A 71,168-nucleotide genomic window follows, 5' to 3' on the forward strand; every position below is an offset into this window, starting at 1 on the left:
GCTTTCAAATCCCTCCAGGGACGGTGACTCCACCACTTCCCTGGGCAGCCTCTTCCAATGCTTGATAACCCTTCCAGTGAAGAAATTTTTCCTAATATCCATCCTAAACCTCCTCCGGGGCAACTTGAGGCCGGTTCCTCTTGTCCCATCACCTGCTCCTTGGGAGAAGAGACCGACCCCCCCTGGCTACACCCTCCTTTCAGGGAGTTGTAGAGAGCGAGAAGGTCTCCCCTGAGCCTCCTTTTCTCCAGGCTGAACACCCCCAGCTTCCTCAGCTGCTCCTCATAAGACTTGTTCTCCAGACCCCTCACCAGCTCCGTTGCCCTTCTCTGGACACGCTCCAGCACCTCAAGGTCTTTTCTGTCATGAGGGACCCAGAACTAGCCACAGCCCTCGAGGTGGGGCCTCACCAGTGCCCAGTCCAGGGGGACGGTTGCTGCCCCAGTCCTGCTGGCCACCCTATGGCTGATACAGAATCTTCCAAATGGCTAAAACCAGAAGTTTCTTCAAGAAGCTGCAGCTCCACACTCCGTTGTCCCAAACGTGCGCTTCCCAAAGCACGGCGGCCGCCGCGTTTCCAGGCGTTACCGACTCCCCGTCCTCCACCCTGTGAACAGCCCCGCGTTCCCCCGGCCCCGGGCGCTCGCCCCGCAGCCCGGTCCGGTGGCCCCGGGAGGGGCTGTAGTACCCGGCGCCGGCCCCCGGGTGGCACCCCAGCCCCGGCTTCTCCCCGTCGCTCCTCCCGCGAAGAGACCCCGCCGCTGTCCCCGCAAAAACCGCCTCTCTGGTGGGGTGGGAGCTTTTGGTGCGCCACCCGTGTGTTGGCCCATGGCCTGCCCCACCGGCATCACCCACCCCACCGCGCTGCCAAGGCACAGCCGCGCGGGGCCAAAGGAATCTGGCTAATGAGACCACACTTAATTACTTGAAAAACCCAAAGAGGGGAACCAAAAGGAAGCCCTTTGAGTCTTACCGTGGGCTCCAGCTGATCTGTGTAACTTCTGCTTCAACAGAAACCACTTGCAGCAGGACCTGCTTCTGCAGCAGCCTCTCAAGGTCACAGTGCACCCTCAGTAAATTTGCAGATGACACCAAGTTGGGTGGGAGTGTCGACCTGCTGGAGGGTAGATACATCTTGCAGAGGGATCTGGACAGGCTGGATCAGTGGGCTGAGACCAACAGGATGAGTTTCAATAAGGCCAAGTGCCGGGTCCTGCACTTGGGTCACAACAACCCCAGGCAACGCTACAGGCTTGGGGCAGAGTGGCTGGAAAGCTGCCCAGCAGAAAAGGACCTGGGGGTGTTGTTGGACAGCCGGCTGAACATGAGCCAGCCGTGTGCCCAGGTAGCCAAGAAGGTCAACGGCATCCTGGCCTGTATCAGGAACAGCGTGGCCAGCAGGAGTAGGGCAGTGATGGTGCCTCTGTACTGCGCACTGGTGAGGCCTCACCTCGAGGGCTGTGTTCAGTTCTGGGCCCCTCACCACAAAAAAGACATTGAGGTGCTGAAGCGTGTCCAGAAGAGAGCCACCAAGCTGGTGAGGGGTCTGGAGCACAAATCTTGATTCCAAAGTTCAGCATGCTATTAGTCACTTACCGAGAATCTGTTGCGGCAAGGAATCTCTCAGCCTCGAGGAGTAGAACCTTAAGCGAGCGTCCTCACCAAAGGGGAGATCCTGGCATGCAGCCGCTGCCGTGCAGGAAAGCTCCAAGGGCTCTCGGGCTGTCCGCTATTTACAGAGTGAGATAATTGACCTATAGTCATATTCGCATGGGAACAAAATGTCTAGGTCCCCACTCCAGACAGTGTTCTGGCTGTGTTGCCAGCCATCCCCCAAAGTCCAGGTGCGAGTTATCACAACCGATGTTGTGATGGCCATGGTGGCCAAGGCCCCAGCAGGAGCTGGGGGGTGGAAACAGGAAGAGCACACCGCCACAGTTTTGACTAGGGGGGTTTCCTCCTTGCTTTAAAAAGAGAAGCGAGGACACAACCACACACATGGTTCAGGACCACTGACAACAGCATGGGAACAGAGCTCCTTCCCACCACCACCTTCACACCACGGGATGGGGAACGACATCTCTGGTAGTAGGGTCCCACACTCCTCCAGGCATTTGGCTTGTGGGAGTTTTGAAGTGGCTTAAACCCACAGCTGTGCCACCTTGTTTGCCCAAGATGATGCCCAAAGAGAAGGTCCGTAATCTGGGTTAATCCACAAACTCATCCCCATCCCACCAGCAGACAAGCTGCCACATGCCTCCTGCGGCAAACACACCCACCTGTGTTCAGCCACTGGAAAAAAAAAAAATAAATCATCCCAGACAGGCCAGGAGGGTGACAACCCGGACCAGGTTTATGCACTTGAGGTCACAGGAGTTTGTTAACAAGACACCAGTTTCACACAAATTGTTCTTCATTTCCATCAAAGCCACTGGATGTTCTGGGGACTTCTACACCATCAGGCTGCTGCTTTGGCAAAGCTCACCGGAGTCCCGGGCCTTCACCCGTGGGTTCCACGACTGCAGGAACTGGTGCACTGGGATCACCATGTCCTTCCAGCACCCAACCGCCCTGTTCCAGCCTTGCTGGACACAGCAAGCAGGCAAGTCCCCCCTCCTTCAACAGCCAGCGGCTGCTGGGCACTCCCCCCTCCCACCAGGCTCCCTGAGACCCAAATCACACCAGGCTAGGGTCAGGTGCCACCACGCCACCAGACCTGTGGTTTCTGGGAACGAGCCCGGATCTGACACAGAACAAGCATGTTCCTGACACAGGGAACACTTTTCTCCCTCCTTCTGGATTTTGCCCCACCGGGGCTCTTCCCCTGCACCCACAGACACATCTTTGGGCACACAGCAAGACCCCAGCAGCAAGGTCTTACAGGAGCTACCACAAAGGCAAAGCCTCGCTGGAACACAGCTGGAGAACAACCGCTCTGCCCGAGCCCACTTCAAAAATCAAAAGCTCCTCAAGCACATCCTGATTCTAGTGTATCTTACAGAGCAATGGCACAAAACAAAAAGATCAACCCAAGCAAAGCTAAAAGCAGCTGAGGCCAGGCTGCCATGCTGCATCAGTGTAAATAAGGAGAGAAGCGTGTATTTAAATGTTTTTATTTCAACTAATGCTTTGCCACCATATTACATCACTTTGAATAGCTTGGAATAGCAATATGATCTCAAAATATAGCAAACAGCTTGCCAAAGCAAGATAATATTAAATCCTATGGATACAGCATCTTTCTTCTTTGGCGACAATGCTTCCTTTTATCTGTAAAAATAGTTTTATGTTCCAGAACATTTGCTGTTCAGTTTATTGAGCCCTGTTGTTTATAACATTTCCCTCTTCCCTGCACAAAACCTCCCCACAATGTAGTATGGTTTTATATCCAACAGCATTTTAAATAAAAAAAGTTATAGTTTTCATGCAGATTTTTGTAAAAATTATTTTCTAGGTGCACAGAACTGAACCAAGATGCATACAAAAATGCATTCACTTCCATTCTCAGGTGTAACCACGCCATCAGCAATGTGATATCATACGTTACTGCGAGAGGTCCAAGGATGGTGGTATTCTTATATATAGTATAACTTTAAAAAAACCCAAAATAAAATAACCAAAAAAACCCCCTTTTTTATAAGCAGCAAGAGAAAAAAACTGCCATGCTTTATTTGTAAAGTAATCAAAATAGTTAGATGTATAAAAAAGCACCATGTACAGAGAATACCGGAAGAAGATCCATCTTCCTAATTACACATCTCTCCTTTAGCATTGCGAGCTGGCCTGCAGGTCCCAACTTGTACTGTAGCTTTATTTGCAGAGTTAAGGAAGTGGTCAAACCTAGAATATGCTTGGACCATATGATAGAAATTAAACTGAACTGCAGATAGAAATTAGATTTGTTTCCATTACAACTCATACCAACCACCTTATAGCCCTCAGGCGTAAAAAAAACCCACGCACCGAGTATCTGAGAAATAATGGGGTGAAAACAGCTCCAGAGCAGTATTGCAAGATGTAGGTCTGTCATGAATGCATTTCTGTGAGCTCTTGATAAGTTAAACTTTCCTTTGGGAAAAGAGCACGTCTGTTGGTTAAAACTCCTCTCCCTGAGAATTTTGATAAGAGTTTGTCTTGCAAAGCAAAACAAAGTCCTTTGAACTTCGACAGTTCCTAGGCCAACAGCGTTTCAACGTGGTCTCAGCTGATCTGCTACTCATGCACCCAGGGTGGCAGGTTGGGTTTTTTGTTGCATTTTGTTGTTTTTTTTCCCTTTACATGGATCAACCCTTTTATACTCGCTTCATTCCTCTGCCCATCAAGCAGGCAAACACGGTCATGACCATCTTCGGTTTCACCTCCACAAGATCTTCTGGAAGAGCATAAACTCTGGCACCGATCCTTCTTGCCATGGACACAGCATACCTGTTCACCACGGGAAGAGGAGGGGGTCAGCACCCAGACTGCTACCAGTAAACAACAAGTCAGCTCCTGCCCCATCCAACACAATTTCACCTTTGATCCTCTTTGTTAAGATTCAAGATGTGCAACAGTCCAACCACCCCACATCTGCCTGGTTTAGAATTTATTTTTTTTTTATCTTTTGCTGTATTACTTTTCCACAGTAGAGTGTCTTTAATGTGCAAATTGACCTTTGAATGTCAAGTCCCCTTTACCAATAGTTTAAAAAAATGTAATTAATATTTGTTAGGGCTAATAGATAGGATGTATAACAGAGGATTAATCAGCTAACATTTAAATTTCCCCTTGTGTTTGCTCTTTAAGAATCATCAAGCGAGACTGTTATCTGCAAGAAACTTTGCTGTCATTCTGCCACCGCAGAACAGCCCGCAGAACACACAGTTCAAAGGCATGTTGTAATAGGCACACTTTAAACTTGACAACCTACGATGATTCAGCGAGACATGAGACGTACAAGGGTTCAGTTTCAAATCCCCGAGCGCTTCATACACCTGAACAAACAGGTGAGAAACAGAACATCAACGCTAAGAGCTGCCAGGGCTGTTCTGCATTTCTCTCAACCAGCAGGAGTCCAGCCAACGGCTCCCTCCAGCGTCGCGGGCAAGGACAGCAATTCGATCTCAAGAAGTGCTGCCTGTCTAAAAGGTACGGTGTTAAAAGAGATTGAAAACCACAGTAATAAACTGTGGTAAAAACATTTGCAGCTTAAGGCCAGCACATAGAAGTGCGCTCTTTCAATGGAAAAAAGTTTGAGGCAGTAAACTTACTTAGCATTATTTTGTTTGTCATCTTCCGATAATTGACCAGTCTTTACAAGGTCATAGTTGATACAACCAGGCTGTATAGCATCGATTAAATCCACAACTGCCAAGCTTGTGCTGATAGTCTTGTCCTAGAGAACAGAGGGGCAGACAAGTAAAGATGAATGTCTAGTCCGCAAAGCAAACTTCTCACCTCTATTCAGCTGCTCTGCAACGTGCAACAAAATGAGCTTCACAACACAAGCCGTTTCAAAGCAGCAGTGGTGGTGATTATTCCCAGGTGGACCACAGGGAAAGCCAAGCTGCTGCTTCTCCTTTGGTAACAGCACATCATTACTGCAATTGTCTGCAAGCGCTCTGGAAACACGGAGCAGTAATGGATGTGCAGGCAGCAGGTCTGCCTTGCCGACCAGACAACGCTCACCTACAACTGCTCGCTACCTCCAGCCCCTGTGCTACCAGCAGCTCAGCCCTGCCTCTGCCCCACAGCCTGACCACCCTCCCCTCCTCTACCACCCCTCAGCTCTCTTTCCCCATGGCGGGGTGGCCCTGAAACATCTCCTCTCTGGTAGCTTAAAGCCCCTTTTGTTCCCAGCATAGAGTGAATCCTGTCCTGTTTAAACCCCTTTCTAAGACAGCCCTGCTGCTCCTCCAGCCAAAGAAATACATTTCGGGCAGCCGCCTTCTTTTGGATGCAAGAGGGGAACCCGCACCTTGAAATTCTGTATGGAGGTGGACTTGCCAGCTTCTTTCAGGGTCTGGTTTACCCAGCTGACTATAATGTCATCGTTGGCTTTCTGACCATCGCCCAGGTCCTCGAGGACATTCAGCGTGTACCTGAGAACCAGCAGAGAGAACAAGATTAGGCACAGAGCTGGGCCTGGGCTTGGGACACTTGTTAGACTGTTTCCCCATTGACGATAGGGTTAACACATGATCTAAAAGGTGTGGGTCAGCTCACAAGTTAGCATTCTGACCTCTAATGCCAAATAAGGAGCTACCATGGAGCAATTTTGCAGATACATATTATGTATTTGCATCACCTTAGAATTCTTCAGATATAGATAAGAAAAGGATGATGAACTTTATCTATTTCCCCTTCCCTCCACTCCAATGCAGAGGGGGGTTATAGAGCAGCCCTGGACTGTTTCTCTCTCAATTTCCAATTAAAAGTTAGAACAAAAGTTGTGCAAGTGTTACTGCTTAGGGTTTCTGCATGAGGACCAGACTTGAGCAGGTGAGAGAGAGGTAATCCTGATCACCAGGATGTCCACAGAGGTCTCTCCTGAGGTCTCTGCTCCAGACCCACAACGTGCAGCAGGATCAGCTCTGCTACAGTTTTGTCCAGTGGAGTCTCAGAAACGCCCCACGGGCAGGGGTTTTACAATCTTTCCGGGTGATCTGTGCCAGTGCTGCAGTGCTCTCATGGCAAAAAAAGTTCCCAAAATCTATACCCCATTCACAAGTTTTACATGTTTGAGCCGGGTCCTACCTTCTCATCAACTGCCAGACCAAGGCTAGTGTCAGCGTTGGGTTTCCGTCGTTCAGATCCTGTCCTCCGATGCCGACCAGGGAGAACTTCGCTGGATGCTTTCCCAAGTCTACAGCGTAGTTACAGTTTTCTAGCTACAAGGGAAAAGAGTTTAAGCAGAAAATCACTCACAAATACACTCACTTGACTGGAAGCCTCAAATAGGAATTTTTAGCGTCCATAGCGTCTTTTGAAATGCCTACCTTCTTCATATTTGCTCCAAGCTTAGGGTACGGAGGCTTGTTAACCTTATTCCAATCAACAGGAACTTTGATCTTTTCATATAATTGTAGTATTACCAGTGCGTCTTGGAGATCGCTGAAGTGGAAAACATTGATTAAGCCTAATGTCTCAAGATTTAAATGCACTCCAAGTTTGTCACATCATGAATAATTACTACTCTTTACAGGTTGTTGCAATTTCAACAACCCTAAAAAAGGGGGAAAAAAAAAAAAAATCAAACCAGTTTGTAGTTTTCAGGGCAGGAGAAATGCTCTGTGTTCAACATCACCTGGCTGCTGAGCTAAAGCAGGTTTTAGCATGGTAATCAGGGAAGAATTTTGCTATATAAAATCCGAAGGTAGACACCTCTCTCCACTGACTACAGGGACCCAGAGTACCTCACCTCCTAACTATGTCATCTTGGTTAAGCCCAAAAACTAGGTGACAGGGCATTTATTTCCAGTTGCTCTAATGCAGTTGCTCAAGCAGATTTAAATGTATTGGGGTCTCAGGGTATCCCTTTACACAAGATAGGGGAAAATAAACTGTCTTCTGCCCTTAAAGCCAATTGCTGGTGTGCCAAGTGCTGGCTCAGAAATCTCTGCAGGGAGGGCAGTGAGCATCCCCCACTCCCTGCCACCACCCTTTCTCAGGGGTGCTCTTTGCTCGGGACTGTGGGCAACAGGACACTGGTGTGGGCACACCTCCAGCCCGACGGAGATGAATCTCTCCCAGAGGCTGACGCTTACCCATAGAGGTGATTCACATGGGGGTTCACACCGAGAGAGTTCATCCAGTTGCGGAAGGTCCGTTCTTCACGTGTCTCTCCTAGGTAAGACAAAACAGGTTCATGCAACTTCTGCAAGCTCAAAGCTGCACAGGGTTTTCCATCTTGCAAGGCAGGGATCTTTAAGCAACACAGCCCGTCGATTAGGTTTTCAAGCAGAATAAAAGGTATTTTTTCTACTATAATTTTTTCGAAGGAAGATGGTTGCCCTGATATCTAGCTTTGGATATAAGTGTGATCACCCCAGGCCTCAGAAGAGCATGCCTTCCGAACTTTCTGCAAGAAAAAGTAGCAGGAAGGTCTTCCACACGAGCGTTAGCTAACTGCTGTCTGGGAGCCAGACAGCCAAAGCCCTAATCCCAGTCCCACCATCAATTACTGCTCCCGTGAACATCTTACTGCATTACTGAGGTTCTCCTGCCCACGCCAGGGAATGGCAACATCAACTTCCCAGCTCTGGCTGGGGGGCTGTTGGAACAGGTCCAGAGGAGGCCATGGAGATGCTGGGAGGGCTGGAGCCCCTCTGCTGTGAGGACAGGCTAAGAGAGTTGGAGGTGTTCAGCCTGGAGAAGAGAAGGCTCCGGGGAGACCTTAGAGCCCCTTCCAGTCCCTAAAGGGGCTCCAGGACAGATGGGGAGGGACTCTTGATCAGGGAGGGGAGCCATAGGATGAGGGTGAAGGGTTTTAAACTGAAAGAGGGGAGATTTAGATGAGATCTCAGGCAGAAATTCTTTGCTGTGAGGGTGGTGAGACCCTGGCCCAGGTTGCCCAGAGAAGCTGTGGCTGCCCCATCCCTGAGGGGGTTCAAGGCCAGGTTGGAGGGGGCTTGGAGCAACCTGGTCTGGTGGGAGGTGTCCCTGCCCAGGGCAAGGGGTGAGAACTGGGTGACCTTTAAGGTCCCTTCCAACCCAACCCATTCTATGGTGACTGATGGGCTGCTGGCAGTGCTCCTACAGGTTCAGGCTCCACATCAGGGTCATAGCAGCTGAAGAGGTTGTCAAGTTCCCTTCTCATCTGCCCCAAAAGAGCAAATGACCCCTGCAGCACTGAAACCTCCAATCACAGATGTTACCTCAATGGAGATGCCTCCACTGGGCACAGCCTCTTGTGACAGAAGTATTTACTTCATAACTTCAGGATATTTCCCTCCTGCTAACTTTGTGACTGACACGACCATCACCTTCCAGTAGGGTCCAGTCGATGTCCTGGTTTTCAGGCTTAGTAAGTGCTGGGTACTTGTTGAAGAGGTTGGCGACGAAGGCCAGGTTCAGTTTGGGATTGCCGCTGACCACATCAGCCGGGGTGACGAACTGCCGGCAGCCGAGCCGATCCGCCTGCTGAAGCATGTACTCCGCTCTCCGCAGGTCGTCTTTTTCCTGCCAGGGATGGAACAAACAAGAGGTGTCATGGAAGAGTTTGGGCTACAAAGCAGATGGGAAGCTCTTGACGGCTCCCTGGGGCAGGGTCCCAACTCCACCCGCCTTCGTTAGGCATCAGTCGGTAATCAAAGGGACGAATGCATGCTAATCCCTGCTGCTGTGGGTGTAAAAGTCCCCCTGTTTGTCTCAGTACTTTTCCCAGCATGGCGACTTCCAAGTTTATATGCTTTTTGAACTTGGTGGTTCAAAAGCAGAAGTCAGCAGGCTCCCAGATGGAGCAAAACTACAAATGACTTCTCAATCATATACGTTAATTGGCAGGTAGCGATTGGGCCCGCAACAATCCTTCATTTAGCACATACCTGAGGTGCGCACACACCCACTGTACACACTCTAGAAATTAAGATACCAGGTTACCTAGATGTCACTGGGCAATTACAGGGCACAGGTAGTTCGCGATTGTACAGCAGGAGGAGACGACAGCCTGAATACCTACATTGAAACCCGACATGTTGATATCGATCTGAGGCTCTCCTTCTTTCTGCCCTTTAGGTGCAATTTGATTGAGGAGGTGGAAATAAGCTTTGGAATCCTGAAATGGAAGAAAAAGAAAACTCAGGTGTCCCGCACAGCAGTGAACACACCGTATCAATTCATTTCAGGCTCATCTTAAACAAGTCACTGTGCATAATTATGTACCTTTACCGAATTACCAAAATCTGTAAGCTTAAAAGAACATGATGGCAGAAATCCAGGCAGCAGAAAAGGAAACAGAAAAGAAAAAGGTTAGAAATATTTAAGATGAAAACTATGAGGCTTAACTGTTTAAAAGCTGCCTTTGCTGCAAGCTCTGGTGTCACAGCCCCCCCCACGGTCCCCACAGCCAGATGCCAAGGTGGCCCTAGCCCCTAAACAAGGCAGCCAATTCCTACTGCTACAGCAACGATGAAAATGGCTCAGGAAAGACAAAAAGCTGATTATAAGAACTCTGTTTCCTCCTGCGTCTGCCATTAGCTAGAATAGCTCAAAAGAGAGAGGCTAGGGATGGTCACAAACTAGGAGAAGCAAACAGCTGCAGTAATTACTAATCAACTACAAGTCCTTTTAGTCCTTTAGCACTAGCGACCTCAGCGTATCCTGGCAGCCGATAGGTTCCACCGGACCAGCCAACAGCTACCAGCAAAGCCGTCAGCAATTCTGATTTTGGAAATAAGAGTGACCACATGTGTGTGCACGCATGCACGCACACAGGGGAGCTCTGGGCCGCCCATGCACCTCAACTATCAACTTTTTTTTCCACCTCAACAGTGCTTTAGCCTGGAATCCACTTCAGTCCTCTTTCTCCTCCTCAAAACTGCTGGCCATGTGAATAACCTCCAGAAACCTCCCGAGACCAGCGTCCAAAAACCCCACACTCACCAGGAGTCATCACCCTCCATGTTTCACTAGTGCTGAGAGAAAAAAGTCACCCCCTCACATCTGAAAAATAGCTGTAAGATTCCCCACTCCCATTTCTCTCAGCCCAGTGCAGAGAATGAGAGGTCTTGTCTCCCTTCATCTCTCCAGCCCATGACATTTTGGATGAAACGCAAACAGCGTGAAGCTCTTTGAAATGAGGAATGTGTGGAAGAGCTCTCCAGGGATGCAGTTAAGGATTTCACCCTGTCTGAGCGAGCTGCGTGCCCTTGAAAAATTACTTCCATCAAAAGAGATGTATTTAGAACATTTGAAACATGAGTAATACCAGTTTCCTACTCGATTAAAACAGCTTTGCAGCAGGATCCCACTAGAACTGGGGGGAACATCAGACAGTTCAACACTGTGCTCAACCTCATGGCATGAGAGAGCAGCACTGCAGTACCTTAAATATACCATCCATACAACCCTGTTAATCCCACTCCATGTATTAAGAAAGGTCCTGTCTGCAGAGGAAGGGCCTCATTTACACATCCCAACAGGGCCCTGGCCGGCTCCCAGCCTCTTCCCAGCCCAGAAGAGCTCTCAGTACCTTGATATCCGAGCTGAAGTTATTGATTTTGTGCCAGCCTGCGTTTTCCAAGTGGAAGTTGGCCCATCTTAAGAGCAGCTCTTCTGGGGATAGCTTCATAAGGTCCTCCAGATTTTCACCATCACGAAGTAAGGCAGCCAGTGCTAGAAGAAAAATGCTTGTGAGGGGAAGGAAGAAGTTTTCAAGAGGCAAACCTGCATGCCAGATTTAGAGCTGCAGCAACGTTTCAGGGGAGAAGTGGGGGACAATACCAACTAGTGATTAAGTCAAAATAATCTGGGTATTAGTGGAGTTTTCCCGAGGTGGTTGTTACACAGAGAAGAGCACAAATGATCTAGAAAACTCTGTGTAAAAAATACTTTCCATTTTCTTGCATAATAAAATTCTCTGGATTTTATGTGCAGTCTTTTAAGCAGATGACAGTAAGCTAAATGTAAATGTACTTCTATCTCAATGAAAAAGTGCTTTGAAGCAGTTTCACATGCACTGTTAAAAAAAGCCCGAAAGCCAAATAAGCATCCTTTCTGCTGGGTGGTGCTTTTCTTGCCATGAGTTTTCAATCTAAGCCAAACAACGTTACCACTTCACGATTGGGACAGTGAAGCCCCTCCATCCATCTGGGTGCTCCGGTAGCCCATGCGGGAATAACAGAGCTCTTGAAATGATTTGCCAAGTCTGAGTTTTGGATGCCATCGCACAGGGCCAAGAGAACACAGGGGCGGGGGGCTGCAGCACTGCTCCCCCACCACCAAGACCAGAGCCGAAGCTTGGCTGCATCGCTGGCAGCAGCATAGAGGGGTTTAGGAGAGCCAAGTCGTTGCAAACACATTCCCAAAGAGCTGAAGCCCTCCTCTTTTATTTTTTTCTCTTTTTTTCTGTTGAGGAAGATGTGCAGTTGTCCCCAATCCTAGGAGGATGCAAGCAGCTTTTGCCACCTCCCAACACCGTTAGGTACCTACGGCCGAAGCACCCCGGGAGAGCCTGCCCAGCCCGAGGCATCACAAAGCAACACATTCACACCACAAGATACATCTCGAAGGACAGACTTGTCCTCAGCCAGTTCTCCAAGGCTGACACACGTTACCAGAACCCGCTTCACAGCTCTAAAGAGGCTGAAGATCTTGGCCTGGGATGTGCCCTGAGGAACCCAAAGGCAAGAACCCCCTTTCAGAAGAGGAGGGGAGGGAAGAGGCAGCGATGGGGCTGGAGGCGACAGCACAAGCAACGCAGCATTCATGCTTTAGCAGTAATCACTCGCAGTTTCATTTACCTTCATTTCTGCTGAGCTCGATGTCAGCGAACAAGCCGATCTTAATGATCTGCCAGAGGAGACCAAGGACCAGGTGGGGTTTCCCTTCCCTCAAGTCCTCTGCGCCAATATTGACCACATGGCACCCGATGGCGGACGCCGAGTTCAGCGCCAGGTTCAGGTTCTCCTGCGAACAGCAGAGCCAAGTGAGAGACAGCCCAGGGAGACAATGCTTGGCCTCTCATCCAGCGCCAGCGGAGCCGAGATCCCCCCGCTCCCTGCTCCGACGCCAGCACCTCGGAGGAAACGCTCCCGGCTGCTCTCCCCAAGTTTTAGTGGAGCTGTGGTGGCAGCAGGCTGGATCGATAAGGACTGAACGAGGCACAAGGGTTTAATTTCAGCCTCTGGTATTTAATTTCACCCTCTGAGTTAGTCGCATCTAGTAGCGTCAAGAAGAATAAGGCTGGAGAAGTGTTAAGTTATTCGGGCAGGCACATACAGGCATCCTCGCAACACCAGCCCGTCGTACTATGAAATGATTCAGGGATAGTCAACACCAATAACCACATCGGTTGAAAAAGACAGCGCTGTAAATAATTGCTGCAGAAATATCAGGTGCACACAGCATTTCAGCCATTTTACCCATTTTGTCATTAACTTAGCATTTTTTTTTGTCTTTTGAACTGTATCCACAGCACTGTCAAATTATGTGTGGTACAAAACTGTCTTTAATAATTAAATGCAAGTTATAAAACTCGCTCCTTTCCAGAGTTCCACAATAACGCCTCGAGCCACCACGCTGTTTTCATTAATTCTACCGGAATATGAACTTCAGCAAAAATACAGAAGTGTATTATACCTGAATTATGAATGGTGTGAGTTTCTTCTTGTTAATTGCTCTTTCATCAATCGTGTCCGGAACAGAAAGATTGATCATTTTGCTGGTAGGAGGAAAAACAATAATATTTGAACAATATTTAGTATTTAATCTTAACAACACTCAATGCACTGTTACAATACTCACCACTGTAGATTTCCTTTTGCCTGTTTGGCTTTGTGCATTTCTTTTTTTTTTTTTTTTTTTTTTTTTTTTTAAAATCAAGGTTGTGTAAATCAGAAGTTAATATTTACGTTATCAAGAATGTATTTGTAACTAATAGCTAAGCCTGAAACCTTAAACATGCTCCTGGCCACTACTGATCTCGGCCGCTGGAGCAAAAAGAGCACATGAATTATTCACGGCGCAGTCCCTGGGCCAGCGGAGACTCGCTGCTCTGGTGGCATCCACTGCAGGTTCTAGTAAGACAAGGCGCTGCCTCCTATTGTGGGGGTGTCCTACTGCCGGCAACAAAAAACCGCCCCCCCAAAAAAGCACCAACACTTTGAGAGCTCAGCAGGGAGCGCAATGAATTTTTAGTCAACAGAAAACGTGGCAAGTTTTTATTTCGTATTAGGAACTGCTTCCTACTCAGTTCAGTCTTGGTCTGAAGACCTGAATTACTTGAAACTAGGGAAATGAAAAATTAAAAAAAAAGAGAAATCACAAGCTAAAGGAAAAAATAATAGAAACAAAAGGCAATGGGCAGCCCACTAAACATCTTTTGCACATTGATACAGAGTTACTGAAATTCCAGACTTATCCAGTTCTTTGCTATATTAACTTACATTTAAAAAACAAACCAAAACCACAAACCCAAAAGAAACCCTGTGCATAGTAGACAGCTGGTGTTTAGCAGCTGTGGGCACCTTCTGCTCTCAGCATGCAGCAAAATAAGTTACTTTACTAGCCTAGTGCAGCTATTATCAAAAGCAACAAGAGAATTCCCAGAAAAATCAATTTTTCGGTTAATTCGCAAGGTCACTGACATTCCCACAGAGGTCTGTCTAAACATCTAAACATCCCAGAAAAAAAGGGCTATTTAACACATCTGCCCTCCCCAAGCTGCTTAGCACCAGTCTGAGCTGCACCAGGACAACTTCTGCTCCCGCAAGGCACCTTCTCCCCTTCAGCAAACTCAGTCCCAAGCCCAAACAAAATCACTAGACAAAATGACCAGTTTGTGAAGTTGGCATCAAAGCTGAAGCACCACACAATGACAATGAAAACCTGGGTGACTGAGCCCTTTTTTATACATGCAACACATTATGCACACACACTGGTCACAAAACCAGCCTAGAATAGGATGAAAATTCCCCTAACTACAGTTTCGGGAAGTAATTTGGTGATTTTAATTTTATTTTTCTTTTAAATTCAGGAGCCATCATGACTTACCATAGCACAATCCCGTCTCCCACAGCTTTGAACAGATCATCTGTATTTGGGTTCATTGGAATAACGTGCCTACAGTCGGGATCATTTTCCAGGGCTTTGTTTATCCAATTTACAAAGGCATATTTTTCTTCCTCTAAGAAAAACAATTGTAAATTTAATACAGGCTTTTTCATAACATAGCAAAGATTTTCCCAAAAGAAGCCCTGTACAATAGCCCAGGGAAATAAAAGCCCCTCTGCCATTACTACACTATTTCATTAGCCACACAAAAGTTTAAAGAAATATGACTTTCACTTCCAATTACAAGAATATTCCTGTTATTTATTCATTACTCAACAACTTTATTATATTCAAGTGTGACACAAGGACTCCCATCAGCAAGCACAGTTAACAAAACAAATAAGCACACATTTAATTTACACACTGCGAACCTGGCATCGCCCCCTAATTCTGCCCTGCTCTTCCCTTGACACGAGACCATTCAGCTCTGGGAGAAACACAGCCCAGGGCGTGGCAGGGCAGCAGAAAACCCCTAGTTTTAGGATACAGTTTCCCCCGTCCCACGGGGACTGAAGGGAGAGCAGTACCTGAGTAGGAGTGCTGTGTCCCCTCGCTGGAGAGTTCCGAGGTGCCCCCGATGGCACAGATCCCTTCCTTACGGTTAATGGCTTTTCTGAACGTCTTGGCGATATCGCTGCTTTTCACCTCTTGGAAAATCTACAATTTAAAGTGCTCTGTTAGACAAGAAAAACTTGTCTTCATAAAACGAAAGGGCCACAGAAGAAGCTATTTCCTCTTGGCTTTAAAGCAAACGCTGTAATAAGACCAGCAAACGTGAAGGGCCCAGCAAGGGTGTAGTGGCATTAAATATAACATGGGTAGTGGGCAGAGAGTTGTCCTGCTCTCTCAAATACCTATCGCAAGTGCCTACTGCAACAGGAGCGTTAGGCGTGAAGTACCTCACATACATTTACCTTTTCAAGTAGATTTCAAGAGATGACGACAAAAAAACCATGAAACCTTTGCAGTCCGAGAGCAGGGACACATGCAGCAGTTTCCACAGGACCAAAGTTGAGAAAGCTGTTGTGCAATTTTAACCTTTCTGCATAAGCCAGATGCTTGTGTGACCGTGACTTTAGTTCACACAAAAGACTTTGTCCACAACCCAAGAAACAATTCTTTTTAAGAGTTTAACAGTCAAATATGCAATAATGTGTAACAGCAAGCACTCCAGGTAAGGGTTCCCCCTCCCTCCACAGCAGGCTTGGGCTGAGAAAACACCCTCCTGTTTGAGGGCAAAAGAGATGCTTTAGCGCACAAAGATCACATGTGCCATCTCCGCAGGTTGTATGTTCCTATTAGTGGCCCTGAGGTCCTACAGAACTGAGCAATTATTAGAAAAAAATATATCCAATGGCTTGAAAGCCTACTGCAACTCCCTCAAGAGTTAATCAAATTAGTTTCAACCCCGCTGAAACACAAATGAAACATATGCAGGTTCTCTAAACACTGCCCAAATGCAGAGGTGTCACCGCAGGGCCGGCCTGCTGGCTGTCACACCTTACCTTCCCCATCCCTTGGACACAGGGAAGGTGGCAAGTCAAGATGATGATGGTGCAGCGCCATTAAACCATCCCCTGACAGCAGGCAGAGGGTTTGCTGACTTCAGTGATCAGGTAGAGCCGAGTGAAGACTCCTGAGCCAAAAAGGCTGGGGCGGAGGGGGTGTCTGTTTGGTTGGTTTTAAACATAAGGATTTTGATGCAGATGTATTTATTTTAAAATTTGCTGGACTAATTACTGGTGTTGCATACCTTCTTTGAAAATACGTGCTTTAGTGCTGAGGTACCACTAAGTGACTTGGGCCCAACTTCAAGTCAGTTCATGTCATCCTTTGTACCATAAACTCCAGCAAAACTCCTCAGAGTCAGAAAACAGCAACAGTTCTGTTTGTAAAAATCCTACAGCTAACCATTGCTTCTGCTGTACAGCTTAGTTGCTCGTGAGACGTTTCATGTTTACTCAACCATTGGTACCATTCAAGTGTGACAGAAGAGATCTATTCCTTCCCAGTGCAGAGTTAGAGTTATGGACCAGCTCAGACCACCAGCTGAAACATGCACCCAGCATGCAAGTGTTCACAAACTGCAAACAAACCCCAACTTACTAGTTGACTCCGAACTCAAAAGTTCAGAGGGTCTGAAAACAATTAAGGAACAGAAGGTCAAGATAAATTCAGAAATATCAAGAAAAATAGTTGACGTGAAAAGAGCTCCCTCAATGTATTGCACATACTTTTATTACTTTTTCAGCATTCAGTCATCAGAGCAGGAAAAGGCTGAAAGGATGGATATTGAAACAGTATCTCAGAAGAATTGCTGTGCTTTGGTAAAAATAAAAAATTCTGACCTATTTCTACAGGAAAAGGCTGAAGGTTACACCCATCCTCCAGCTTCTCCTATCTCCTTACTCCTGTTCTTCCCTTTTAAGGCAACAAACGAACCTGAATTTTCCTAGGTCAATATCTAGAACTAATCTCCAAGTGTGTCTTGAAACGCTCTTTCAAATCTTTAGCAAATACTTGTAGCCCCATTAAATTGAGAAAGGAAATTATACTGCTTCATTGGGAAAAGTGTTCATCTATGTGCCTGGAAAAACTGAGTAGCTTCCAGTCAATACTGTACACTTGGAGAACTGGAAGTCTTTTTTCCAGTTGTCACCTCATGTGGAAATGGTCTTTCAGCCTCCAACAAAGTTTTCATATAGGAAAAGCATGTGGATTCTTTTTGCTTTTTTGTTTAAACACCGACATGTTTCCCCCTCTGTCCAAATCTAAAGGCTGGCAGCGACAGCACAAAAGACTGGTCATATGCAGGGATCACAGAATCACATGGAGTTGGAAGGGACCTCTGGAGATCATCTAGTCCAGCCCCCTGCCAAAGCAGGTCCACCCAGAGCAGGTTGCACAGGAATGTGTCCAGGCGGGTTTTAAACATCTCCAGAGACGGAGACTCCACCACCCCCCTGAGCAGCCTATTCCAGGGCTCTGCCACCCTCACAGGAAAGAAGTTCCTCCTCATGTTTAGGTGGAACTTCTTATATTCAAGTGTGTGCCCATTTCCTCTTGTCCTATCCCTGGGCATCACTGAAAAAAGATCTGTACAAAGAACTGATTTTTACATGACAAGTGCTCAAAAGTGATCAGTTTGTAGAAGGAAAACTAGGATAATGGTAAGTGGCTGAGAAGCCAGGTTCAACCTCTTCTACCCCCTCTTCCTTAGCTGTGTCTAAAAGGGGTCCCCCAAGCTGTTGGAAATTCAGAAATACCACTTACATAGACAAACTCTTCAAAGCTAATCTTCCCATCTTTATTCTTGTCACCGTCGATCATGAGCTTCTGGATGATCTCTCTCACTTTGTATCCAGGGAGAGGCAGGTTGGCTTCCTTGAAGAGCTCGTGCAACTCATAGTCACAGATGAACCCATTGCTGTTGAGGTCTGAGGAAGAGAAGGGGCAGAAGAAGGTTTTAGAAACATGCCCGTGCCCGTACCCTGACAGGAGCAGCCCCAAACAGCAGGGCAGAAACACAGCTCCCGTGTTCCAAAGTTCTTTACAGAGAGCAACCTGCACACTGAGGATATCTACGAGACACGGAGGTAAGGAGGCATCTCCCAGCATGGCCCGTCACACCATACCTGTTTTGGGGCCACATTGCACAGAGCATTCATCTTCACTGAAAGCAAGATCCGTGCGGGACACGGACACACAGCAGGATGCCCACACCAAAAATACCAAGCCCAAGTAGCCCACTGTTCAATGGACACCACCATCAGGAAGCAAAGGCAGGCAGTAAATACAGACAGCACATCCTCAAAGAGTCCCAGCGCAAGCCATGAGATCTCTCCGGCTTTGGGCAATGGCTGCTTTGAAGCAGAGCTGAGCAGGACGGCACACGTGACCAACCCTGGTGTAAAAGTTTCACATCAGAGCATCTGCATTTTCATAAATGATCTCCAGAGCGTTTCCTTTTACATCTAACTGCAGCTGGCTTTGCGTGTTAAAAATAGATGGTAATGAAACACAGCACTTGTTACTTTCTGAACCAAAAACACTAAGTCAGCTCTGCATTTACACTTTTTTTATCATGTTGATAATGATGTTATCCATTTATTGCTGACAGAAAATTGCAGCCGGATTTTAATGGTGCCCAAGAATGTTCTGCAAGGACATGTGCTTTGACAGCCAAGCACCAAGCCCCAGCAGCACTGCATGCTTAGCGAGACACTATCACCTACTAGACTTGGGAAGAAAGAAAACAAGAATCTAGTGTGAATCTAGAGCTTTTCACATCAACAGATCCTAACCCCCTTGGAGGACATCATCACATCTACTGACGGCACAGGGCAAATCCTTCTTCAGGGGAGTGAGGTTTTGCTTCCTCCATGGAGAGGCAGAGGTTGGTGCCTCCTTCCCCAGGCCAACCAGGAACGAGCAGACAGTGAGGGTCACTGCGGGAATGCTACCCAGGCTTCGGCAGAGTTGGGTCCAGGAGCAGCCGGAGCGTTTGAAGCTGTCGGATGGCCCAGATCCACATCCCAAGACACAAGTGTGACCTTCCAGCACATTCGGAGAGACAGGGATTTAGGGCATGTTGAGCTCTTGCCAGCTCAGTAGTGATGTTAAAGTCGCTTTGCTGTAGGCAAGTGGTACAGACAGCCCAGGGAAGTTAATTGAGTGCCTGAGCTGCCATCTCCTCCCCAGGGCTGGGACCGTGGGCAGATACCAGCCCTGCATTACTGCTGCTGGTGGGGAATACCTGGGTGGGCTGAGGAGGTGGAGATCTGGCAGTCTCCTACCGTCGCCATTCAACCACAGGCTCAGCAAGGGCAACACAGTGCCTGTACTGCAGACATCAGCCGAGCACTTTAAGGCTAAACAAGAGCAGTCTCAGCATTTGAGCAGCTGCCTTACCTTCTCCCCCACCTCCACCGCTCCCGGTGCTGGGATGGTGCACTGCCCAGTGCCGTCCCACCACTGCCAAGCCCACACTGTGCTGCGAGGCACCCAGCTTCCCCCAGCCACCATTCCGCCCGTATCCCCCACTGGAGGATTTTCCTTCTATTTGTAAGGCTGCAGAGTTAAATTCCACTCCAGCAGCAGCTTCCGCTGCCCGAAGACCCTGGCAGCCTGCTGCTGGCTCCCCAGTCTGCGATGGGAGAGCTGCACCAGCCTCGGTATCATTCAAGAGGGAATCTCTCACCACAGCCGCTGCGGTCAGTCATTACACTTCAAGAGAGATGCTTTCCAGAATAACAGAAAGCAATCAGGAAAGCTCTAAAGTCCTTCTCTTTTTTTAGCAAGTTTTGAAAGTCAATGTACTTTTAATGAGGTGTCAGTGGTGTTCTTTATGTTTTATTTCACAGCAATGCTCCAGCAAGCAGTATGTCCTCACCACCACTCCAAACTTCCTCATTTTCCAGATCCATATGGGATTTTAAAATTCTTTTTATATGTTAGCAAGAAAGTAAAATTCAAATGTTTAGTGGCAAACATCCAACGTAATACAGAGAAAACCTGTATTCCCTCCTACACCCCAGGCCCTAGGTCTCAAACTAAAGAGGAGCATCAATTCCAGTGGGTTAATAAATACAATAAACTACTTTATGAAATGTCAGTGTTTACAATAATGCCGATGAAATAGAGTGGTTTGGGCCACTGATAGCAACAGGCTGCTGTCTGGCCTTTGATTTTAGAATTTTATTTCAAAAAAATATAAGCTTACAAAGGCAAGCTTTATTAAACGGTCCAGCCCGAGATGTCATCAGCAAACTATTTCCCCTCTAGATAAATCACAGCTTACTCTGTTACAGTTTCCTTATTACTAAATCTAACTCCACAATATGCATCTTCTCCCTACCTCACAACCAGAGAAGAAAATCAGACAAGAAGGGATTTGCTAACCTCCAGGGCCTATGGACCCAAAACAAAACTCTGCTTTCACCCTCAGAGTGCCCACAGCCAACATCCATTGCTTCAGCCTGTGCTGGACTGAACCAACCACAAACCTTTGCTATGCTGCCAAATTAAGCAGGGAAATCCAGAGACTCCCGTTCATCACTTCTTCCAATCACTCCACCACCTAAAAAACTAAGTTTTACATCTATCCAAATGTTAGTAGACAAAGGACAGAGAACTGTAAGACTTCAAAATACACACTGTATCCTTGACAGGACCATGGGTGTGATTTTGATTTGGTAAAGGTTTTCCTCTTGACATGTCTACCTTAAGCATTCAGAAGTGTTTCTGGACCAGGCTTGCATGTCCCATGTCTGATCCTATTCAGAAGTGAACGGGAAAAGCACAATATATGGTATTTCATGAAGCAGAAGCCAGTTGGGTGAGACAGCAGTGAACCCAGTTCCAAAGCCCCCATCTCTAATAGACTGGAGAGATGCACAGGTAAAAGGGTGCTTAAACCTGTTTAGAGCTCAGTTCTACATATGAAGTCCTAGTTCAAGGAATTAATTCCCCCGCCTTGCTTTTCTATTGGTCTGCTTGCAGAACAGAAACTATAGTTTAAAAGCACTGATTGAAATGCTACAGAGGAGTGAGCCCAGGCCATTGGCTGGTCCATCCACACTTGCTCAGCAGACCTCGGTCTCCACCTGAAAGCACCAAATCTGGCTGCAGGGCAGGTATCAGGAATTTCCTACAGTCTGGGTCAACACCGGCCCATTTTGAGGGTTTCATTCACCCCTGAAAAGCAGCAGCTTCCCAGTCCTCCAAGTGTGCCTAGTTTAAAGAAGATTTACCTCTGCTCACTGAAAAAAAAAAAAAAAAAAAAAAAAAAAAATTAGCAGCTCTGCAGCACAATGAGCCATCTGAAACATGCACTAACAGGAAGTGCATGCGGCACCAGGAAAGATGCTGCCCATCCAGAGCTGCTGCCTACCGGTGGCTCCCAGCACCCGCACTGGGCTCAGAGTCAGCACAGCACCAAGCATGAAGGGGACACGCTGTGGAGTAATGCACCTTAACTCCCTCAAAACCCCTGGGTCTCAGGATCTAACTTCTTCCAACTCTTAACGACATCCCAAACACCCACCTGTAAGTTAGTCTTCCATAGTACCCTGGGAAAAAAATTAATCACTGATTTACTTCATAGATTAAAAGGGCATCTACATCCCAGACGCTTTGGGAGTGGGATTTACGAGCAAGGCTGGTCTATTGGTTCAACTGCAAGACCCCACACCAAGTTACTGGTTTTGCAGAAAAGATACTCTCCTTTCAAGTCTTAGCTTCTTGGGCACAGAAGGGCAGATTTAAGTACTAAAGCCTGGTGGATGCGCGAGCCCGCGCTTTTGGCTTGGTAGCAGAGTCGAGTAACCTTAAGCAGTGATTGACTATGTGGTGGAATACGGACTCACTCTTCTCTGAACACGTCAAAAAAGCCTTTACCCTGTAAACACGGCAAATAGGCCCGAGACCCCATCCCACAGGGCAGCTGCTTCCCTTCCTGCTGTCTCTGTTCCCCTCTGGCACCACGGTCTAATGTACAAAGCAGGAGCGCTAGAAAATGAAAAGCAGGCACCTTTGCAGCAGCAGCATAATGACTTCCAGCATTTCTGCAGACCCACCATATGGTGCCTTGCTGGATATCGTGCATCAGGGCCGGCCTTCAGACGGAAGGTGGTCTGAAGTCCCTCTCTAACAAAATCTGAAAGGGTATTCAGCAGCTGAAGAGGCTGTCAAAATAGAAGCTATCCCAAATGAAATCCCTCGGCGTATGGCCCAGAATTACTAATGGAAGAAAGCGAAATTGCTTTAACAGACAAACTACAGCCTGGATTCATTATAAACTGCCCGATGGAAAGGAAACTGCAGCACGTCTGAAGTTTCCTATTTCCACTGAAAGATGCATGGGCGCCAGCACAGCAAAGCCCAGAAGGTCACTGCAGGGATGTGCGGCACCGTCTCCTCCCGGGTGCAGGTGGCGCAGCAAAGCCACCACAAACAACCCAAAAGCTGCTTCAAGCTCTGGCTCAGCTTCCTCCAGACAAGCACTTAAAATAGCTTAAATAACAGGATGCGAGAGGGGAAAGTAACCCACACGTTTCCTTTTAAGGATAAATGCTCAGCAGGACACACTCTAGCTGGATCGCAGATCCCTGTTTGCCGTAAGCGAACATTTCAGAGCATTGTTCTAGCACCTTGCAGCAGCGAACACAGTGTTCAGCTGGGTTACCATTTTTCAGTACTTCGTGTTTCCAGAAAAGATCCTTATCTCTGCTATCAGAAGCATGGAGAAGGAAGACAAATAAACAAAGCAAGTTTGTTGGGCCATGCCTCCCCTATGAAATGTCACTATTTGGCCAAGTACATACCTGTTCCACAGAACGAATTCAGTGATGAGCTGAGATTTGGAGCAACCTGCTCTTCTCCCACTAACCTGCAGGTCAGTCAAAGCCTAGACAGTTCTTATGCCACACCTAATTGCTTTTGTGAGAGGTTAAAATGCTTTTTTACCCCCCCCACTGCTGTTGACCACGTGGACTACTTCCAGTACAAATACCTGGAGTAGTCTGCTACAGCCTGTCTGAGCTCTAGCTGACTGTCGTGCTAACCTTAAACCCTGGTTTCTCCCCGAGGACCGCTGCTGGTAAGCGGTAGGGAGTCTGGGGGCCTCTTGCCTTCTGCTGGCTGTCAGAGACCAGCTGCATGGGAGAGAGGGGATACCTTCAAGCAACACGGAAGGCAAGTGGTGACAGAGTATGTAGTAACACACCTCACTGCCTTCCAGCATCACCAGATGTCTCCATCCGGTCCAGCTGCATACAGAAAAGCTGGTCAAACACACACCTTTAAAGTCCCCTCAACCTATACATCCAGAGCAGCACCTTGCCCCATGCCAGAGTCAGAGCAGGTCTCCAGGAAGCCCATGCAGGCACATACTGGAGCAGGGCACATCTTGCTGGGCAGAAACCACCCCATGAGACACTTCCTCCTCCCCACATCTGCTTTACAACATTCTAGAAGCCAACCAGTGGAGCTTTGCTATAACCAAGCTTCTCAGCTGTGTCCCAAGTCTTCCAGGTTGCTGAGAGATGAAAGAAAGGCTTCATTTTAAATGGAAGCCTTGGTCCAACTTTTCTTCACATTCACTAGAGATGGCATTAGAAGTTCCCAGTGAAAGTCAGTCACCCTATTAGCGACCAGTTCTATATCCCAGGGCAAATATGGCTCCTTTAGGCAAGAATAAAAAGCATGAGAGCAATAAAGACACTCCTGACAGGCTTGTCCCGCAGCAATGCTTCAGGCTGTACCATGCCTAAAGCACACAAAACAAAAGGCACCTGAAAAGGACTAGCAGATCCCATCTCACTTGTGGGTATGTGCAGGCTAATTATCACATTTCTCAATAATAAAAGCAGTGTCAAAACTGAAGTATCATTTAAAAACCAAACAGGTTTGCACCTCCTGAGCAGGGTGAGCCGGTTTCCTAAAACAAACCGGGTTTTGACACGGGTTTCTCTGTGTCTCCAGTGCAAAGGCAGCCAGCCAACCTAAGCCCGATAACTTCCCACCACACTAATGACAAAAAGCCACGACATTCCAGCCAGGTTAATCATTTGAAGTTTATCCAAGGGCAGAATGGGCTGCCTGCATCCCAGCCTTTTTAAGGCTTGCACTCAGAGACAAGCAAGAAGCATGGATGGTCACCCATCTCCCTCTGCAGCAGCTCGCTTCCTCCTGCTGGAAAAGTCTTGGGAAGAGGAAGACAGGAGAGGGAACTGCTGAAAACACAAGTTGCTTTAAGTCCCAACAGAGAATACTGCTCCATGGGAATCAGTTATCTTTGAAATTCATATTTCTCTCTGCCAATTGCAAACTGAGAGCAAGTGAGAGCTCCAAGAGCCACCCTGCTCTGGAGGGCAGTTTAGCCAACACAGCTGCAAGGCAACTTCCAATTCGTATTTATAACCAGTGCTCAAGCAACGCCGATGCCCAGTTAGGGAACCAAAGCACTTGTGCAACTCATTCCCAGCCGGTGCCAGCCCCGGCTGTGGCTCCCTGCCACGTACGCTGCCCTGCCTGCACCACTGTGGTCCAGCTCCCGGCCCACCCCTCCCCAGCCATTCTCTCACCCACCAGTAAGCTGTGTCAGGAAACTACACCAGCAGAAAACATATTTTCTCCATGATGTCAGTTTTCTGCCCATTTTGGCTTCCCAAAGCAGCCTGCCAGAGGCTTCTGCAATGCCAGCATGGGGAAAAGGGTGGGGGAGCGGCTTGGGCTGTGCATCCCCTTGAGCATCGCAGGCTGGTAGGGAGGCAAGGACCAGAGAAGAAACAGAGCCACCAGAGGGCAATGCATATGCACGGCAGCCACAAAGCATTCTATTAGCACCCCAAGTTGCTCCATAATGGCCAGGTATACAGACACCGATTAGGTTTTGCCTGCGAGCTCACCAAACCCAGCAAGTCAAATGCACCTGCACAAACCAGAAACGCAGCACCTCCGTGAACAGCTCAGCCCATCTGCCAAACCCAGCATCATCAGAACCCAGAAGGATGCAAGCCCTCAAGTGCTGCCTGGGTCAAAGGAATGAAAGACCTTTTTGGATATTTATTCCACCATCAGGAACCATAAAGCCCACTCTGGGGCAACAGGGCAAGGCTGTCTGCCAGTGTGTCTGGAGCACAAGTCCTGTGAGGAGCGGCTGAGGGAGCTGGGGATGTTCAGCCTGGAGAACAGGAGGCTGATAGGAGATGACCTCGCTTTCTACAACTCCCTGAAAGGAGGGTGTAGCCAGCGGGGGGGGGTCGGTCTCTTCTCCCAAGGAACAGGCAATAGGACAAGAGGAAACGGCCTCAGGTTGCACCAGGGGAGATTTACATTTAGATATTCAGAAAAAATTATTCCCTGAAAGGGTTGTCAAACATTGAAACAGGTTGCCCAGGGAAGCGGTGGACTCACCGGCCCCAGAGGTATTTAAAGGACGTGTAGATGTGGTGCTGGGGGACATAGTTTAGCAGTAACTTGGCAGTGCTGGGTTAACGGCTGGACTCGATCTTAAAGGTCTCTTCCAACCAGAACAATTCAATGCTCACCAACAGCCAGACTGCCCATATCCCTTCCTTTGTGCTCGTTGGCTAGAAGAGACAAATCAGAAGCAATGAGGCTGCTACAGGCCTCCTTGGCATGGAGAAGACCATGAGAGCAGCAGACTGCCCACATCCTGCAGGCACCACTGCTCACAGGGGTGGAATACACCCATTTCAAACCTACAGCAGACAGGAGCAAGGTGCCCTCCTCACTATGACTTACCAACTTTGGCAAAGGCCTCCTTGAGTTCCTCCAGCTCATCTTTGGAGATTTGCATGGTGTTGGCCATCTCATGAATTTAGGGAGTACCTAAAGAGAGAAAAAGGACACCATGTGAAACCAGGCTGCAACGTGCAGTTTTGAACAGCAGTGTAGCAACAATTAGTACCAAGGTCACTACAGTTCTTGAAGCCACGTTTACCTTTCCACTAAGAAAACAGATATGTGACACTCAGAAGGTGGGAAACGCACTCCTTAACAAGTCAAAAATCCCATTATCCTTGTTAATATTTAGCTCTGCGCATTTATTTTATGGGTTATGCTGTTCTACAAACATTAAGGTACCTGCTACCAGTGGGTTCTGTAGGTCAGAAAAGCTCACATCTCCAGGGATTTTTCACAACTTTGAACAAAATCAGAATCCAGAGTTAAAATATTAACGCAAGAGATACCAAACGCTCTGCCTGCCTGTCTGTACCCCGAGAGCACGCAGCTACCAAACCCAAATAAAAAAGGTTCTGAACAGTACCTGGAAAAGGTCTTCTGCACAAAGTAGTATACCTGATATTGTTTGCAAAAAGGAAATAGTCTGCTTTTCTACAAGAAAACTGTTTGAGTAAGCAGCTGCCTATTTCCTTCGAGTCAGTCTCTCACAAAACCATGGAAGCAAGAGGCTGTTGGTACTGCCACTGCCCTCTCCACCCTCCCGAGCACGGCACAGCAGGAACACCCCCGGCGTCTGCCACGCTCAACCCGAGCACGCAGAAACTCCTCTGGCATCAGATCCGCTTGGTGTTTAAGAAACAGAGAGGATAACGCATGCAGTTCCTACACCCATCTGCTGTAATCCTCCTTTCCAAGCATTGATGAGGTGCCTCCGAGCCAGCCTGGAGAGGAGGATGGAAAAAGGACGGAAAAAGGCCAGCGACCTGCCCACATCCCCTTCCCACCACAGTCGTGACAGCAGCATGAGATGCCCTGTTGGCACTTTGGCCAATATGACCGAGAGAGATCACGGACCGATGGAACATTGCAAACAGGGCAATCTGGTGGAACATTGCAAACAGGGAATCCCAACAAAAAGGCAGGCTCCGATAAGCACAGTCTCACACGCACACTGGCTCTGGCTTAGGGTCTGTAACCGCAGGGATCTGGACGGGCTCAGAGCAACTTCAAATGAGATTTGCATCCCAAGATTTTCCAGCTCCCACTTTGTGAGCTACAGTCGCTGTAAGTTGAGAAATAAAAGGTTCCTCCTCTGCCTATGGGAACAGACACAGCTGCCGCCTCCTCTGTAAGCAGAGGGATGAGGGGGAATCCGGGTGCCCAGGCGGGATCCCGACCGGGCTGGCTCGCTGCGAGGAGAGGCTCCGTTCACAAATGCCTGTGCTCTGATCAGCCCCCAAAAAAAGCCTCTTTTGTCTGGGGCTCCAGCTGCCTTCACAGGCACTTGTTTTCTTAAGAACACAAGTTTGCCTGTAGCTGTAAATATTCATTTTCTGTAACACTTGACTCAGCCTGGAAAGGGCAAGGAGGTTGGAGACAGAGCGATGGGGAGGTGTGGCAGCCTGGGGAAGCAGTGCAGGCCGGTGCCAGCAGCACAGAAACTCCACGAGAAGTTGCATCACAGCAGAGAAACAAGGGAAAGAACATCAGACCCCACCTCCCAGCATCTGCAGAGCTGCCAGCAGGCACGACAAGATGTTTAACAGTCAATAAAAGCCACCACCGACAAGACAGCCCACTTCATCACTGGGCTCGTACAGCAAGAACGGGGCGGGGGGAGGAACTGCAGCAAAGCAGCATCAGACTGACAGAGGGGAGAGAAATGAAAAAAAAAAAAAAAAAAGCACCACAGTAATCTGTGAAACAGCATGAAAAACTTACAAGTTAGGCTAGTTGACCAAGGAAAGGCTACCATGCAGATCCTGGGAAGATGCAGGAGCGCTGTGTGCTGCCTGTCATGCGGGATGCCCAGTCCGGGACTGCCCCTTCCCGGCAGCCACACCGGTGCCACCAAAACCCTGCTGCTGTTCCCAGGGGATAAAGGAGTCGGGATAAAGGAGTCGCTCAGCAAGAAAGTCAGCTCTGAGCAGGCTTGGTGCACGCTAAGGTAGGTGGATTTCCCAACTGGCAGAAATACCTGGGAAGGCAATCGGGACCAGAGCCAGCTTTGGCTGCGCAGGCAGGCGGGCGGCACCAGCTATGGGACTGACAGCTCAGCCAACCCTCCTTCACAAGTCCTGCCTTCTTCCTAATCCTCATTTGCACCAATTCATTTTCAAACCATGAGGATTTCCCTTAAAAAAGGATTTCCAAAAGCATCATTATCTAACCACTTTATTGGAATTTAATTTGCTGCTGACTAACATCTTTAACACCAGAACAAGCAGCAAATGGCACCATAAGCCGAGAGCTTTTAAAAAAGCTGCTCTGTCTGGTATTCTATTTATCAGAGAATATCACACTCTGGATATGCCCTGCAGTTGTTTGTGTGGGTCTTCACTTAAAAAAAAAAAAAAATTCCCTTCCAGCCCTTATGCTGTTCAGCTCCGTAAGTAAGTCTATAAAACAGGCTTTCATATCGCTTCTAACTTCTCCATTTCTCTGCTTGAGAGGAGGGAGGGAGCATTTGAACCAACAGAGAAAAAGCAGACACCTGATCTTGTTATAGCTGCCCGGGAAGCGGAAAGGATGTTATGATATAACACCACAGCATAGGAAAAGGTTAGCGGGCCACCAAGTCACAAGTTGACAGGGACTGCTAAGCTCCCAAAGCCATTTTACAGAGTTTTTTTGCAGTGGAGAGGTATTACACCAGCACTGGCACGCCGGGCCAGGGGGGCAGGGGAGCCTTTCAGTTTTTTGTTGTGTGTGGGTTTTTTGTTTGTTTGCTTGTAATAGCTGAATCTAGGGCATTCAGAATTGTGTTTTTCATTCAGTTGCGTTTTTCAACAAGAGGCTTTGTCTTCAGGGACACAAAAAGCCCTTTTAGGGCGCTGGCACGGGGCTGGTCCATCGGCTGGCTCGCTGGCCGCCCACGGGCAGCAGCCCCACGCCGCTCACACCTCCCCACGGCACGACACACTCGCTCCCAACCCAGCAAAGCCACTGCCAGGGCACGCAGTGACAGCCAGGGACAAACTCGCATTTACAGACCCGTTCCAGAGGGAGGGAGAGAGAATGAGGGGAAAGGAGGAGACAGAAGCGAGGTAAGGGATCCCACCCCAGTTTTACACCCTGGTGACAGATGGCCCATCGCTCAACGCACACATAACCATGCATAAGGAAGCAGCTGCTGCTCCAGATCCCTTTGGCTCCTGCCCTCATCCCGCACCCTGGAGAAGAAAACCAAAGGCAGCTCCATAGCACACAGATGCCCAAGAATCACAGAATCATCCGGGTTGGAAGGGACCTTTGAGATCATCGGGTCCAACCATCAACTTGACACTGACAAAACCACCACTAAGCCACGTCCCTCAGCTCCACGTCTGCCCAGCTTTTAAATACGTGTTTCAGGTGAAATCAAACACAGATGACACATTAACTGCATGCACCTGTGCCACGAGGTATGTTTGCCTGACAAATACGTGTTGAGCCCCATGAGGGGAACGGGGCTGTATCCATTCCGCATGCTAACGTCATGAGGGACGCCTGACATGATTCAAGACTCTCTACACTGTCAGTAATATCCCTGGAAGAAAGAGGTTTTGAGCTGCTTTTTATTGACACTCACCTCATTCCACAGCTCAGCAAAAATATGCATAGCTGATGCAGCCAGCCACAGAGATTTTTGCTTTTTCTCTAAGCAAGTCTGAATAAACAATAAAAGGTGAAGTCCTATTTTTTTCAAAACCTGAAACACAAGCAAACAAATTGAGGGTAGAGAACTCGATTATATGAAGCAGAAGCTACCGGCAGTTACACTCAGTAGAGCTGAATAATTTTCAATTGCTCTGAGAGAATCACAGAGCTGTCTGGGTTGCACGGGACCTTTCAGATGATGGAGTCCAAGAGCAGCTCCATGGGAGAGCACAGCTGGCAGAGGTGTAGCTTGTCTCCGTCCCCTGAAGACGTGGCTTCATGCTGCCCATCAGAGCTGCTGTGAGCACATCCCGGGTTTTCCAGTACCGACTCCCTTCCCAGAGAGGGGCTGTATAAAGTTTCTGTGCAAACAGGTTTTTATAGCTTCTAAACACGCTGCAGTCACTGAACAGGGGTTAGTTTATTTGCTCTCCAGGGAGAGCTGCAATACGGGCAGGTCAAATAAAGCTGCCCCAGCCCATGTTTTAACAGCTGTGAGCCACCTGGGGACAGGCCACTGTGGCGGGGACCATCACCGGAGGGATGCCACCACCCTCAGCACTTCCAGCACACGAGCCAGAACCTAACCAGGACATTTGGGTGGAATAACTGCTCAGACAGCAACTTTAAAACCCTCAAGCCCAGAGAAAAAGTTCTCCAAGACTCTTGCCCAAGAAGGCCTGCCCTGGGAGCTGTGTCCTGCGGAGAGGACTGGTAGGAAATGGGGGGGGGGGGGGGGCAGAGGAAAGGAGCACCCAGGCGTTTGCACATCTCCTTGAAAGCTGGAGGATTAATTTGATTTTGAAAGCACATGGCAACCAAATATTTCCTGACAGCCACTCGAACACTTCCAACAGAAACAGAGCTGGAATTTGCTGCGGATCCAAATGGCAACTCCGCGTTCATTTGAGCACCGAGCCGGGCCGTCCCTCCCCGACCCGCCCTGCTTTAATATCGCCACAACCGACTGATTCACAGCACCCGTTTGTTTACTCAAACGGGCAAACACAGAGACACATTAAACTGTCAACAAAAAGGTATTAATATGTCCTTTTTCCATTCGATTTAAAAAAAGCAAACCAAAGAAGAGGCGCCGGGCAGGCCTCGTCCGGGGCAGTGACGCACCCCGAGCCCGCTCCCCTTCCCTGAGGAACCCGTGCTTTTGCTGCTTTTTCATGACAGAGGCTCCAGACACAAGAAGGCAAGTCAGTCAGCATTAGCTAATTAAAAAACACCTCAAAACCCACACGTCTCTGACCACTAACGTTATCAGTCTTGATTTTGGAATAAGGAGCCGGAAAACCGGGCTCCCGGTGTCCCACAGCCCGGGGCAAGTGCCAGAGCCCTGGAGCTCGCCCCAGGGCAGGGACCAGTGACGCAGCCGCTGGGCTCATTTGGAGGGAATCCTGGTGACTCAGCCGAGCTCAGATCCAGCCCCGGGCTTCCTGTGGCTCACCCCATCCTCCTCTTCCTCCCCGTTTTGCAGTTGGGGCTAGGCCCTGCCACCAGCCGCACCAGAGAACAAGGTTGCCATCCGCCCCTCCCTGCTTGCCTCCCCGCCATTCCACCCCACACCCCCGGCTCCTTTTGCAAGTTGTGTGTATCTTGGTCACCAAAAAGTCCTCTCCAGCCCTCTGCTGCGAGGGCCTGTCCCCCATCACCACACAGACCCCCCTCCACAGGGCTGGCAGCATCGTGCCGGTCTCCTCCCGGCCATGCCTGCTGTGGAGCTGCTGGGCCAGCCCAGGGCAGCCATTCCACTCAGGGCACAGCTGGGAGGGAACTGAGCCACGGGTGAGGGCTGACAGCCTAAGTTATCTTCACATCCCTCCCTGGGTGACCAGGATGCTGCAGAGGATGATGCAGAGTCTCCTGATGCCACAGGAGCCCTCCTCCATGGCCATCCCCAGGCTCTCCTGCGTTTGGAAAGGCTTGCGGGCAGGAGAGGGCATGCATACCCCCCCACCCCATCATCAGGCACAGCCAGCACCTCTGCTGCCTCTTTTTTCTGGTTCAGTCCAAGCAAAGCCTTTGGGGTTTTACAGACAACATCTTCAAACTTGACAGCAACAGGAGGAAGTGGTAACTTGAGGTCTGGCAAGTCCTCCAAGATAAATACTTACCGCCACCTTGGGGGGAGACAAGGAAGTTTAGGGATTTATGGCCTGTAAATGAAAACCTATCATGCACTCCATCCTCTCCTGCTCATAATCAGTTTGTGTGCTTCATCAAATTCCTCCAAGACAGCACCCACTCGTTCTATGTGGTTATTAGCAAACACCAGGCTGCTGGAAGCACATAAACTTTTATTTGGCAATTACCTTCCAGACAGTCACTGGTCAGAGGCACAGGCTGAAACCAGACCTTGGCCACACGTTCGTCTTCCCACATGGTGATAGGCATCATTCTGATGGGAGCAGTGATTAGAAGATGCTGCCCATCTGCAGAGACTGCGGTGCCTAACACCTTACCAACACCGTGACGCTGCTACAAACCACCGTCCCCCAGAAATGACTCTGCCGCTGCTCTTTGCACGATCACGGAGGTGTTCCTATCGACTCAGCCGTTTCCCCTGCCTCGGGAGGAAAGGAGGGTGTGAGGCTTTGGGCAGGTATTTCTTTGCAGTGCCAGACTTGGCCAAGCAGCTGCATCTCTCTTCTGTGGCTCTTCCCTTCAAGCAAGATTTCCCAGCCCCAGGCACATCGGGCTCAACACAGATGAAGCTACAGCTCTGCTCTCAAGGTCTGCAACGCTTTAACTATTGAACAGTACTGGGCTGTAACACCTGCAAAGCAATCACCCAAACCCAGCTTTATTTCATTAGTCATCCAGCTTTCCTCAGCCACACACAGCACCAAACAACAGGCCAAGGACCAACTACACACAAATTCCATTTTAATACTGAATTTCTTTAAGCTTGTGTGGCTGTTCCAATTGACTGCCTCCCACCTCCCAGTTCTCCAGCTTCCTTTACCCACAGCAGACCCAGTACCCACAGAGCACACACACACACTCCGACTCCCCCATGCCAGCTGCAGACCCCACCAGCCTCTTGCTGCATCGCAGGGAGGACACAGGACTGCAGACAGTGATTCCCGCTGCACAGGCACCGTACTGCTCACTTCTTCCTAGGCCCATACAGAGATTACCTCCAGCTGCTGGTTTTGAAGCATCTCTTAATCAGCAAAAGTCCCATTAGTGGATTTTACTTTACGTTCTTTCAAAACCCTGAAATTGCCATGCTGGGAGACCCAGGTTCCCTACTATACCCATTTTTACCTGGGAGCAGACTGAAAGACTTTGCTCCTGTCGTTACACAACTCACCACTGCTGCGGGGGAAAAAATCTGTCAAATCCATCAGGAGCAGAGACTTACACTGGAGTTAGTCACTGTGCTCGACTTGCCAGTGGCTTTCTCCGGATTTGGAGGCATATCCCTGGGACATCCATGCACTTTCCTCCAGCAGGTCCAGGTTAAAAACCCCAATTTCTCCTAGCTAAACCCGGGTAGAATGATGCCAGAGATTTTTCCAAGCAGCATTTGGGTAGATGCCCAGCAGGGATCTGGGCTGCACAGAGGCAGGGAGGGTCACTCCAACGGTACGGGAACAGCCACAGCAAACCAGTGTTCTTGTGCCTTCTGCTTAGGCTTTAGCCACTGCCCCAACACTCATGGATGGCCTGGAGAACCTGAGCCTTCACTTTTTGCATGCTGGTCAAAGTGCTTTCTCTCCCTTCAAGACAGAACCAGATTCACTAGCTTAGATCATCCTAAATCCTTATTAAAACAACTGCTGACCCATCAGCCAATTCACATGCCTCTGACTCCCCTGTACAGCCAAGGAGGCTTTTTGGGGAGCAGCCAGGCCCAGATAATGGTCAGCACATTCAGCCCTGACCCAGAACCAAGTTGTAGCCGGTACCCACAGAAAACCCCAAACGAGCATCAAACCCGCTCACGGCATCAAACAGCAACCAGACCCTTGCTACAAGCCCAGGAAAGCCATGTCCTTCAGGTCAGCAGCCAGAGTACCGAAAGCTGGGGATATGACACAGAAATTTGCAGGGATTTGAGTACACAACTCCCTGTGTCTCGCAGATACAGAAAACAGACAGCCAGTGATCAGCTGAGGATGTTTAGCCACGTGATACCCAATCGCCCAAAGGCTGGAGGGGACCAGAAGTCAGTGACACACATGCCTCCACTCCAGCTGCACGTGGGAGGGGAAGAAAAACCTTCCCCAGTGCTCAGTGCAGTCCCAACACATCCCCATCCAGCCCTGAAGGACTGTGAGCCAGAGCCGCCTCTAACGCTCGCTGAGGGGTGATGTGCAATCCCAGAGCAGAGTAGATGGGTGCTTGCTGACTCTCACAACCCAGCCTTTACTACGAGGAGGCTGAACCGACAGAAACATTAAACTGGTTTAGGACTCCGAACTGGGAAGGAAGCAGCACAGAAAGCTTTCTGCAGCCTCTGAAGGCTCCTGGTATGGAAGACCAGGTCCAAGTGGCCTGGCTGGAGGGTCAAAGCAGGGGCAGTGCTGGCTTTGAAGGAGGCTGCACTCCCACATACCCATCACGCTGCACTCACAGCTACAGCGTCCTGGCCTCGCTGCTCCATCTATGGACTACTTATCATCTGCAGGGCACAGCAGAAACCAGATAAAAGGCTGCTCAAGGCACCAGTGAATCAGTCCTGAAAAGCCTCTTTGCCAAAAACTTCTCCTAAGCATTGCGTTTTGGCACACCTCTGGTTTCAGCAAAGCAGCTGCTCCAAGATTAGAGCACATTTGAGATCATAACCCGCTAGATTGGTTTAACTCACTTTTGAATTTCAATAGTTTGTTGACATTGGTGGAAAGAGAACAGCAATATTCCCCATTAACTAATTAGTACAACATGAAACAGGTGATCCTTTCAAGCCCTCTCAGAAAAGGAATTGCTGAATACTCATCTTGCCTGGAACTTGCAAAAGCAAGTAACTTTCAGAGATAATGTAAACCAAAGTGCAAGGAGGTAAAAGAGAGGGGAGGTGGGGGTCAGATGTTAGCTAATGGACTGAGACTCAGAAGGCTCAATTTAAATTCCTGGCTGAGGGGCAGAAAAATCATGCTAGCCTCTCAGAAAATTCTTATATTGATAGTAATTCTTATTCTCGCGTAGTCCCCCAAATAAAGAGCAGCATGAAACACTTCCTTCTACTTCTTCTGTATCTTAACCATAAATTCATAGCAGAGAATTTAGAGACTTTAGACTTCAAGAAAGGACCCACCTCTTGCTGCCCATCTCAAAACTTGGCATAAGGCATCCCTCATTTTATGATGGGACCCTGAAAGCGACGGAAAAGCCAACAGGCTCCCCGCCTGCACAAGCGAGCAGGGATGAGGATCACAAGGCTGAATCAGTGCTCATTTCCTTCCCCAGAAGCAGCAGGGACCTGCTTGCTGAGACCTGCAGGTTAGCCTCAACATGCTGTAAGTGTGTGTCTCTCCGTTTCCAAATATTCAGCCCAAAAGGAGCCCGGTTCCTTACGGGGGTGAGCCGCAGAGCTCAGCCTGTGCCCTGGACCCAGCAGCTGGGTAAAGCCCTTCAAAGGCTGACGGGAGCCGAGGCCACGCAGCCCAGACCCGTCTCAACCCCAAGAACCTCCAGCCTCCGCTCCCAGGTACCACCTCTTTGCTGGGTGGGTAAAACCACCGACATTCAATATGTCACGATCAAGCATGAAGCCTTACTCAGTCTGTTAAACTTCCCTCCCGCCTGGGCGGGGGAGTCAGCCCCATCCCGAAATTAAATCACAGCACACTCACTGCTTATTCAACACCAGCAAACAAGCTCCTGCAAGCCAAACAGCCAGTGTGATGGTGCTAATCCCTGGCGAGCAGGACAATGGGGAGTTTCAGCAATTAATTTTGGGAGGGTGGGTTTCGTGCAACCCTTTAGAAGGTGCAGTTGCAGTCCAGTGATTTTGCAGACTGTTTTATCAGTTTGAAGATAAACAGAGCTGTCCTGAAATGGCACGGCCAGGGCTGAAACCCCAGCAGCCCAGTGAGTGCTGGTGACGAACATTCAGAGAAGTGTATCAGTGAATGTTTTCTTCAATAAGAAACAAAGCACTAGAAACTACAAACCATACTCTAAGCATTGAATTATGTTTCAAAAGTCTCTTAAAAACCAGGAGTTTCAGTTACTGATCTCTTACTAGAAAGAGCTACTGATAAAAGAAGAAAAACCTTTTTCCATCATTCCCCCGGTACCTGCAATCTTGTTTAGAAAGCACTTGGGAAAAAGAGAACAAAGTCAAAATAATTTGATTTAGAGCAAGAAAGCAACACAACACTGTAATAAATCAGTGTTGCTGCATAGCTGTCCTAGCGGCTTTTCAAAGTAGAAAAAAAACCCTGTAAATTCAACACCTATTTTCTCTAGAGAAGATGGTACAGATCCTATCTACTCTTAACAAAAGCAGGAACACTAATCTCAAAGATTAATGCAAAAGTGCTAGAAGAGCAGGAAGCTGCTGTCTTTGCCTCCCAGGAGCCTGCCATGAGAGTGAAATCACATTCACGGTGACAGCAGGGTCTTCCCCACACTGCTCTATGATTTAACCCACTCCTGGGAGGAGCGATAAGGGAGCAAGAGGCAGCAGTCGCCAGTCCAGGATCAGGCAACCTCTACTCCGCGACTCTGGGATTTTGGACAAGCATTAATAATCTCCGCAAAATGCACCCTAATTAGCAGGTGGCCAGGCCAGGCAGGATCTCCAAGATGCATCCAGCCCTCCTGGAGCCAAGCACTAACTTCTCCTTGGGTCCCTTCAAGCTGCTTTGCCTCCTGCTCCTCCCTCGGTTTAGCAGCTCCACCGGTGCCTGAGACCCCAGGGCCAGATGTCACAGAGGTGTGCACTGCAGACAGCAGGCACTCTCATCGCCACTCTGCACGTCAGGAGGGTGTGGGAGTCCTCCAGCTGCGGAAATCACTCTTTACAGCCAGATGTTTCGCAGAATAAATGCAGGGTGAGAGTAAAATACAACTCAAGCAAAACCTCAGAGCAACACATTCAATATAAACAAAATCAGGACATCAAGAACCTACACTAGATGTGTTTCACAGATTTTCAGACGTGTTCAGTCTAACTTCTTCAGCACAAAATTTAAGTCCAATACTTAAAAGTATTTGGTATACAAGTGTTTTAGCCAGTAGCGACTGCTGAAGCATTTGGAGAAGGTCTATGCCAGCTTCCAGCACCAAGCATAGCCAGCCTTCCCTGGAAAACACAGCAAGCAAGATTCACTCCTCCGTTTGGAAACAAACTCCTACCCAGCTGTGGTGCCACATTCCCACTGGAACAGCAGAGCAGCACTCGGAGCCCAGCCCCTCCAGGCAAAACACCCCAAAAGTTAGGTAGCCACCACAGTCACCAGCCTACGGCCACTTCCCAAAAGTACTCAGAGCTCCTCATGCTTTCTGCAAGGCAAACGTTTAAATATTTAACGCTTCTAACACGCAAGTTTAAGCAGTTCTGCTTTTTAAAAGCCTGCTGCAGATGGAGATGGGGAAGGCATGCCCAAGACTGAGACTTCTGGGAGGCACACCCTCCGTCCTCCCTTGGAAAATGAAATACTCGGAGATGCAAAGGCAGTTGCAGCACTCACTGCCACTCTGTTTGCGTGTGCTGCTTGGTCAGGCGCAGGGATAAATTCCAAATTTAATACACATTAAAACCTGAGATTCACCTTTTCGTTCTGCCTAGAGCAATTTTCCTTCATCTACTACAGCGTTAGGAAACCCTAGACATTTTGCAGAGAAAATAAAAGCGAGACAAGTCGTTGCAGGGCAATCTCTGGCATGAGCTCGCGTCCCCTCAGCCAGCCAGAACCCCAGCAGCAGCCAGCGGAGCAAGCAGCAGGAGAAACCCTTACCTCTTCTCCTCTTCCTCCTCCTCTCCTCCCTTACTTCTTCTCCTCCTCCTCCTCCGCTGCCCCGTCGGCGCCCGGTCCCCCACATCCCGCCCCGCATCCCCGCCCAGCGAGGGGAGGTCGCTTCCCGGGATGCGGCCATATCGCAAAAGGATGCGTTAGAAAAGCTAAGGGACAGGGACGCTCGCATGGATCTCCCCCAACAACTAGCTTTTGTTCTTTTATTGCTTGGCACTTGGGAACAGGAAGCAGTAAGATCTAAAGCCTTTAGGTAAGCAAACTTCTTTTATTATTATTAAAAAAAAAACACCCCGAAACAAACAAACAAACAAAACCACCAAAACCAAACAACCTAAACCCAAACAACTTTTACCTTTAATATTTTAAATTAAATGCATTTTGCATTGTTATCACTCAGTTTGTCCAGCCAAACAGCGACATGGAGCTTGTATTTTGTTTTATGTACTTATTTTACGGATGTCTTTAAAACCACCAGAAGCTCAAAAACAGAGCGATGAGGATCCAGACCTATTCAGCCTCAGTCTGCACTGAAGGAAGGTGCTGTGGGCTATTTCACCCCACAGTCCCCCCACACCCACAAAAAAAAAAAAAAAAAAAAAAGTGGTCTGAATGGCTGGTAAATACGGAGTTCAGAGCTGGTCCATATTGTAATATATCGCATTACCTCAGCAATTAATCCCTGTCTGCTCTAGAGGAAACACATACAGACATCTGCTACCAACCGGGAAGGCTCAAGCAACAGAAACATCATGTACTATGCTGTTGCTGATGCAATGCACAGGAGCAGAATCAATCCCCAAAAAGGTTAAGTGGAATTTCCAAAAAATAATCACGTCTTTCAGAAATTTCTATTCCTGTTAAGTCCATAATGTTTGAGCCCTCCCATAGCTAAAAGGAAAGGATGTCACTAGCTAATAAACACAATACTTGAACTAGTGAAGAATTTGAAGAACCCGTGACTGTTCTAAAAATTAAAAATACTTGACCAATAGGGTCATTGGGGTTTTTTTGTTTCTTTTAAAAATGACATCAGCCAGGAAAGTGAGTCATCGCCTGGTCCCGTTTCTTTCACCTGAAAATTTAGCTTCCAGCTGTAAAGTTTCAAAAGAGGTATAAAAAAACACCCCAAAACAACCCAGCCCCAAAGCCGCAACCTGCCAGCTTCCTCAGGATGGTAAATATAATGGAAACCAAAGTAGAGGGTTTTATGCCCAGAACTGCAGCTGCAACTTAAAAGGAAAGAAGTTGGCTTGAAAAACACTTTTGCACTCCCACCGAGGCCAGGTTGCCTGCGCACGGGAGGGGGTTTAGGGGACAGCAATTCTGACTCCTCTCCGACTGACCCAGCCGCTGCTCCAGTCCAAACCAGCCACTGCATCCAGCCCACAAGGGATCAGGGCAAACACGCAACAAAACTGAAGAAACTGATTTCAGGAAGTTTAGTCCCTCCGCTTTTCCCTGCGTGAGTGAGCACATTGCACAGTACAAGTATAAATTCATCCTGGAAGGTTGCATCCTGAGGCTTTGGGGCTTGGCGGGTCCCGGGGAGAGCGTGCCAGAGCCCGGCTCCCAAAATAGGCTGTGACTTCTGCCAACGGCAACGTCTGCTTTGGGGAGGGAAAAGAAAAACCTCCTCTGCGTCTCCCAAGATAGAAAAGCAGGACCTGCAGGTGTGCAGGTGGCAGATTCACGCTGCAGACGCAGACACCTAACAGCCACCAGCCTTCAAAAGCCCCCGGGTCTTCAAACCTCCACTTGAACACTTTTCTTTTTTTCAGGTTAAGTGTAAACGCATCCTACAGGGGTCACAGCTATTACCGTTCCCTCTGCCGGGAAGGGAAAGTGCGTTGCTACCCGCTGTCCTCGCTCAGCACAGAGGTTTAACCGATACAGGTACAGTACGTGTCAAACACATCACCGTCCTCGTTTGCAAAGGATCAGTGACAGCCAGTTTCATTAGATGCCTTGTACAGCTTTCAGAGCGCTCTGCTCTCCCTCCCAGTACTCCAAATCCAGTCCTGTCGGTCCAACCTGCAATTACACCCAAGCCTGAAATAGCTCCCCGGCACTGCCAGCACCACTCATCCCCACGTCATGCCCCGCGCCGGGGTGCGGTGATGGGCAGGCAGCGGCCGCGCAGCTCCCCGGCACTCCCAGCCCGCTTCCTCACACACCGCTCCCCACGCTCTTCCAAAATAGGAAGTTTTATGGTCAAACCAGCATACCAGTGTATTTTCCTCTTCCTCCCTCTTTAAGGAAGCCTTTTAGGGAAGCAAAAGATGCCCGAGGTGCTCAGAAGTTACTCTGCTCAGGTGACACATCCCTCCCCTGCGTGGAACATCAGGACCAAGGTTTACAAACAAGGAGGACTGGTGGCTCCCTCCAGCATGTCGTTGCGCAAGGACACATCTCCTCCCCAGCTCCAGCTGCCAAGTTTCACTGGGAGGCCACTAATGCGTATTTGCCCTCCAGGGGTTACCCAACGAGGGCTGTGGGAGCAGCAGCCATTGCCTCCCAGGTGACGAGGGAGCAGAGGGGTAAATCCAGGAGTCACCTTTTCCCTGTTCTCTCACCACCAGCCCTCAAGAACAGATCCTCTGGCAAAGCTCTGGGGGAGGAAGGGAGCACATCCAGTCCAGCTTCATCAGCTTCGTCTACAGTAGGCTGTGCAGCCCCCCCACCACCCAGGAGAGGACTGCCACTGCTCCTGGACATTGGATTTCCTACCCACTCCAGAAGCCAGCTTTTCCACCCCTGGTTAGCAATGCCAAGAGATGCCATGTGATAGGATGAGGGGAAATGGTTCTAAACTCAAAGAGGGGAGATTTAGATGAGATCTGGGGAAGAAATTCGTTGCTGTGAGGGTGCTGAGACCCTGGCCCAGGTTGCCCAGAGAAGCTGTGGCTGCCCCATCCCTGGAGGGGTTCAAGGCCAGGTTGGACAGGGCTTTGAGCAACCTGGTCTGGTGGCCAGGGCAGAATGAGATGATCTTCAGGGTCCTTTTCCAACCCAAATCCTTCTATGATTCTATGAATATTGGAAGCTGTACAAGACATCTAAAGGAACCAATGGTGATGCACAAGTCCATGGGCATGCTTGCACCAGCCCTAGTGATTTTTGGGAGCAGTTTTGCCTATAGGCACCTCTAGCTCCTGCCTGGCTCCTGAGAAGGTGGCAGAGCCAAAACAGTACCTAGCTGGAAGAGAAACCAGGTAACCTCAATAACTCCATCAGAAAGAAAACACCACACTTGATGATCCAGTTTCTAGAGAGCAAAGCTGAGTGGCCAGCCACCATCCCATTTCAGACTGGGATCAATGACCATTTACCATGGTCCCCTCCTCTAGTTCTGTCCACATTCTATTTTAAAGATAAGGATTTTAATGAAATTGTGCACAGATGGATAGAAACACTCTCCTCTGTGCTTTTTAATACAAATTGAGGTTTTATGTGCCTCTTGCCTTCACCTTCAGTTGTGACCAACTGCAGAATACATTCCATCAATGTAAACAGCTATGGAAGGATTTGACAACTGAGGAGCAGGCATTTGACCTTAACTCCTCAATTCATCAGTCTTTTTAAAGAAAAAAAGATGCGTCTTTGCTAGATTTCCCCCCTAAAAGCTTCCTGAGCTGCTCTCTCAGCAAGCCTGTCATCGGGAAGAAAGCAAGACATTAGTCAAGCTCATATTTATTTAATAAAAAACTTGCATGTGCAGTCAGGACTCAAAGTTAGCCTTTATTTAAAAAACGCTTGCAAACTAAAGTATGATTTCGCGCTGTAAAACAGATCTGAGGACCCACCCAATTTACCCTGTGCTCCAACAGCACTCAGCTTAGTAATTAACTGACTCGTTATTCACACCTTCGAGCAAGGAGCCACGCAGCCACCAACGGAGCCAGCAACTATGCCCAGAGCACCCTGCAAAGCATCTCTCGTTATTTCATAAGGACATCGGAGGCTCCACTGATGTCAGCTCCAGGAAATGAGCCACCGGCAGATGATGCCGGAAGCAGGCTTTATATTTAGTACTGAGTCACCCACTTTATTAAATTCGAAAGACACAATAGGTGGGTGTGGAGAGGGGATACGCAGAAAAAAAAAAATGAACAAGTTATTCCCTTGAGATCACGGGCAACAGGGAGTCTAGGGTTGGGTGGGGTGTTTTTGTAAAGGGAGAGAGAAACTAAAGGTGACCTGGGAACCCTTCCTGCACTTTCACTGGAAAAGCAGCTGATGGATCTGCTGGGCTTCCCAGGGCAGAACCAGCGCCAGAATCGCTCCGATTCCCTCGGGGTCCCACAGAGAGGTCTCAGCCCTGAGCAGGGCACCACCAGCTCCGAGGCGCCTCCCCAGCCTTTCTGCTGTGTGTCTTTGAGCCAAACCAGAGGCCGCCTGACCTATCATGGCTGCACCTTGCACCCATCACGCCCCAGAGAAAACACTTTTCTTTGGGTGATCACAACAGCATGCAGTAAAAGCTGATGAAGACAGAAGCTGACCCGGACACACAGAAAAACTGCGCCCAAGTAGGGCAAAGATCACTGCAGGCTGCCACCCTGTCCCTGTCCCTCTCCTCCTCTTCCTCAGCACTTTGGTCTCCCATCCCAGCTCGCTGCAGGGCCAAAGGGACATCAGCACAGGGAAGGAGGGACCACCCTTGCACGGCACCCCAGTAAGACCAGCTCGGCCACACCACAGACCAGTCTGCTGGACAGAGGGTGGCACTAGGTCTGGTAGGAGGATCTTGCAGGCACAAACATACTTTTCCATCTTTCACCTCAGCCGCTCTGTCTGTCCATCACCCAGGCTAGTCCTTGACATGGCTTAGGCAATCCTCTGTTTACCTGGAGATGATACTCTAGACAACTACCCACCTTAAGTCACTACTCAGTGACTTAATAGTGCTTTACACTAGAACTGCACTATTGCGGAACACGAGTGACCGTTTGCCCGAGATTTCTGGACAGCAAGCTATTCTGATCCATCTTCTGGCAGCATCCAGTTTAGACACATTTGCAATTGAGAAATACAAAGCATTCGTGTGGACTGCCTCCTCATGGAATAAGCTACAGAATAATTTGCAAAAGCTGCAATTTAATAGGAATGTAGTTCTTTGGGGTTTAGTGTCTCTTAAAGCTTTCTTTTTTCTGCACGTGGAAAGACCTTAGTACAATCTTAACTGCAGACTGTACCACACCGCAGGTGGCAGGAGTACAGGTCTGTTCACAAGAGGTTCATATTTTCCTACAAGTCCATCATAAGCTTTTTCACGTTCTATCAATGAAATACTCTGCAGCCTGAGCAGCAGCAACAGCTCTGCAAAGTTTTCAGCTACTCAAGCCAGACTTTTCCTCTGAGAAGACTCACTTTGCAAATACTAAAACATAAATACTGTTACCAAAGCCAAGCACTGTACCTCATTTTGGTTTAAAAAGTCAACAGCAAACAAGAGCTATCTCCAACGCGAAGCGCCACCAGTGACTTGTCTACAGAAGCAGCCTATTAGATTACTAATAAAATTGGTGTAATCTTCAAAATGAGATTACAACAGCAAAAAGGATGTGGCTCGAAAAATAAATGCGTGGACTGTAGCAAGACTGGCAATTATGCAGATCCAGAGGCCAGGGAGTGCTTAGTATCTTCCACTTGTGTGCAGGAAGAGGTTATACCATCGCAGTCACAGCCTGCTCCGACCAGCAAATAGACATTCAGCCAAGTGTTGACCACCATCCAGACCAGTCCGCTGCCATGGCCAGCGGGGAGGCCATGGGAGACTGCCACTGGGTGGCTCTTGAGCCCCACACAGCTCACCTGCAGGTCACCTCCCACCACCAGAAGGGTTTCAGTGCTGGGGACCCAAGGCAAATCTGGTAGAGTCACAGCCCAACCCGGGCAGCAGCCCACATGCTCAACCAAGCCCAAGAGCACCTCTAAGGAGTCACCGGTATCTCACCTGGACATCCTGCCAGGTGCTGGAGGGAGAAGATTTTGGTACACGGCTCATGGTGTTGTACAAGTGGGCCTACAAACTCAGCTGTGTTGAACTAGTCCAGAATCTCCTCTCAAGGGACGCTGAAGATTTTCCTGGTATTTAGCTGGTGCCTGTGTTTGTTAGGTTCCCCCCAACTGCTCCTCGTGTCTCAGACCCCAACAGAAAACCTTCTGTAGAGGCTGGAGAGGCTCACGTCAGGGGCTTCCATGACCATGGCACTCTCTTCTGATGTATGGGAAGGTGAGGTGGAGCTGGGTTACACTCACACATACACTCCAAGTTGTCACCCATAGCCTTCAGGTCCCTAGAGTGCAGTCTTTACCATGCAGCTCATTACACTGTTAATGAGTAACCTGTCTGACATTTTCCAGCCCATAAAAAAGCAGCTACTAGTAGCAGCCTGATCCCTATGCTGTGAAGCCAGTCTTTGCTTTGACTGCAGATTTCTTATACTCTCAATCTGTTGCTGCTGCCGAGTTTAATGCTTTATGAATTAGTATTAAAAAAAAACTCTCATCCTTCCAAATTAAAAATAAAAAATAAAAAAATACATCTATGGATTCTATAAAAAGCCAAGACTCAGTAAGGCACACCAGATAGAAGGCACGGAGCAACTTTGCAGGAAGGAAGGGAAGATCTGTAGCTGGAGCAATAACACCACAAAGTACAAGATGGATTAAACCCGAGGTCCACACGCTGATCAGGAATATTAGCTATGAGTGTTACACGTGCAAGTGCAGTAACTTGCCATGTGCCAAGCTGATATCAACCCAATGCACAAAGCCTTAATTGCTGAAGTGAATTATTGACCAGTCCCGGTTGTCAAAGCTCTTGCACAACAGGGGCTTTCAAGGGCATTGGTACAGGGCAGAATCTTACTCCATTTCATGGCTCTCCAAGATCTCTTTATACAGACCTTTAGAGGACAGGGAGCAAAGGGACCAACCAAAAGAACACAATATAACTCGGAGAAATGGCATATACCTCTTAGAGAAAGAAGAGGCGGGGAGGGAGGGATAAAGGGTCTTGCCATTAGCAGCGGATCTAACTGAAGTAGGCTGGGCGCTGCCATAACTGGCCATCCAGGAGAGCTGCAGTAACTTCCAGGAGATTCTTAGCTGGGCAGATGCAATGCAAGTTTTTCAAGTTTTGAACAAGAAGTCTGACTATGCTGCCTTTTTGCTTGAGCATTTGGTTTATATAAAACAGTGGCAAGAGCCCAGCTGGAAATGAGATCAACAAGGACGTTGCAAAGGGGTGGGCAGCAGCAGGGCAGGATTGCACTGGAACCTCCCATCCGTGTCCCCAAGGAAGGCTTAGTCCCAACCTCTGCCAAACAGTGCAGAAGGAACAGGCTAAAGTTTAGGTCAGACATTAATGAAAATATTTTGAATAAGTGGCCTTAATGTCTCCCCTCTCTCCTTATGGAAAGGTGAATTCTGCCTCAGTGAGGATTCAGAAACTTGCTTATTACTTCCAGGAGCACTGAGAAACATGAACGCATTTGTAAATGGTAAAAACCATTTGTTCTCTATTGACCTCCTTCAAAGTGTTGCTATCTCAGAAACAGTTCCTAAAAGCAGGGGCCAGCCTTCTCCCTGCTTGTCTGCACAATACCAATCGTAAGAAGATAACTTTACATAATACCTACAAACACCCAGTGTATTCCCTAAGATAAAGTCCTCACGGCCTGTTCTTGGAGGCAAAACATTTTGTGCAGAATTCAGGAAGAAAAAAGTTTAATTGCAATATTGCTTTGGAACTCACTTCCTTTATTTCTGTGACCAGATGGAGACAAGCACCTTGTTCTATGCTGGATCAAAGAAATGTTTAACTAGAGGATTTATAGTGGAATATAGATATGTATATACCACTGCAGCTGCTCAGCAGTTACAGTGAAGGCAAACACTGGTTTAACCCAAGGAAAACAACGACGGGCTGGAGCATCAGCCTGCTCGTTAGCATCCTGCTGCAGGGCTCCAAGGCAGGAGAGCATCCAAGCCTGTCCCTGGGACCAGACTCAGCATCCTGGAATCTCAAAACCACAGCCCTGCTCCAAAACCCAAACAAGGCTCCACAGACCCTTCCCGCCTGATTAGCAGGAAGGAACACAAGATTGCGATGGCAGCGTAAACAAGGACCCGGGATTTATGATCTCTCAGACGTTGTTGAGCAAGCGACCCAGCTGAAGTGCAGCTTCACACCCGATGAATGCCAATTACAGGGATGGGTAGCTTGAACTCAAGTTTCCACTTGGTTAGTGCTGTTCTGGCCACACTGAGAACTTCAGTGCCGGCCCAGCAGTTTCACCCGCCGGGAGGGGCTCTGCTGAGCTCTCCCAGAAAAACGGGGACATACCTCGTCCACCATCGCCGTCCTCCCCGGCAGGGCAGAGTCAGAGGCAGCAAGGTCAGTCCGGCTGTTGGTGAAAGCAGAGCAAGACACTCTTCTGCTTTGTAGCACTGGAAACGGTGGGAGAAGCTGCTCAGCCATCCCTCTCCCTTTTACTTTGGGGGCAGCCCATCGAGCAGAGGTCCTGGGACCATGGGCTTCTGTGGCCGGGCTAGGACAGTACCACATACCCTAGCGACATCGCTGGGGCAAAGACGAATACAAACATTAAAAAACCCAAAACCTGACCAAATTTAGGAAGAGACGCACACATCGCTATGACTATGGTAACCTGAAGTGCTCCAGTCTCTGGTTCCCGTTGGAAGCTAATGGGTACATCAGAGATGGGATGCTCTTGTAGAAACAGAAACACTTATCTCCGCTCTCTACGGCATCCCTTGTAGCCGCTATTTCTGGCAGTAGCAGTTTCTGGCCATGTGTTACGTGGTACCTCCAGCACGCAGAGCAGGATCACGCCTCCTCGCCCAGTCAGCGCCGGCGATGCCAAGCCGTAAAGATACTTTGAGGGGAAGAGCAAATAGAAAAGCAGGACTTCAGCTATAATTTTCAGATTCCAACACAACAGGCAGGGAAGAACACGTAAATGGCACACAGGTGACCATGCAACCCTATTTCAGTAACAACCCACTGCACATCACCTTCTATCTAATCCAGAGAGGGTACAAGCTTCTGTGATCCAAGGTCTTCAACCTGCCTTTTAAATATCTTGTGCATTCAGCTCTGGAGAGCCCCGATTTAATCCCTAACATATTGACAAAAAAATCAGTCCCATATATATATAAATTGAGTGCAGAATCACATGCTTTCCTATTTTCCTTCTGGTATCAAAATACTTTTCATATGTCGATCTTCAGGAAAAAAAAAAAAAGCGAGGGAGAACAAAGAGGATTTTCTTAAGCTTTGTTTCCCACCACCTCAATGAGACACAACAATTTCAGTAGGAATCCAAGAGGATGTCCCTAGGGCTCTGCAATTAATTATTTATTTTTTTCCCCTCGCAAGACAGCCTCCCCATCATCTGGAGCCAAGACAACAGAGGCGGTTCCAGCGAACAGAGCTCTGGCAGGAGCTGCAGTAGCAGGCGCAGGTCAGGGGCAGGATCATCAACTGCACGCCAGAGGGGAGTCTTCTCCGCTGCCACCCCGGTGGTCGCCGACACCTCCGGCAAAACACGGCATCTCCCCAGCCCACAGCCTCCTTCAGCACCCGATCTTGGAGCTGCCGACACAGGAGAGCAACACTTCTGAGGGTATTCAGCCCGTCTCATCTCCCCGAGTATCAGATTTTCTTCTTTATGCTTTTTTCCCAGATCAGTGTTTTGCAGGTTTTTTGTTTTTTTTTTTTTTTTTGTCTTGACCTGACCCTGCCATGGGCAATAGTTCACACTGTTGTTGTTTCTATACAGTTCCTGTATTTATACAATTTTAAAAAGCACCCTACTTAGCATTTTTTTCCAAGAAAAATTCAGTTTCCTCTAGCAAAAAAAGTCCGTAGTAAAGACATAACTGCAGGAATCGGTTTTTCCACTTTAAGAATTTGAGATATGAACAAATAGCCCCTTGACTCGCAGCTGAAGTAAAAACATGCAACCAAGTTAGACAGAGGCTGAAGGCTCTGGCCCTAGGCTTCGGGAGAAACAAAATCCCTCTAGTGTCCTTCTACAGGCGATTTCATGACTGTTTACAAAGGTTTTAAGAGAGACAATATTTCACTTTTTTTTTTTTTTTTTTTACAGTCTAGTCTAGCATGGAAGAACCAGAGACAGAACAAGCCAAGGCAGACTCTACAAGAATTGATGAGAAAAAGGCAATTTGGAGACACATTTGATCAACAAGGTCACATAAACCATTCGAGGCCCAGAAAGCACACTCGTCGTCAGCAGTCGTGGAGCAGGCAACAGGTCGAGGCTCCCTACCCTCCTCCCACCCCACTCCACCACTCATCTATTCCCACCCCAGCCCTAAGCAGCCCCAGAGGCTGACAGCTCAGCTGGAGGCAGCACCCCCTGCCCCCCATCCCGGGGTTGGAGGGTCATGCCGGTGGCTGGCATCAGCTACCAGCCCGTAAAACAACTTGCTGCCCCACACAAGCATGGCCAAGGACAGTGGAAAACAAATTAAACAATGCAAGAAGTCAACAGTTGAGGTTCCCGAGGCAGGGAAGAGATGCCCGGAGCAAGGAAACTATTGACTTTTCCATTGTGCTATCCCATAGGCAACCTCTCCAACTTGCCCAGGAAGGCTTGGCTTTTCCAACAGGCAGTGGGGCAATGAGACCACCATACTAGATACCGGTCAACATCTTGCCCTTAATGTTGGTTTTTTTTTTCCTCTTTTGTAAGAGAAGGGAGGAGTGTGGAGCTCGGGTCTGGACGCAGAGGGCTGAGCTGTCTCCTGGCCCTTCTACTTCTCCCTGCAGCACTTGAGCTGGGACAAACTGAAACCGGCAGCCTCACACCTAGTGCAGCCCCAGAACATTGCTGTTCTTTTTGCCGGGCATCAAAACACTGGTCAGCATGAAGGCAAAAAGATAAAAGGCTGGTCCAAAACAGACCAACATTGCTGTCTCCCTTGAAGGCATGGCCTCCAGCCATCGAAGCAGCACACATGCACTTTCTCACCCAACTCCCTGCCAAGCTCACATGACCAGGGAGCAGAGCAGCTGTAGGAAGTCCTTGCCTTCCTCTGTCCTTCCTTCCTAGAGCTAGTGACCTGCAAGTCTCCTGGACCCTTGTCCGTGAAAGAACCTCCACATCCAGGAACCCCTTCCATCCCCAAACACACCCCCAGAGAGCAGAGCCTTGGGGTCCTCCTGCCACCCCAGAGACACCTTGCTATTACTCTAAGATGCTACCATCGCGGGTAATGAAGCATAAGAGCTTCTGTCAGTTCTCCTAACAGCTGCCTAAGCCAAGACAGACATTTAAGGAATCAAAAAAGGCCTTGACTGTTTCCTGCCCCTGAGGCTCAGCAATACGGCATCTATTCCTCTCTTCATCCAATCCAGCCAACTCTCTCCACTGAAAAGGATGGACTGTGGACTCTTTCCAGGCCGCTAGACTGCAGAGCCTGTGGTCTATAGTTTTCAAGTCTTTCAGGTCCTGCAAGAAGCATGGCTAAAACTTTACCCAATATCTATGATAACTCCATGGCTGGCAGTCAGACACTTGGCTGTACACCCGACACTGGTCACCTTCGCACTTTTGGATGCACTAGCAGCAAACAGATTTTCTGAGGTATTTTACAGCTGCAGGGCTTCCCGTGGCTGCCAGTGCCCCAGAAACCAAGATGTGAACGTGTTGTGTAGAGTTTTCAGCCTGCTGAAAAGAAAGGCTATTTTTAATCCAAGCCTACGTAGGGCGCGGCTCAGTCTCCAACCAGCCCAAAAAGCCACTATAATCCACAAGACCAATGTCTGGCAACCTTTGCTTGCAGGCTGATGTCTGTTCTATTTTGGGGATGGGAGGAATTTAGAATAAAAAGATATATAAATTAAAAACAAAGGCGGCTATGAAAAGTGAATAGAGGGAAGGGCCAGACTTATCCTGTGTATTTTGGTCTAAAGCGCAGGGCTCTGAAAGAACACAAATCAGAATTACTTTATTTTCCATTTCCTACAGCAGTTTATAAAGTATAATTTATAACAGGGGCTGAGGATAGTGGTGCACCCCCAGTGTATATTGTACAGGAGGAAGAGCCAACCTGTGGCTCCTTGCACAGCAGCGAGACCCCTGGGAGGACAAGGCAGGAGAATGGTGACCAGCCATGGACACACCATCGGGATCCTATACTAGGTGGTTTCCTATCCCAGCTACCAACACAACAGCTGGTAGGACATCTTGTTCTTTCGTGATGTTGGGACTACAAAAAAGGCAGAGCAGAGCCACCAAAGTGACCCGAGGATTGTAAAATAAGAAGTTTTCTTATTTAGGGTTTATGTCTCACAGGCAATCAACCCACTAAGAGCAGAGAGGTTTCATATGCTCTCAGCACCTAAATAAGCCCAAGATCACACAGACTTCCTACATAAATGTACAACTAGGTCTTATTTGTTACAGGGACTGTCTCAAGTTGGCATTCAAGCCAACTCAACACAGCTATTTACTCCACCATATTAACCCTGCCTTCCTTGCAGTACATGGGTCATTGGTCCAAGAGGGTACATACAGCTTCTCTCACCGTCTTCAGATGCCCCTTTAACATCCATCCATCCATAAACTGTGAAACACTCACATAGGCATCAGCATCTCTACAGCACCTTCCCCACCTGACCAGCGCTGGATTATTAACCCCACTAGAGAAGTCTGTAATCACTTCTCTTGGCAGAATGCAGACAGGGCAGAAGAGAGGGTACACTGGGCGAAGGGGAGGACCAGCAACGGTCACCCTCAAGCACTGCTATCATTTCAGCCATGGACTTCTTCGGAAAAAAAGCCAACATCTAAGCAACACTGTGAAGTTCAACCCAGATTTTATAAGCACAGCAGCAAGACCAGCTGCTGAACACTTCTTAACGCTGTTCATGGCCAACATCACTTCTTCTTTCCTTGTGACAGCACCAACTACCTGCTCTCTCGCTTCCACCACTACGGGCAGTATGTGATGGGGAAACAGTGAATGAGACAGCAAACTATTTCAGCTTTAAAAAACAAAAAAAAAAAAAAAAAAAAAAAAAAAAACAACACAAAAAACAAGAAAGCTTACTTCAAAGCATCAGGAATTAGGCCTCCTGCAGGGACACTACACCTTATCTTCTCTTGAAGATCACAGTAATAGTCTCTCTTCCCAGTTATATAGCAGCAGCATCTGTGAGCTGTCACTCCCTTTACAGGAACAAAAAAACCTACTGAAGAGGCAGAAGAAACAGCTGTAAGCATTTCAGAGAAGGAAATGAGACAAGGAGCCTGGTTAGAAGCACATGGCCCATATGGATTGACATGAGCAAGCAGCAGCAGCCCAAACCAGAGCTTCCCATTCCGACAGTTGTCCTGCTCCCCACATCCTCAGATTCATGTCAAACCAATAATTATTTTATTTCTTCCATACTGAATCCCAAATAGCAGCAGCGCACAGGCCACTGTGCCCTGTGGAGACCGTCTGGATGTCACAGGAGGAGCCAATTCTCCCCCAGGAACGTGCAAGTCACCCTGCAGCAAAGGGGGCTGGAGAGCACAGGGGGGACACGGTGCCGGGGGGACACAAGGCAAGCAGCCCACCTCACCCTCATGGCTCACAGCTGCTGAAAAGTGGAGATAAACTAACAGAAATCAACGAGCAAAACAAGCAAAAGGCTCAATAGCTCCATCTCTGCTGACAGCCACTCTGCTGGGGACGGGGAGGCTGTCTCACCTCTCCATCATCATCTCCCTCACAAACCCAGTGACAAACCAGCTCTGAGTAGCCCAAGCATTAACCCACGAAGCCCAGAGGTGAAACACTAGCTGTCAGAGGAGCACACGTGATAGAATTCTTCCAAGCGGGCCAGACAGGACTTGCTTGTCATTCTTGGCATTTCTAAACTATTACCAAAGAGCCAGCAGATTACAATCCCCAGGAGACCGGCAGATGCCATGGCAACTGAGTACACTGCCCACTGCAGCCCAGCACCCTGTCTAGGGAGCTCCAGACCCCTCTGATGGGACAGAGCTGCTGGGAGAGGGTAGAGCAGGCCACAGATGCCATCAGCAGTACTCACGTCAGACGCCCCCACCACAGGGAAGAGCTCCATGACCTCCAGTGCCACCACCTCTGGCTCAAACAACGTGGTATCAGCAGAGGGCAGATGGGCACGTCCTCTCCTCCCACCCCACTCTCCAGCCCTTTTAAGTGGGGACTTCTGTCTTCCAGCTCCGTCGATTCATCACGTTTTCTTGCTCAGCCGGGGCACTGGTGAGGATGGACAGGACAAGCCTGACCCGTCACCTACAGCTTCAGCACTGAAGAGCATGAATCGGGCAGCTGCGAAGACTGAAGTTGCACTAAATGCTGCTGTGCCTATGCACCACCCACCCCATACCCACTCCCAGCACAGACCATGCTGGGGATACCTACTTTTAGTTCCCTGCCACCCAATAAATCCAAGAGGGACAGAATCATAGAATCATAGGATCATCTAGGTTGGAAAAGACCCCTGGGATCATCGAGTCCAACCACCTACCCTACTCTACAAAGTTCTTCCCCACACCATATCCCCCAACACCACATCTAAGCGACTCTTAAACTCATCCAAGGATGGTGACTCAACCACCTCCCTGGGCAGCCTGTTCCAGTGTCTGATCACTCTTACTGTGAAGAATTGCTTCCTAATGTCCAGTCTAAACCTACCCTGTTGCAGCTTGAATCCATTCCCTCTTGTTCTATCGCTATTTGCTTGTGAGAAGAGGCCAGCACCAACCCAAGAACACCCAAAGCCAAGTGCGCTGAGCAGGGGACACAACAGTAGCGCATTCATGGGCAGCAGTCACACGGCTGAAAGCCATTACAGCTGCCCAGTCACTATCAGCTGAGCTGCTGCTGCTCAGAGGACCTCCAGGATAGCCGGTTTGCATCGTTTCTCTCAGCCATGCCACCCAGATGTTAGACCATCACCCTTCAATCATGAGATCACACCTCTCACCCTTTCCTCCTACTCATCTACCATCAGCAAGAGCACCTTGGGTACAGGTACCTCTGGGCTGGGAAAAGGCTTTAACGGTGCAAGCAGGGAAAGCCGATTGTGTGTTAGAGCCTGAGCGACCCTCTGGGATGGTCAGAGGGGAAACGGTCCTTCCACGCATCCCCCAGCAGCGCTGCAGACAGAGCTCAGCCAGGACCTGGCCACCGCAGCCCCAGCCGCCTGCACAACCACCCAGTCCCCAAACGCCAACAGGAACGTGTGTGCAAAGATGCCAACAGATGCCTACCGAAAGGCTTGGGGAGCAGGGACAGGAAAGAGCAAGGTGATATTGTGACATTCATTAGAGTAGCCCAACAAATACTGATTCAAAACCTCCTCGCCTCACCCTCATTGAAAGAGTTGGTCTGAGTTTTGCAACGTACTCGAAATGAAAAGATATTCAGAAATGCTTTGCTCTGCATGTGCATTAAGGTTATTTGGTAAACTTTTTAAATTCAGTATTTAACTCCATCTTTCACACAGATCTAGTGGTAGAAGTTTCTGGATTCATGTTTGGTTTTTCTGAAGCAATTAGCAACTTTAATTACTCCATGAACTCAATGTCCAAAAAGATACACAGAAGACTTAATACATAATAGTACTTAATTCAAAAAGTGCTGAGTATGCAAAGGCCAGTAATTAGTTATATTAACACATCATAGTGTGGCTATTCCCAACATGACAAGGAACTTCTCAGTAGTAACTACTAAGTTAAAAATTAATATCTATTCCTGCACCATGAGGTTGATAGCTTGTCCGTCACATGTTTAAACAGCTGGCACTGGGAAAAATCTGCTTTTCTGTGCGGAATTGCGGCTCTAACGCACGCAGAGCAAAAGCTCACGTTGAAGGTCTGAACAGAACACCAACTCGAACCACCTTTTTTATCGGCGTGCCACAGAGTAGCAATAAACAGCAAGAGAAACAAGTTGTAGCCACACAAATTTCCTCTGCCCAGCAACCCTGTAGCAGTTGACATTTCCCTCCTTCCTCTCCACCATCCCTTCCCAATTCTCCTTCTTGACCAGCAGCAGCATCCCCACCGTCCTGCGCAGGGTTAACCCTGTTAAAAATGTGCTGTAAAGCAGAACTCACTCGGCCTTTGGTTTTGCTGAAAACACAGCCTCTTTGTGTCTTGCCACCTATCATTTAATGCTATGTAAAACAGGTTACCAAGAACACAGGTGTGGTGTGCTTGGGCAACATCACCAAATAAACCACTACCACCTGAAATATCACCACCAGGACAACCTCAAGTGCTAAACGAAGCTCTCATTAAGTGATCAAGTGTACTTGCTACTGATCTCTACCACCTATTTTGATAAGGAAGTGGATTACAATATCTATATAGAAAACTGACGGGCACGCCCTCCCTAAACTCACTGCCAACCACGTAAAAAGAAAAGCATTTCTCTCCTCCCGATGCATTACACTGTAGACATCAGCAAAACCACAACCTCTGCACTGCTGCTTCAAGCGGCAGAGCACTTGCAGTTCTTAATACACAAAAGACAGAGACAGAACTTCCAACGTGGAGGTTTCCTACAAGGCTACTCACAAGGCACTCGGATCACTTGGATCACTGGCAGCTGCTTAAACAAAACTACCGAATTGCTGTCCCCACCATCCTGTCCCATCAATCACCGAGCAGCACTCTCCTTTGACTCCGCCAGGTCAGAACTGGGTACCCCACTCCTCCAAAGGCAGGGAAGTTGCGGCGCTAGAGAGCCAAGTAAACACAGGAAAGAGTTACTAGAAGATCTCCATGAGTGGATTCAGCGGCAAACCCATTTAACAAGGCTGCAATTCCTCCACTCACCGTCTTAATCTCACAACAATTGAGACCCCGAGCAGAGAAGTCAGTGAGGGAGCTCCGCGGGAAGGAGCTCCTCTGCATTTATCCCAAATCCGAGCATCCATCGGCCGAATACCTAACGAGGTCCTCACTCCCCAGAGCCCTCCCCATTGCGAAGCTAATCTCACCAAAACTAGTCAATAGGTTTCTGGAGTTTGGGGCATTTTTTAATCTGGGGAGATGTTTGCCTACTTTATAGGAGGGGAAACTTGGCCAGATTAGCTTTGATAAGAGAACAAAGACCCTGGTTAAGCATAATTCTTTGTATCTAGCACTGAGTTTAATAATCACATTATGATCTCTTAACCCAGACAAAGAATGAGTAATTCATCTTTCACAAGCAGAGAATTCCTTCAAAGGAGCTTGGTTACAACCAAGCAACATCCTCAAATTGTTAAACTTTTGGCAAGATTAGGGGGCTGTGATAACGGCAGTGTTTCGAAAAGATTTCTCTTAGCAAATTACTTTAAAACATATCTCTTTTTTTTTTTTTTTTTTTAAAGAGTTACTCAGATGCAAACCAGCAGATATGGAATTCAAGTTCTCCACGCACACACACCCCACAGAAGGCCATCAAACAGCGCCGGAGCAGAAATCGGCTGCAGAATATTGCACCCAGGGGACTCGCCTTGTGTCCACTAATCCCCCCTGAAACACTGCTCTCCACTGACAAACTACCAGCAGCTCCTCTTTACACAATATTTCTTTTCAAAACAGATTGAATTTCTATGTATCATTATGCACAGCACTAACATATGTTGATCTCTGTAACTATTCCCTCTTTATATCCAGGTTCCAGCTGTTGTCTTTAAAGTTACCCTGAGCAAGTCTCCCGGCACTAAGGGGTTTTTCTTCTCAGGTTACCAGGCTTACTGGAGAAGGCACAAGTGTTACCAGTTGAACAATGGCTCCAAGTTCTCATGCAAAAGCAATTTATCTGAGATATCTATTATCTTTTATAGTCTCTTCTACAGACTGACCAAAAACAGGAAGCCCAGCTCTCGTGTGCACACGCATTCCACTGGGATTGTGTAACAGCAATAACAACCTCGGAGGCTGATTCAACGGCATTTGCCCGGAGCCCTACCGACAGCTCTCCTGGAAAGAAAGGAAGGAGTTCAAGTGATGCCCTGCTTGAAGGTGTGGATGCTATCACCAGGCAGACACATGCAGCCCATCCCAAGGAAGCATTAACTGCAAGTTAGATTCCCATCCACATGTCTCACCGCTATTTCCACTTAGATAAAACCTTACAGCTGGAGCAGAGTCACGTCTGCAGAGTTTGTTACTTCTGCGAGCATCGGGGATTGATGCTACCCATTGGAATCCTGACAGCCAGTGCCAGGGTGCCCCAGCCTTTCCTATGTAAAAGAAAGAAGTGAAAAATTCCCTGCTCTTCCCCTTCCCTTCGCAGGCTCCCAACAAGAAGCCATTGTTCGGGGGAGCAGGGTGACACTTCCTCTCCCAGGCCAAATTAGAGATGTATAAAAATACCGCCCCCCCCCCCAAGCTGTCCCGCTAACTTCACTTCAGTTCCCCCACTTCGTTTAAACGAGAAGCCGGGTCCGATTTCCTCACTTTTTCTGCTTTTTGGGAACAACATCCTGCACAAAAGCTGGAAGTTAAACGCCGAACTCCCCTGCCGGTACCTCCCCTGCGCTGCCGCCGGGCTCTGCCCCTGCCCGCTCGCACGGAGCCCCGGGTTCCGGGCAGCCGGGGCTCTCGCTGCGCGCCCCGCTCCGCGCCGGGGCGAACGCCCGGGGCCAGCCCGCCAACGCCGGCCGCGCATCGCCGCCGGGGGGGAAGTTTTCCAGGGGAACGAATCAGACAAGCGCCTTTTCATCGCCCTGGGGAGACCGGAGGGGGCGGCCGGAGCGCGCCCGGCGGGCGCAGACCCCCGCGTCCCGGCGGGCGCCGATGCGCGCAGGGCTCCGCGCAGGGCTCCGTCCCGGCTCCGCGCCCGTCCCGCCGCCCCATTGTCCGGGGACACACACCACACACACACCCCGCTCTCCCCCGGGGACCCGCCTGGACGGCGGCGGAGCCGGGCAGCGGCCAGGGCTGGGCCCCGCGGAGCCGCCGGGGGCCGCTCGGCGCCTCCCGCCCCGCCGCCGCCGGGATGCTCCGCCGGGGCTGGCGCACCCCGGGGCGAGCGACGGAGACTTTCCCCGAGTCGAATCCGCGCTGGAAGAGCTCCCGGGAGCGCTCACCCCCTCGTTCGCTCACTCACCGCCCGCCGCGCCGACCGTCCCGCCGAACCGAGCCCCAGCCCCGCTGCCCGCGCTCGGCGCGCCCCGGCCCCGCCGCCCCGGCCCCGTTGGGCCGCCCGCCCGCCCATCACGGCAGTCCGGCGCGGCCATTGGGCCTTCGCCGAGTCACTCAGGGCGGGGAGGAGCTGCGGGCACCGCCAGGGCGCGCCCCCCCCGCCCTCCCTGCCCTCCCCTGCCTCCCCCCGCCCTCCCGCCATCCCTGCCCTCCCCTGCCCGCCTTGCCCCCCCCTGCCCTCCTTGTCTCCCCCTGCCTCCCCCTGCCCTCTCTGCCTGCTCTGCCCACCTTACCAACCCCTGCCCTCCTGGCCACCTTGTCTCCCCCTACCACCCTCTGCCTGCTCTGCCCCCCTTGCCTCCCCCTGCCCCCCTGCCTTCCCTGCCCTGCCCTTGCCCTCTCTGCCCCCCTTGCCTCCCCCTGCCTCCCCCTGCCCTCTCTGCCTCCCCCTGCCCTCTCTGCCTTCCCTGCCCTCCCCCTGCCCTCTCTGCCTCCCCCTGCCTCCCCCTGCCTTTTCTGCCCCCCTTGCCTCCCCCTGCCCGCCCTGCCTCCCCTGCCCTGCCCTGCCTTGCCTCCCCCTGCCTGCATCCCTCCTTGCATCCCCCCTGTCCTGCCTGCCACCCCCTTCCCATGCACGCATTCCTCCTGTCCCCCCAGGCATCCTTCACTCCTTCCGTGTGCCGCTCTCCTCCAAGCGGGCATCCCTTCTTCCCCGCAAGCATCCCAGCCTCCTCCTGTGCTCGCATCCCTCCTCCCGTGCCAGACTGCAGCCCCAGCTCCCTCAGCCCTGCTCCACAGACAGAGGACCTCTGGGATCCCCTCACAATCTCCCCTTGTGCCCCCCAGGAGCAACCCCGCTGCCCGGTGCCAAGGATTTTTTCTATTGTTAATATCTCATTAAAGTGCTTTTAGTCTCTTTTCAACCCGTTAAGTCTCCCTCCCTTATTTTCTCTCCCTTCTCTTCTGGGAAGGAAGAGAGAGATTAAAAGAAAGTATCCATGGTTCATTTAGTGGCCAGCCCAGCGAAAACCATGCCAGGATGCCCAGGGCAATGGTGCTGGTGGGCACACTGGGCAAGGGGTTTCCTCACAGAGGAGCCAGGAGCCAGCCCAGGGTTCCAAGGAGGAGCATGTGGGGTAGGGGTGCTCAGCCCTGTCTGATTTGGTATCGGTGGCCTCAGAACTGCCCTAATTTCTGCATTTGCTTCACAGACATTCACATCAAAAATTGCTGGAAGGGCTCAGGGAACCCAGGGCCTTAGGGACATGTTTGCGTGGAAGTGGTGGAGAGCACGAGTTAATTCCAAAGAGGACTTGAGCAGAGAAAGAAAAAGCCAAAACCTGCCCTGGGAAGAAGAGGGTGAATGGCGAGAAGGAGCTGGGCCCAGAGCTGGCCAGAAAAAGGGGAGGCTGTGTCCCTAAAGGAGGGACCTCACACTACCCACCCCCCAGACACTGCCATCCCCACCTGGCCCAGGAAAACACGTGCTCAGGCGTTGATGCCTTCCTCTGGGGTTAGGAGAAAAGCAGATGTATTTTCAGGCACACAAGACCCTTTCAGGTCAGAAAGACGAGCCATTCCTGTGCCTGGAGGTGAGAATAGTGCAAAGTAATAAATTCAGACACAAAACAGCAACATTAATGCAAGGTGCTAGCTCTTGTATAAAGTAATAGCAAATGTCCCATTTTTTTTTGTCTTTAACTATTTTCCACTACTATCAGAAAAACTAAAGTTGCAGAAAGGCAACAGTTATTAACCAACTATTAATTATTAACCAACTATTAACCAACCATTAATAGATAAGGTGCACACCCCCATTAGATCATTCTCTCTCTTCTCCTTAAAAATTAAATAAATGTAGGGCATCTTTGGCTGGAACTGCCCAGTAAAATCCATGGTAATGAGTATTTATTTCTCTATGTTGCCAACGTTACAGGTGCACGTTTCTGGATCTGAATTGCATAGTCACACATTATGAGCCTTAGTATGAATTATTTACAGAAAGGCTGTCAGTCCGATCACTGCAGAATAAACCAAAACACATTTCATTGTCAAAATCGTCAGGAAAAATCATCTGGCAGTTAATTTTCCAAAGCTCCAGAATGACAGGGTCTCCCAGAGTGGTCCCACATGATGGAAGCGACACGGCTCACAGTGGGAGTTTCCGCATCCCATCAGCAGGAGCAGCTTCCTGAGAAGAATTAGACGCTCTTCCCTTCATCCTTTTATTCTTTTTATACAGTCGGATTTCTCACTGGATGTCAGAAACTCTTACATATGCATCAGTTCATTAGGCTAGCTCTCAGGAGATAGGAGTAGTAATTTTATACTGATTTAAAGGATTAGTTCGATTTTACGCTCCGTGGTGGTTAGTCCTGTGTTCGGGTTAGGCCGGTGCTTCCCATTGCGTTACAAACACAACAGCGCTGTGCATGTTTCTGATTCTGGTTGCAACTTTCAGCAAAAAAAAAAAAATATACTTCAGATTATTTTTTGTCAGATTTTGCTAGCGTGCCAACATAAAAGAGCTGGAGACATGAAATCATCTTTGTAGATCTTGACTATTCAGCAAATGCAGATTACACGTTTCCCTGCCCTGCTTTTGTCCAAACCAGCAGTATGAAACAGGCAACTCTTTGTTCTCCAAACGAGGCAGCAAAGTATTAAACATATTGAACATTTACCAGTTGCCTCTCTATTAGGATTTCCCCGTGTCTTCACGCACAAAGAAAGTTAAGCCATAGTAGGCAAATCCGTTAATTTAGCTACAACCACCGCTCAGTACCCTGACATAGTCCTCAAGCTCAGTTTAAGATTTTTATTGCATTCTCAGTGTAATTACTGCATTCTGAGTGAGATGTCAAAATGTGGAGATTCGTTTGTAAACTAGCAAATGCCTTCTTTGCAAGAACACACAACTGCGCATTCTTAGGAGATTATTTATGGTTAAAAACACTCATGGGGACGGATACTACCGTCCCTTCCTTGCAAAAAATACACACAATGCTCAACATTAACTGCTTTGCGAAACAGCGAACAACCTTTTTCAAGAGCACCTGAGAGCAGGCAGTTGAATCCTTATTTCCCAGTGTGCACAGGTGACGTAGCCAGGGGAGGAAAGGGGAAATTTTGGCAAAAGTCACAGGGGAAAACCAGTGCCCTTATGAAAAGTCCCAACGAGATTTCAAACAGAGGCTGAAGCACAGGGTGGGTCTGGAATCCCAGTGTTGGCCGGTGTTTGGGATGATGTTTGGGACATTTCTGAAGTCCTTTCAGAAAGATTGCTATTCAGAAAATGACAAAGAGCTCTGTTCACGCAGCGGGGCTTCCCGCGTAATGGCACGCATGAGCTGAGAGGCTGGGGCCGGGCAGCCAACAGGTATTTCCAACTTGGTTTACATCACGGGTAGCTTTGTTTAACATGACTTTTAAATAAAGTCGTAATGAAATATTTTTTTTTTTAGAAAATATGGATTTACAAGATGCTGACTTCACAAACTACTGGCATATAGAAACTGAGGAGGAAGGGAATAGGCCATACTTTTTGAAGATGAGTTTAAACAGTGTTTCATTAATTCCCTTCTTCAGCAGAGTATGGTGAATCGTGCCTCTGGACTGGGCACTGGTGAGGCCTCACCTCGAGGGCTGTGTTCAGTTCTGGGCCCCTCACTGCAGGAAGGACATTGAGCTGCTGGAGCGTGTCCAGAGGAGAGCCACCAAGCTGGTGAGGGGTCTGGAGAACAAGTCACACGAGGAGAGGCTGAGGGAACTGGGCATGTTCAGTTTGGAGAAGAGGAGGCTGAGGGGAGACCTCATTGCCCTCTACAACTGCCTGAAAGGAGGGTGTAGAGAGGTGGGTGTTGGCCTCTTCTCCCAAGGGAATAATGACAGGACCAGAGGAAATGGTCTGAAGTTGGGGCAGGGGAGGTTTAGATTAGATATCAGGAAGAATGACTTTCCTGAGAGGGTGGTCAGGCACTGGCACAGCCTGCCCAGGGAGGTGGTGGAGTCACCATCCCTGGAGGTATTTAAGAAATGTGTAGACATGACACTTCAGGGCATGCTCTAGTGCCCGAGACTGTGGGTTTGCATTGGTTTTTGGTTTTGTTTTGGTTTTGGTGTTTGATGGTTTGGTTTTTGGGATTTTTTTTTGTGGTTGGACTCGATGATCTGAAAGGTCCCTTCCAACCAAGAAGATTCTGTGATTCTGTGAATTTAACAGGTGCCTGTTAAAATGCCCTGGCTCTAGAGCCGCAATGGAAAAGCTGCCTGCTGGATTTTTGTGTTGAACATTTTTAACTGGATATGAATTTCCATAAATGCAGTTTATTGTTATAAACATCACCAGTCAGATGAAGGGCTGACCCTGCCTCCAGTCCCACTTTGCCATTGACTCCAGGGGAAGCTGGACCGGCCCTGAGCTGACCGGCCCTGAATCTGTCGCTGCCAGATTAATGTCAGTGTGACCCTCTGCCTACAGAAGTAAAATGAATTATGTCTGTTCAAATGTGAGCTTCTTACCTGGCAGCTTAGGGCTACATCTCCTGTACTGCTTTTCCATTGTATAAAAGTTAGGCCTTTGCTCTTGGCTGGGTTATTGAAGAATATGTGGTTTTAGCGTGTAATTATGGGCCCTCACTTGTGAGAGTGTCTTACTGAGGCAATGCTCGGGTGAAATAAAGTTAAGAGAGGGACGAGGAGGATGAATAATGCTTGTCTTTTCAGTGGCAAATGTAACTCATTTCTGATTGACAGCTCCTGCCAACATCACTAACAAGAAAAAAAGCCTGTTGTCTGTTGAAGAGGAGGTGGTGTCTTTCAGGAAGGAGACAGAGGAACAAGATGAGATGCTGCGAAACACCGTACGGCACGTGCCTTCACAAGGTATGCCTGATACCCCGTGTCTAAGCTGGCTGCTTTAGGATCAAGATCATCGTAGACCATAAGTGAGGGGTGGTGACAATCAGGAAGAAGGGGAGGAAGTCTGAAGGGGTAATTAAAAACTCATGTCTCTGATGCACAGTATGGCAAAGAGACAGAGAAACTGCAAACCATACTGGGGGAGTGGTGAGCACACAAGTTCAGAAGCGGCCTTTAAAGAAACAGCCTTTAAAGGAGTTGGTGTGAAGTTCTTCCATTAGAATTAGAGCATCTGTTCTCAACTAGATTTTTGTTTTGTTTTGTGCAAATGCTTGCCCACAACATTAACAGAATCTAAGAACCAGGATATTAACGTCAAAAACACTTGTCATCAATCAAGGAGAACAACTGAGTGGCGCTATGAATAGATTAATAAGCTGGAACCATTTTTTTTTTCCATTGCAAGAAAGCAGATGGAAATCTGCATAATATTTTGAACTACAGCAAATTGAATTTACCTCCTGCTAGAAACATTTACTCAAATAATTCTGGGCGCTTCTTTACTTGAAAACAACTTTTGGGAAATAAACATCAGTAAGTTTGTACAGCACGGTTGGCGCGTGCAAGGAATCCATAGTCACGGAATCACAGAATTCTCAGAGTTGGAAGGGACCTCTAGAGATCATCTAGTCCAACTCCCCTGCTAAAGCAGGGTTGCCCAGAGCACATCATTCAGGACTGCATCCAGGTGGGTCTTGAAGATCTCCAGAGAAGGGGACTCCACCACCTCCCTGGGCAGCCTGTTCCAGGGCTCTGCCACCCTCACCGGAAAGAAGTTTCTCCTCAGATTTGAATGGAACTTCCCACGTTCCAGCTTGTGTCCATTGCCCCTCGTCCTATTGCTGGAAATCACTGGAAAGAGTCCAGCTCCATCCTCTTTCAACCCACCCTTTAGGTACTTGTAAACATAGATAAGGTCTCCCCTCAGCCTTCTCTTCTCCAGGCTAAAGAGCCCCAGCTCTTTGAGCCTTTCCTCATCAGGGAGATGCTCCAATCCCTTAATCATCTTTGTTGCCCTACATTGGGCTCTCTCCAGTAGTTCCCTGTCTCTCTTGAACTGGGGAGCCCAGAACTGGACACAGTATTCCAGTTGTGGCCTCACCAGTGCAGAGTAGAGGGGGAGAATGACCTCCCTCCACCTACTGGCCACACTCTTCCCTAGGCAGCCCAGGATCCCATTGGCCCTCTTGGCCACAAGGGCACATTGCTGGCTCATGGGAAGTTTGTTATCCACCAGGACTCCCAGATCCTTCTCCTCAGTAGTGCTTTCCAGAAGATCCATCCCTAACCTGTATTGGTGCCTGGGGTTCTTCCTCCCCAGGTGCAGGACCCTACATTTGCCCTTGTTGAACCTCATTAGGTTCTTCTCTGCCCAGCTCTCCAGCCTGTCCAGGTCATGCTGGATGGCGGCACAGCCCTCTGGAGTGTCGGCCAGCCCTCCCAGTTTGGTATCATCAGCAAACTTGCTGAGGATACACTCTGTCCCCTCGTCCAGGTCATTGATGAATATGTTGAAGAGGACTGGGCCGAGTATTGACCCCTGGGGGACATCACTGGTTACAGGCCTCTAATTTGAACCTACTCCATTAATTACAACCCTCTGAGTTCTGTCACACAGCCAGCTCTTAATCCACCTCACTGCCCCCTCATCTAGCCCACACTTCCTTAATTTTCTAATGAGGATGTTATGGGTGACAGTGTCAAAAGCCTTGCTGAAGTCAAGGTAGATGAGATCTGCTGCTCTCCCCTCATTTAGCCATCCAGTTATAACGTCATAGAAGGCTATCAGATTGGTCAAGCATGATTTACCCTTGGTAAATCCGTGTTGACCACTTCCAATAACTTCTTGATCTTCAATGTGTTTGGAGATGACATCTAGAATGAGTCTCTCCATTATTTTCCCAGGGACAGAGGTGAGAGTAATTGGCCTGTAGTTCCCTGGGTTCTCCTTCTTGCCCTTTTTGTGGACTGGTGTGATATTTGCCTTCCCCCAGTCCTCAGGCACTTCACCTGTTCTCCAAGACCTCTCAAAAATGATGGAGGCTCTAGGTCAAAGCCTAGAGAAGCCTGTGAGACTCCTCACGTGGCTGTAGATGGCCCACCGCAGTCACCAGCTGGCCAGGCTGCGGGCGAGCTGCCCGCCTGCCTCCCCCCCGCTGCCCGCCTGCCAGGGAAGAGATGGGTGCTGGGGACTCTGGACTGGGTTGTGAAACCGCCTGTTTGTCCTGCTGGAAGGCAGCTCGTGCTGGGGCGAGGGGCTGCCCGGGGCTTCATGCTGCCCCCGTTCCGCAGTATCGGCCTGATTTGTTTGAAACTGTGCCCTTTCCTGTCAAGGGGAGTTTTTTCTGTGATCGCCTGTGCCGCGGAAGGAGAGCCCTGCACTTCCAGCCCAGCAGTGACGAGGCAGAGTTACCCCCGACTCGTCTTTGTATGAGCCTTAACTGCGGGGTTTTATGGGCTGAGCCTCCAGAGGACTCGTTGACCTTTGGAGCAGGCAGGAGAGTGGGTGACTTGAGGCTTTATTTGCAGTTCATATCAACGGGGTGAACTTCCCTCCTTCATCATTGTGGACTAAAAAAATGAAAGCGTCACGGCAACGAGAAGGTGGTTTTGTCTCTTCCTTTTCCTTAATTTATCAACGCGTTAGGATCAGACTCTCAAAGGCTACTGAATCCACACTCCCTTTCCCCTAGTGTCCTGGGTTGAGAGACACAGGACTAACTTTTCTTCTAATGCTGGGCAAAATTGCACTTTTAGAAGACTCTAGTGTCTGAATTTCTGAAAATATTTACTTTATAGCCAGCCAGGCTCTGTGGGATTCAAGGTCAGTGTTTCCGAGCCTTGCCAGGGGCAGGGACGAGGAGGAGCAAGGCCTGGGCATTTGACCCAGGCTGCCAACAGGGTTATTTCATACCATGAACGTCACATCCAATATAAATTAGAAAAGTTTGCTGCGTAGCTGGCTCTCTCCCTGATGGCGGCGGGTCCAGAGAACTCCTTGCCCCGGTGCCGGAGCCCTGAGCCCTTCCCTTCCTCCTGAAGCCATTGCGCTCCCAGTGTCCCACATTGGCTGTCCCTGCTGGGAGCGCACGGCTTCTGCTGATGGAATTGGCTGAGTATAATTCCTGTGTATCTCATATCAGTATCGGGATTAATACTGGTTCTTTAGTATTATTGTTAATTATTTAGTCTTAGTCTGTTAAATCTATTTATATTTCAGCCCTTGTGTTTCTTTGTGTTCCCCGATTCCCCTTTCTGGGTGGGGAGGGGTCATCGGGTGATAGAATAATTGTCTAATGACAATAGATTGTTGTGGGTTCTCTCAAACCATAACACCTAGCTAAGGTAGAACCCGCTGTCTTCAAAGAAAATTATGTTTCCAGAGAGCACGAGATGCAGAAGGTTAGATGTAGGTAGTTTTGGGGAAGAACCACCAAGCAGATTTAGCTGCAATCTGTGGAAAATACAGTCACTGCCCATGCAGCTGACAGTCCGTCGTTTTGGTCATTTATCTAGGTTGACAATTTGGTGTGCAGTAACCTGGTTATTACTGCGGCCTCAAGTTCTGTGTGCGGCTTCTCATTATTAAACCTTGCCAATCCGCTCAGAGCTGGACAACGTCACCCTGGAATGAGCCATCAGGAAGGGTTTGAAGTGGAAAAGCCTGGTGGTTTGGCAAGCAAGGACCGGGGAGGGGGGGTTATATCATGCAGTTGGTTCTGCGCTGGGACAAGACCGGAGGCAGGAAACAGAAAATCTGCCGGCGCAGGGGATTCTGCAGGGTACAGAGACCTGGGGGTGGGATGAACTGGAAAGTGAACAGCCCCCAAGGAGGACTCTCCTACGCACAGCGCTGCCATCGTGCCCGTCAGGCTTGCAAGCGGTGGCCTTGCTCTCCTCTTTCTCTCCACTCTGCCTTCCTGTGGCTCAGCTCGAGTTCAAATGAGGTGCACAGAGACTGTATGGCAGCTAATGAATAATATTCATCTGGTACAGGATGAGAGCAAGAGGCTGTGCTTGGTAACCGAGGAAGTGTTCTTGCTGCTCAAGGACACTATTTCTAGTGTTCCAATATTTCCCCATTTGCTAGTAACTAATTTGAACTTTTTTGTCTTTCTAGTTAATAATACATTTTTTCATATTTTCATACATTCACAGAATGATAGAATGGTTAGAGTTGGAAAGGACCTTAAAGATCATTGAGTTCCAACCCCCCTGCCATGGGCAGGGACATCTCCCACCAGACCAGGTTGCTCAAAGCCCCGTCCAACCTGGCCTTGAACCCCTCCAGGGATGGGGCAGCCACAGCTTCTCTGGGCAACCTGTTCCAGTGCCTCACCACCCTCACAGCAAAGAAGTTCTTCCCCAGATCTCATCTCAATCTCCCCTCTTTGAGTCTGAAGCCATTACCCCTCCTCCTATCACTGCATGCCCTTGCAAAAAGTCCCTCTCCAGCTTTCTTATAGGTCCCCTTCAGGTACTGGAAGGGGCTCTAAGGCCTTCTCTTCTCCAGGCTGAACCCCCCCAACTCTCTCAGCCTGTCCTCACAACAGAGGGGCTCCAGCCCTCCCAGTATCTCCATGGCCTCCTCTGGCCCCATTCCAACAGGTCCATGTCCTTCCTGTGCTGCGGACTCCAAAGCCGGATGCAGTGCTCCAGGTGGGATCTCCCGAGAGGAGAGCAGAGGGGCAGAATTTTGTTCTCATTTGCCCTGAACTTTCTTCTCACTTTTCTTATTTTTTTTTCCCCTCTACCTTTTGCCTCCCCCTCCATTTTTCTCGTGCTGGCAGAGTCTCCCCAGCTCCTACAAGACTCAGCCATCCCACAGCTTCCACAATCCAGGGTGAGCGGGAGCAGAGCAGGGCTGTCTACATTCCTGCAAGCCCAGGGCTCGGGAGACGGCATGGAAATGTGCCAGGGCTAATAAATGGGGAACTAATAGTGACTGTGCAAAGCAGGAAAATTGCAGAACAAGATAAGGTTCACAGAATTCCAATAAGCTGATTTTGGATAAGGATATTTACCAAGGGGGAAAAAAAATAGGTTATCCTTAAATGCGTATCTCTCTACCCAGCCGTACGGGTGTTTGCGCAGCGCTACACCGGGGATAACAGCAACAGGATGGTGTGTTGAATATTTCTGTGACACACACCCGGCTTCTTTGGGCCCTGCCCGGGACAGAAGCTGCTTTGCAGTCCTATGGCCAGGCTGTAGCTGGGGGACTGTCCCCAGCTTGGAGGCCAGGCTGGAACACGCCTGCCCAGTGAAACACCCCGGGAGTTCCCACTGGGCCCATTGTGCCCAAAATCCAGTGTGGTGGCTGGGACAAACTGAGCGGAGCACTTTCTCTTACAGATCTAGTAACTCCAAGGCTTTATTGCCACCTCCTATGTCCTGCAGAGCGGAGGTCCGACCGGCCGCGTTGCATTGCTTGCATGGCAGCAAGGCAGAGCCGCGCATCCCGGGAAGGTGCTTCGCCTTCCAGGGTGGAATCGCATCTCCAGGTGGCTGAGTGCTGCTGGGGCAGGGCTGATCCTGCTCTGGTGGGTGCCAGCCTCCCCAGCCCAGGTGGGGTGCTGGCCACACCAGCCAAAATTTACATATCAGTGCTTTGCATTCCCTAAGCTTTATTGCCGCCATCACAGCAGGAAAGAGAGAACTGGCTGCAAATAATGTGACTTTTATGGTAATTGATGTGCAGGACGGGGCAGAGGAACTGTTTGTGAGGGACAAGTAGAACATGGGGTTGTTCCACCGGGAGAAGAGAAGGCTCCAGGGAGACCTTATAACAACCCTCCAGTACCTGAAGGGGGCCTATAAGAAAGCTGGAGAGGGACTTTTTGCAAGGGCATGCAGTGATAGGAGGAGGGGTAATGGCTTCAGACTCAAAGAGGGGAGATTGAGATGAGATCTGGGGAAGAAATTCTTTGCTGTGAGGGTGGCGAGACCCTGGCCCAGGTTGCCCAGAGAAGCTGTGGCTGCCCCATCCCTGGAGGGGTTCAAGGCCAGGTTGGACGGGGCTTTGAGCAACCTGGTCTGGTGGGAGGTGTCCCTGCCCAGGGCAGGGGGGTTGGAACTTGATGATCTTTATGGTCCCTTCCAACTCTAACCATTCTATGATTTTATGAGGAACTGCAGAGACAGGGCAAACAAAAGTGAGAGTGGTTCAAGTTCTGGTCATCCTGCTGTGGGGTGTGGGACAGACCCTCTCCAAGGCCCTTCCAGCCTTATCTCCTGCTATTGCAGTTCCTGTTTGTTGCAGGCAAGCACCTCTTAGTGCCAGTCGTGCCGGGATTTCTCTCCTTTCCCACCAGTGCAGGACCCCAGGCAGCACACAGGGCGCAGCTGCTGTGCGTGGGGCAGTGGCAGAGTGTGGGTGCAGTGGGGTGAGCCGCATCCCCCGCCCCACAAGTGGTGCTTAGCTCCATCTCTGGTACAGGAGCGGGGATCAGTCCCCAGGGCAGCAGGATGCGGAGCACTGGATCCAGCTGGCACCTACGCTCTCTCCTTCCTGACCCCACCACTGTACTCCCTGTGCTTAGCTCCTGCTGCTCTAGTTTTTGCTGATCTAGACGTGTTAAAATTAATTTTTCTCTTGGTGCCTGTCTCTAGGCAAGGTTATTAGGTAGCTGGGTCATTGCAGTATGTGACTGTCAGCTGCTGAAATAATTTGCATTGGGCGGTATTGGTAACCCACTAAAGACCTCATTTGGAATAACGAATAAACGGCATCAAAACTCCTCTAAGCCGCATTTTAAAAACAAGGAATATTTTCTTCCAAAAGAACAAGAAAACTGCATTTCCGTGTTGTAAAATGATTGGCTGTCACGTGGCAAGAGCCCAGCTCATTTCCCCTCCAGTCTGCATTCTGGAGTCATTGCCACACTTATTTCCAGTAGTGCAGAAAGTCTTTTCCATATGCGTCCTCTTCAGCCAGTAGCCTGTAGCTAATGTTTAATGTTCCCCAGGCAGGAGGAGATGAGGACCACGCAACAGCTCTACTGTGATGACAACCACCTTAGAAGATGTAAATCCTTCTTCTAAAAGCAGTGGCCAGGTCTGAGAGCAAGCCCAGTCCTGCAGCCAGTGCTTCAACAACGGCCCCGAGGAGTGTGCAGCCTTGGGACAGCCTGTGCCGGGAGTGCGTGGGAAGTGCCCGTTGTCCCAAATAAAAAATCTTCAACCAGAGCAGGATTGTACCTCATCCCGGCTGAGGGGAGAGTGCTCAGCCATGAATAAGCTGCATAAAGTTAAAAGTTCATTTGGAGGAGCAATTCTTTATGAATTCATAACAAAACGTGTTTCGCACGGATGTTTGCTCTCGCTGACGTTGAAGAGCATTTAGTGCCAATCAAGGTGGGTGAGCAGAAACCTTGTCTTCTGCACTCACACAGCTCCCATCACAGCAGCTTTTAACTGGACGCTGTCCTGGCATTTCACATTCCAGCCTGACAAAAATCTGCAGGTTTTGACCAACATGCTCTATAAAAAAAGTCATTTACTGGAAAAGGACAGTAAACAGCTCATAAAATGTGTTTCTCAGCATCAGCTCCAGAAAGGAATTCCTCCCAGAAGCCCATCTCACTCTTTGTTAGAGCTGATAGGGACATGTGGGATGAAAGGGTATTCAAAGCTGCAATGTGGCTTAAAAACAGAAGAAAATAATACTCTTGTGGAAAAAAAAAAAAAAGGGTTCTCTAGTGGGCTGGGCACAGGCAGAATTAGAAAACGGGCTGTGTCGTCCTCAGGCAAGGACACTCCACCTCCTCCTGCTTCTGCAGCAGGCACTGAAGGTCTTTCAAGGATGGCAGATCATGCCAGCGAGAGGTCCTCAGCTCCCACGTGTGGAGGATACCTGAGATAACCAGGCCCTGGCCATACTGACCTACACAGAAAGGGCAAAGGGCCCCTGCTCCCAGCCTTGACAAGCCAAGGATATTCCCCAAAGCATCTGCCCCAGGCACTGCACCACTCTGAGCTTTAAGGGAGTTTTAAAGTTTAAGGGTTTACTTTGCACCTCTTTTGTGTCCCTGCCCCTGCAGCCACTCCCGTGGAAGAGTCCAAAGCTGCATTTCTTTGGAGACCCAGCTTTTATGACAAGGGGTGGGTGGTCCAAGAGGTCTCCAAGGCCATGCTTGCAGGAGAGGTGGCTGTGTGGCCACCAGCGTGCAGCCCAGCTGCCTCCAGGCACTGGCTCGGGCAAGGGGTGTCTGCGGTTACAGTTCCCCCAACTTCAGCATCTCCTGTGCTGCAGATGGAGACAAAACACAGTGTGAAGAGCTACCAGCACCAAACGCCCCAGATGGAGTAAGAAGCTCCTCTGATGGGCAGAGTAACACGTATCTGGCCCACAGAGATCTCATCTCATGTTTAAACTTGGCACTGTGAAGAGTTTTCATCTCTTCCCACACTTCTTGTTGTTGTTTTAGCATGATCCGTCCTCACTTTCCATATTTTTCATGTTCCTATCCAGACTGACTTCAACTGGTGTGAAAGCCATGAATAAAAAGCACTCCTTCTAGAAGCAGGGTGAGCAACATTTGGCCTTAGGTTTGATTTTGCCCCAAATATTTTTACATACATGTGTTCACACATGTATCTCATAAGAAATTTGAGAATGAAGCACTGCCAAAGGCATTAACACATAAAACTGCTATTCAGTCACTAAATATCCCTTCCCGATCTGCAAAAAGAGGCTTTTCCAATCATTATATGCTTATGGTCCATCAAACTGGTACTGGAAGAAAGTCTGAGGTAGATTTCTCTGTCACATAGCTGCTAAATAGCTAATATTCGCTTTATCTTTTGAAACACACTTTCTGCACCGGTGATGACTACAATATTGTCTGATGGATTTGTCAGGCCAGTTAGCCATGAAGGCAGCTTGGAAAATCTGGCTTTCTTTACACATTATTTTAAAGGCCTGTGCTCACTGCAGGTCTCATTTCTTTATTAATGCAATTATTTAAGGATTATATTGAAAGTGCTGTTTTACAAAGAGCTGGAACTCACGCAGTGTGAATGGTCCTGAGGAGCTCCCTGCTGCGGTTGGCTCCCACCACCCCGCTGACCCCGACATGCTCGGCCAACGGGGACATGGTACCTGACACTGGGAGATGTACACCGGCTCTTCTTCCCCAGCTACACCGTCCTGGTTCCTTTTTTCACCACCGAGACCCCACGCTGAGGGTGGCTGCTGTGAGCCCAGAGGTCCTGCTCATACTCACTGACTTGCCGCAGGAAGGGATGCTGACTCCTCTGAGCTGAGGTGTTGTGGTGGGTTGATCCTGGCTGGACAATCGGTGCC

The 71,168-nt window shown here is 49.1% G+C and overlaps 1 protein-coding gene across 3 annotated transcripts; it reads right to left on the bottom strand.

The window, feature by feature from the left end:
- Positions 1-3,103: 3,103 nt before the first annotated feature.
- Positions 3,104-56,962, bottom strand: PLS3 (plastin 3). 3 transcript variants are annotated; one of them, XM_074148307.1, is made up of 17 exons: positions 56,907-56,962; positions 26,020-26,106; positions 18,025-18,188; positions 15,279-15,408; positions 14,692-14,824; positions 13,279-13,360; positions 12,441-12,606; positions 11,171-11,313; positions 9,862-9,888; positions 9,659-9,754; positions 8,964-9,159; positions 7,746-7,824; positions 6,978-7,092; positions 6,736-6,869; positions 5,957-6,080; positions 5,250-5,374; positions 3,104-4,425 (listed from the first exon to the last, which is right to left on the bottom strand). In XM_074148307.1, the coding sequence occupies exons 2-17, from the start codon at positions 26,084-26,086 to the stop codon at positions 4,293-4,295; spliced, it is 1,914 nt and encodes a 637-aa protein (XP_074004408.1). In that variant the 5' UTR covers positions 26,087-26,106; positions 56,907-56,962; the 3' UTR covers positions 3,104-4,292. The 3 variants fall into 3 exon arrangements, with proteins under 3 accessions (XP_074004408.1, XP_074004410.1, XP_074004409.1); XM_074148309.1 differs by lacking the exon at positions 9,862-9,888; XM_074148308.1 differs by lacking the exon at positions 9,862-9,888 and having other exon boundaries at positions 56,887-56,956.
- Between the last annotated feature and the right edge of the window lie 14,206 nt (positions 56,963-71,168).

This window comes from Numenius arquata, chromosome 5, assembly GCF_964106895.1.
Source record: "Numenius arquata chromosome 5, bNumArq3.hap1.1, whole genome shotgun sequence".
In the NCBI taxonomy this organism is placed as follows: Eukaryota; Metazoa; Chordata; class Aves; order Charadriiformes; family Scolopacidae; genus Numenius; species Numenius arquata.

Coding starts and splice junctions, on each gene's coding strand:
- PLS3 (XM_074148307.1), bottom strand. CDS start 26,086: ATGGCCAACACCATGCAAATCTCCAAAGATGAGCTGGAGGAACTCAAG. Junction 13,361..14,691: donor GGAGACGGGATTGTGCTATG/GTAAGTCATGAT, acceptor TCCTCCTACCAG/CAAAATGATCAATCTTTCTG. Junction 5,375..5,956: donor CCTCCATACAGAATTTCAAG/GTGCGGGTTCCC, acceptor TCTGTTCTCTAG/GACAAGACTATCAGCACAAG.